The sequence below is a fragment of the Tenebrio molitor genome, chromosome 8, assembly GCF_963966145.1.
Source record: "Tenebrio molitor chromosome 8, icTenMoli1.1, whole genome shotgun sequence".
Classification (NCBI taxonomy): Eukaryota; Metazoa; Arthropoda; class Insecta; order Coleoptera; family Tenebrionidae; genus Tenebrio; species Tenebrio molitor.
In genome coordinates, this window is record NC_091053.1 from 12,669,832 (window position 1) to 12,729,075 (window position 59,244).

Below are 59,244 nucleotides of genomic sequence, written 5' to 3' on the forward strand. Positions count from 1 at the left end.
CCCGATTTCAATGCATAAATTATCTTGGGGATGTAGATCGTAGAATGACGAATAATTCTAAAATATATATTTTTTAATCTGAGCTTCGGGCAAATCACTTGCGAGATGATGATGACTGCATCTGGGGTGTTCCGTGGGGCCCGCTGCCCCCATGATTGCAATTAAAAATCATCCCCGTCGCCTCTCCGATCATCCCCGTACGTGCACACAACATGTCCGGGGGTGCCTCTGTCGGCTGAATCGTCCGACGGGAAGAACAGAGAGGCGGGTCCCGCCTCCAGCCTCGTCATCGGACAGGGAGCCGCGACATCCACCTCGTCGGTCGGATCCAGTGCATGCCTAACGGCCGCGCGCGCGGATTACAGCACGCACCGCAGCAGCAGCAGGAGCCGCCGCCACCGCGTGTGTCGCCGTCGCTAATTGCCGCCACTTATTCAGAGCGGGAACCCTACATAGTCACGTTCCGCACTCGCAAGGTAAGTAGAACGTAGAGCTGCCCTTTTAGCAAATATGTGATTTGGCACGATCACGTTCTGTGTTCGGGCTCGGACGCGGCTTTTCTCACACGTCAGTCGGGGGGCCGAGGCCGCGGGGTGAGCACGACGCCGCCGACCGGGGACGGTGCCGGACACGAAATGTGCGCTTCGGGGTTTCGCGTGCAGTGATCAGTGGCTGAGGGTTCACGGTTTCTTCTTTCGAAACTTATCGCGTTCTCGACTTCACCCCCAAATCGCGTAAGAACAATAATTCATTTTGCCGAGGCACTGATGCAAACAACACGCTAAAATTTTTCCTCCACAAATTCTCAAAATGTGACATCTTCTCAACTTTTTTTTACAATTTTTAATTTTATCACAGCCAATTTATTTTTCCGTTGCTTTTTTTCAAAATACACAAAATTTTGGATAGGTGGAAGTGAAAATGAAAATTTAAATTATGTTCCTATTAGCACCTTCACAGAAAAAGACACTTGGAGAAACTTAAAATAGATATATTTATTTGACAAAAACAATTTTTGGAACTGTTTTTCATCATTTTATATTTGTTGTCTTTTGTCATCAACTGAATTTTTGAGTTAACAACAATAAATCGTTTAAATATCGGATTTAAACGGTAGCAATTTAAGTGATCTAATTTAATTTTGCAATAAATTTGTTTGGGAAATATTTTTGGTAATCCGTCTGTCCAGTAATTTTTTTTGTTTGCACAATCTAAATAAATCTCAAGTGTCACGGTTGCAATTTTTGCTCTTATTAGAAAATTATTTTTGAAAAGAACATTTAGAACGCAACGACTCATCAAATTGGCATTTTGTGATTTTAAATTTAAAATAAAATGTAAAGATCGCTAAATCTAAGATGTTTTGAGGAAGTTAAAAATGTACATACAGGTAAATGTAGTCCATTTTTTGAAAAAATATACGTTAGGGAATGTTAGGAAATGCGGTCGCAATACGAAATCCCTGTGTAGATCTTTTTTTGTTGGAACGTTTTGATGTTGGCAACAAAAGTTTTCAAAAGACAAAAATGTCAATTTCTCGTGTCAAAGTAATTTTTATAAACGAAGATGGTTTTTCCTTTTGGGTTTTTCTTTGGCTTCTGATAGTTTTTTGAACGAAGCTAACGAGGAAATTAACAGTCAGGTTTAACCTAAAACTTATTATTGTTGACCTCATTACTTAAAGCCGAGGAACAATTATTGACAGTTTAGTTGTTTACACTGAAAAAGTACTATACAGTGTCTCGTTACAGTTTTTTTTGTCTCTTAACCGACATTTTATTTCTTCGTTTTTATTTGTTTTTTTGTTTTGTTTATAGACTCGTTCGATTTTTAATATTATTGTACACAAAAAAAATTGACACCAGTATTGTTGACACAAATAAATCTTTTGATGTAATTTTTGTTGTTAATAACATTTGAGTGTATTTTTGAGTAACCTATAAAATTTTACTGTTAAATCAACATTAAATTACTGTTGCTAAATCTGAACTTATACACACCGCTTAGTTGTTATAACAAGTACTCCATTATTTGGGTTATTTGAGGAAATTAGATTTATTTAACAAATAACCTGCGTTCAAAAACTAATCCATTTTCTTTCTAGTTTTTGAACGGACGTCTAAGATGCGGTTGACGTTTTGTTTATAGTCATAAGTTTAATCGTAGATTATGTGGATTAAGCAGCGACAAGCGTGCTGCAAACTGGAACCGCCTCCAAACGTGCCAGTTTTTGAACACCCGTTATAATTTCAACTACGTTTATTTTATGTTGTGTACTAACTAAATCCAATTTTATTGTTATTGTCCTAATTCCTGATTCAATTATGTTGTACTCGTACCTACGATAATATCCAATAATACATTCAAAATCTTACATCTACATACATATTTTCTTAGTAAATAACACATTGGAAAAACTCAGCTAGCCTCTCATATTTTTATAAAATTTAGAAAAAGGAACTAAATATAAAAATTTCAAGATGTGAAGATTACGTAATTATCGGAGATTGACGTTACCCTTTACTTTGGCCGTATTCTAAACCTGTCAGCTAAATTTGGCAACATCGCATTCACAGATTAAACGCGAAACATCTTTTTATCCATTTATGTAAGTATGTTGCTTTACACCTCACTCTTTTTGTCTTTTCGATATTTTCCACTAAAACGACCAAAATTGTCCACTTTTTGGCTTTTTGGTTCCATTTTCTCAAAACATTGACGTCGTCATCACCTGTCACCCGCTCTCATGTAACGTTGCCAGATTTATTTCACATCAAATCATTTGTAATTCTAAATTTTCAATCAATTAAATATGTATGTACATATTTAAAAATTCAATCACGAGTCGTGAAGTTACATTGTAACTAAATAAAGATCAGTAGGTATTTTATTTTGGCGTTTGTTTTACACATTTCGAAAGTCATCACTAGACCTAACTCAAGATAAAAACCTGAATTTGTATCGGGTGTTCATTTAAATTTATCCTCAATGTTGGCGTTGAAGAGTCGATTGTGAACGCATCACTCGTGTAAAAACGTAAGATTAAAACAGCTGATCCGTGATCCCTAATTCGTAGTGCGTTCACAACCGACTCTTCAATGCCAACTTTGAGGATAAATTTAAATGAATGCTCGATATAATACCGGGTTTACTATTTTGGCTCCTATAAAATATTTTTGATTTTCATTCTATTCTACAAACTGGAATTAATTCCTTCATTATTTTTTATTTGACCAATTTTGACAGAATTCATACATTTTTCAAAACATTTCAAAATATTCAAACGGAAATAATACGTTCGTCCCACCTTCCAAAATTAACGATTTTTGCAAATAAATATTTTAATCGCAATTCTGAAACACTTAATTCAACCGTACGACCAACTGTGTCCATCTAAATTTCCTACACGAACAATCGTTCAATTTTGATTTTTACATAAAAGAATATTTGATTCGATATCTTGAATCGTCGCATCTCTACAAATTTGACAATTTCCTGTACCAAAACATTCAACATGATTACTTTTGACACGTTTGAATATTTGCGAGCTTGATGCTTCCGTCGGAATCTTCTCCGATTTCACTCGTTTTGAAATTAGTTGTCCTCCAGTTAAAAGTCTTCTTCCCTTGTCTTTTCTCTAGGGGAATCATTAAAATTACCAATTTTAAAATTTCGACGTCCTGAAGGATCAATCGACTTGCTTTTTAAGTGCGTCCATCCGACGGGAAATTTTCAGTGTTCCACTGAAACTGTTTAAGCTAGAGTGTGAAAGTGCTGTAAATTCATTTTTGAAAGTGGTATGCGATGACCATTGGACCTAATCGCTTTGGATTTTGTGGTGAGTAATTTTTTCACTTATTGCATCAATACACTCATCTATAATAGTAGATTATGTATATTAAAGAACAAGGATTGATTTGGCGCACGAGTCCCAGGTGTAGAAAACGAGCCGTAGATGAGTTTTCTATGGGACGAGTGCGCCAATGCCCTTATAAAACGAGTTTTTTATGTTATTTTTTCGAATTTGCACTCTTTTTTTAATTTTTAAATAAAAAAATTAAATTGTCAAATTCTAGAGAATTTTGTATTATGTAATTGATAATTCAAGGTAACGGATGCAACTACATCTGCAACAGATGTTAAAAAGTAGAATTTGAACGTTAATATTGGAAGTTTTTTAGTGTAAATGACAATAATACACTGAAATATTGATAAAAATTTTCTTAGAGATCCATTAAACCAAGAGTGCTTTAATAGATAGCCATAAACGACTCCAACTACAATAATAGACCTATGAGAGACAGACGCAAATTCGAAAATAGAATATTATTCAGTGAGCAGATAATGATGGCTATTACTCGTGACGCTAATTTTGTATCACGGCCTGCAGGCGAGTGGCGTAATTCGTCCGAGCGAGTAATAGCCATTATCCGCGAGTTGAATACTACGACTATGAAGATAAATTGATGAGAATAAGTTTTATTATTAGACAAACTGAAACTGACATTATCCAACTGAAGTAGAAAAAATTATGTAGTCAAAGTGTTTCACAGCCGTGTCCTTTCAACATTTTCTGCAAAATCATTTATATCTTTATAGATTAGTCAAATACCAACTATTCTGGTACCATCCACATTAATTCGAATAACACTGGTACCAAAACTGAATCTCGAGGAACCTCACACGTAATTATTATTTCACCAGAAGTAGCCACCTGACTCATTTTTATTATCTTTTTTATTGCTTGAAGTACTTTTTTTCGGTTCGTTGTCTCGTCCTTGTTTAATCCATTACATCATTACTTCCTGCAAATTGTCCAATTCAAAATCTACCAAGTGCAATAACTGTCAAATCAGACTGAGCAGGTACTCGTCTCCTTCATCATTTCTCCGTCACCTCTTTTCCAACAGAAAGCACGGAGTACTCGACCAGAACCGCCCCCGCCATCACTCCCCTCGGCAGGTACGCTCGCACCCCGCCGGGGTGCTAACTGCTAATGACGCAAGAGATCGTGCAAGAATGCGGCTGCCGAGCAGCACCCTCGCGATATTTTATCGTGGACGTACCCCGGTACTGTTTCTATTTTGGAAAAAAGTTCGCATGGGCTTGTTCGTTGAACTTGTTTGTTATGAATTCGTCATCAAGGTGTAGAGAACGCGCGGTTCATAATAACAGGAAAGCTAATGGTGTGGAAACGGAAACTAACATAAAGTGGGTATTGTGCCGTGTAGCTATTACCATTCGGCGAGCAAACCGTTTAAGAACTGGTTGTTGTCGTGGCCCAGTTTATTGAATAGTTTCCGATTTACGATGGCGGGTGTTGGATGACGGAGCGGATCAGCCTCTAAAATTAGGTGCACAGGCGGAGGATGAAAATGATCCATGCCACTACACCACGCACTTCCATTTTCCTCAGATAATACAACGAAATTTTTCATTCTTCACCCTTTTTGCCCTCGTCGCGTCGTTTAAACTTACACTTCAGTCCCTTGTCATGTAACACAATGAGTTGTAACTTGTAACTTGTAACTTGTGTAACATTTCGTTATTAAGCATTCTGAAAAGCAGAGGTTCCAACACAAAGCCTGGAGAAACGCCAGACGAAACATTTATTTCTTTGAACGTATTACCATGGCAATTAATCTTTTGTTTCATATCGGTAGAATGTGATTGAGTAATGTGAAAATTCACGTGTTTCACTTCCTCCAGTAAAGTAAAAACTCAAGTGAAACTTGGAATCGAACAAATCAGGTCTAAATTGTTAAGAAAATAATAAATTAGCACTAGTGCTGAAAATATTTAGGATGAAGAAATTTTAACTGGCGCCAAAAATTCTGAAAGCATTGAAAAGGATAGAATGCCATTTTACTTTCTAATTGTATGGGGTGTTCATTTAACTTTATCCTCAAAGTGGGCGTTGAAGAGTCGATTGTGAACGCACCATTCGTCACTCTGCAGAGTAAAAACACAAACAACGCAAAAAGTAAGGTTAGATTGAAACAGCTAATCCGTGGTGCGTTCACAATCGACTCTTCAACGCCTACTTTGAGGATAAATTTCAATGTCACTCTATATTTGTTTAAATGAAATTATTTTGAATTGAAATCAATTTTTTTTACGTTGATTTGAAACCATTTAAATCATTGTTTAGATAAAATTGACTTATATGCCAAAATTGGCAGGTGACAGTTTATTAAGCTACGCCAGATGTTTACAGAAATTGTTTTTTCGACAGCCGCCCCTTATCTCTTTTTTTGTTCCTATTGTATTATTAACCTTTACAGCTTCGAAGATTTTTTTTTTAATTTTATGGTCTTGGTAATTTACGAGTGTAGTGTATTAGGGATGGTTTGTTTTTGTGAGAAACATAAAAATGTGATTTGTGAAGAAGTGAAGACTTTTCTTATGAGTTGGGTGTAAATAGTGAAGGAAATTGTTTGTTTGCTGGTCGTGAGCAATACCTACTTCAGGACAAACCACTTTCATCCACCAGTCCACCTTCAAGGTGCGGGGTTATTGTACGTTCCAGTGCTAAAACCGTCCCGAAATCGCCGTCCCCGGCCCGCCACTAAAGTGCAAACGTACAAAAGTCGCGTCAAATCGATTCCGCTAATATTTGACAGTGTGAAGACATAATGACCGTGCGTACGGTCGATTCTCCGCTTCTCGACTATTGTCTTCTGATTACGGCCTCTGCTGTTACACGGTCGACGGAGCGTGTCAACCCACAAAGCCGGACCGTCTAACGAAATGGGAAAGGATCATTAATGGGCCCCATACCCTCCCTCAACACGAGACCGAAATAAACCAATAACCCGAATTCCCACTTTCATCTTTAACGATCTCGGAAAAAGTCAACATCGGCTGCTGGACGGCTAAAAATATTTTCTTCGATGTGTTCGGATTAATAATTTCGATTCGAAACGAGCCGGCTTGGCGGTTTCGTAACGCCCGACAGGACTAGTTTCGTTCATTACGGACAAATGGGGCAAGGAGTGCGCGAAATTGACAGCAAATTATGCGAACAAACAGTAACCCATCCAAACGAGAGCTTTTCTGGACCCGACGGCAAACACCCGCACCTAAAATAGATAAAATTATATATCCTTGAAATCCGCCATGTTCTAACCTCAATCAGCTGTCAACAACATCGAAGCTGACAAGGTCGCGTTTAGAGACCAGACGCACAAAAATCATTTACTTTCTTCACGCTACTGTCCCAGTACACTATTTTTCGTTTTGTAATAAGTAGTTCACTTTTGGAATTAATTTCGTCAAATTTAAACCGCGTATTAACTAAAGGCGGATCATATCGGGAAATTTCGGAAGCAACAGTACTGACAATCGTTCTTACTCGGCTGGTACACTCCCAACGTGCTTTTTCAAGCTTGTAAACAGACGCAAGGGATGAACCACGCCTACAACTTTGAAAACAGACAAAAAAAAATGTATTAAGAAATAATACCGTGCGATCGAAAATAAAAAAAAATCGAGATGGCCATGATTAATACACTTCAGTTGATCTAAATAGAAATGATTGACAGATGATGCACGAGAAGATTTACACTACCAACTGCATCAGTGTTGCCAATTCACTAATTCACTATTTTCCTTCAATCATTTATAGTCACTCGGTACTAGCTGAGGAAATTCTTTTACAACCGACAGGTCACACAAAATGCTTTATGAAAATCAAGATTTCAACATTCTCAAAATCACTAACCTAACTTTTAAGACTGACATCTGTTAATTGAAATCACACGAATTGCCAACTGAAATGTTTGGTCAGCGCCTACTCTAATTTTTTTTTTTCGATTTCGCGGTTTTATACTGATCGTTACGACGTACCCCAATATAACAATCCGAATCGGAATCATTTCCGGACACATTTTCACCGCTGCATTCACATTTCACAGACACGAAATGTTTTTTTTTGTTCCTTTTGTTCCTGTTGGATTTACTCATGCTTCTTAGTCTTCCACTATACAAAAATTATTAATTAAATTGTTCATTTTTTATATTCACTTCTTCAAACACTAATTTTTTTACAATTTGACGCCGTCAACACCTGTCACTCGCGGTTGCGCAGTGTTGCCATAACTATTTCACCTTTCACCTAAAATCATACGTATTGTTCAAATAACTTTTCAGTTAAAAGTTAACAGTTTTTCGTAACATCAAAATATAAATGTATTTTTTGTTCGACATTGTCACAATTTGAGAATTTTCTCCTTTGTGAACGGATTTTGATAAATGTCACAACTTGTCAAAACGAAACGTCAAGCTAATTTTAAAGATTTTAAGCGATTTGGAGCCTTTAAGGGACTCGTCGAACAAAAAAAAACGTTGTATTCAACTCGTTCGTGTGTAAATTGGGCTCTTTTTGGCACTCGTGTGCCTCATGCCAAAAAAAAAAAAACAATTTACACACGAACTCGTTAAATAAACTACTATTTGGTTACTCCAATGAACCAGTTTATTGTCTTATCCAGTTAAACAATAATTACATACTTTTGTGTCACGTGACATAATAATAATAGTAATTTGAATAGTTGTAGTGTTTTGATCTGTGTCTGGAGTAAATAATCATGAACCACCCTGGTACAAACATATAAAATGACCGGATTAGACATGCCAGCTGGTGTGTTAATTGTTTAAATATAGATGGCAGAACTAAGCTGGAGCGTAGCTGCACGAAGGTAATGTACCTGTAAGTAATGGAATAAATGAATGAATAATAAAATGAATCTGAAGGAAATGCCGTTTCAATCCATAAAACTGCTTTATATAGAACCATTCAGTCGCGGATGGTCATACAGCCATAGTTCATTAATCATTTATCAACATGCAAGTACGAATGAAATGTCTAATTTCAGAAAATGGTCATGGTAATTGGTAATCTGGTTAAAGCTCTCTTGTTTTTCATTTGAAAGACTGGCTTACCATGAGATCTTTTGTGTCAAAATACTGTCAAATAGCGCAAATTCAAAAATGTCTTGGATTTTTTGGATTTGCTGTCAAAATGACGTTGACGTGTCTCGTGTCTTGTCCCAGTAGTTTTTTTGAAGTTTTCGTGTTTGTGGCCTAATTTATAGTTCCTGGTGGCAAAATTTGACAGATCGAGTGTGCGGCAGTTGGTAAGAGAAGACCACCGACGAAGATTTGAAATCGTTTGAAGAGTCGCAAAGTCTGCGAAAGTCATCAGTAGGGAACACCCGGCCGAGGCGGAACCGGGGATTATACGGGATCATGGGACAAATAACTCATTAAAAATATGCACAAATGTTAAGAGAGTGAGATACAGAAACTTTCAATCAAACTGTAACGAAATCGATTTCTTATTGTTTATAAAACAATTTCGACATTTCTGTAATATCTTTTTTGTTTTGACATTTATGACGTTTGTGTCAGTCGTTCACATTGTAAATATTTGGGCCACCCGCATGTTCATTTTTTGTTCGTCGATCCCCAATCGTGTAATTGCATCTTGACGTCGTTGTTCTTGGGGTTTTTCTCCCCCCGTGAATTCGCTACAACTTTGCTCCTTATCAGCCCTCACAAACAAGGGAGATGAGATCTCGTCTCGAGCTGACGCATAAATTATACACTACGGTCTTTGTCAAATGCAAACCTTCTTGAACTTCGAATATTGATTATTGATCGATTAAACTCCGGTTCGTGAGAATACAAAAGAGATGTTTATCGGTGTCACCATCCCCTACGGGTCAATAACTGGAGTAGGTAATAATGAAGGTGAATTCTATTCTTGTCTCAGCATCCAGAGGGGCACAGCGAAAACGGTTTCGAATAATCTAGTTTTATTCAAAATAGAATTTTGCATTATTTAATTTTATTCAGTGGAAAATCTTGCCAACCAACACTTGATACTTGGCGTAATAATTTGTTAGGTTACAGTCATTAATGACACGACGTCGACACCGCCACCTACTGATAAATCTAGTCCACTGGACAGTTGTACGACTGGCTCTACTTGTTATCGTTTTTGTGTTTTTTTTGCTGCCAAAAAAGGAATAGTAGAGTTTATGGAGAGTTTACGATTTTTCAATTTTCTACCTTCAACACGTGATAAATAAAATCGATTGTTTGTGGTGAATAATAATATAAAGTCGAGTCGCAGTCTCGGACTCATTCACCATGTTAATGTTTTTTGGTCAGGTGCGACTACTTGAAAAATAAGTTGTCCAGTCAAAACAATGGCCGCCGACTTTATGGCATCGTGTTCGACGGAATTTGAGCGCGACACCGGTCGAGGTACAGTTTCGACATGATTTCTGCTTTTAACGTTCACATTGTATTTGATTTTTTCGCTGATTGTGTTCTAGTTTTCCATTTTTTTACACGAATTTGACACTGTTACAAATATTACAAAAATTGACAGTTGTGTTGTTAAAATGTTGTAAATTATGCAAGAATCCACAGAAAATTATGGTACCGTTCACCTTGACAGGAATGTCGATTTAAAATTGTTATAAATCGTCGAAAACGGTCGTGTTCTAACCTGAATGTGCTGTCGACAAGGTGGAAGTTTGACAACGTCGCGTTCGGAGACTGAATGCACGAAATTATTTTCTTTTATCTTGTTGGATTCATTTATCTTGTTTTTCTTCTTCAGCTCATCACGTTCTGTTTTGCAAATCTTCCATAATCTCAAAATTATTCATTTTTAAATTAATTTTTTCTTTTTATAATAAGATAATGAATATGTATTACCATTAATAAAGTTTCCATTTCGAAATTAAGAAACAACAACGAACCTGTTCTGTTCAATCGAATAAACCATTGTCAAGAAAATAAAGCTAAAATAAAACTTAAAAATTTTGCCAGTCTGTTTGCCTTTAAAAGCAGACATATTTGCAATTTGTATTGGAAAATACAGGTTTTTGGTATTTATTAACTGATTACTGATTAGCTGCGATAAAACGAATACAAAGAACGAAATGAACTAAAAACGTCAATGTCAGAAGTGACAGTTAATAACGAATTAAAATTAAGCATCAGTTTCAAAAAGGCGGCACAATAATATTTTTTCCAAAGCTGGCTTGACCCGACGATCAATTATAGATATGTATTCAGTATATGATGCGGCAAATTATTTCAGCACCTGACACAATAGAAGCCGATTTTATACTGCTTGATGCTTCTTAAAGCTTGTGAACAGACGTAAGGGATGAATCGCATTTACAATTTTCAAACCTGATAATAATTAGTGATAAGACATAAAATGATAGAAAAAACACTTGAGATGATTTATCACTAAGTAGTCGTACTCCAAAATAAAAATCTGAATTTTTATTTAGGTACTTACCGAGCGATCATTTAAATTTATATACTTAATAATTATAAATTACTCTACTCTACTTTAATGAGTAGGCTATGATTTTTAAATTAGATTGGCAACATTGACAACATTGTGCAGATCCTGTCAATTGACTCGCTGTGTTAATTAAAGATTATGTAAACATGTTGACGTTTAGAGTTCTCTCGTATGTTCAATCATTTTAAAATGTAATTAAATGAAATGAAGCACTAGAGAATAATGCAGTTTTATTAACAATTGTAACACATGTTCAAAATGTTCTCCCCCGGCTTCGATGCAACTGTTAACTCGCCGTTTCATATTTTCAAAGGCATTTTCCAACATTTGAACAGTTACAGCGTTTTTGGGCATTCAACCGGAAAATTTGAGAATACATTTCGAAAAATCTTCAACGCAAGCTTGTATGGAATACTTTCACCATTTTCCTGCGATTCAGCGTTCTTAAAATAACGTCACTTTGACATTCCAAATCAAGCCGTCAACAGTCAATGTTGCCAATCTAATTTAAAAATCATAGCCTACTATAATTATAAATTTAAATGATCACACGGTATTGTGCAGCAATACCCAAGGCGTTAAAAAAACAACTGGGAACTATTTTCCAAGTGATTCGTCAATAAAGTTAGAACTTTTAACGAGCGGTTAATGGAGAAACCCACTGAGAGTAAGTAAAACTTCAAATTTAGCCACAACAAACCCCAAACCCAAAATCCTTTGAAACAATGAAAATTCTATTGTTTAAATGTTGTAACTTGCATAAAAATCAACGGAAAATGATGTTTTCGTTCACCTTGGCATGAATATCGATTTAAAATTACAATAAACCATCAGAATCGTTCCTCGTATATTCCACGGTCGACAACTTGAAAGTTTGGCAACGTCGCGTTCACAGACCGGACACCCCAAATATCTTTTCTCTTATTAGATTTACTTGTTTTTCCTCCTCACTATTTTTTACTTGGCAAATCTCCGATTATAGCGAAACTGTTCAATTTTTTAGATTCGTTTTTTGAATTAATTTCTTCAAACGCGTTTTCACGATTTGGCGCTGTCGACAGCTGCATGCTCGCGGTCGTGCAGTGTTGCCATATCTATTTTACTAAGTGTCATTGTTATAATAATTTTTTAGAAATATTTATGTATACAGGGTGTCTCGACGAAAATGAGCCAGTTAAATAATTTCTGAAAGATTATTTTTTTGTAAAATGCAAAAACGCGTTAAAAGAATACCAAAAGAGACGCAGTTTGGCGTATTTGCGTTTGATCTAAATGTCACCGTTTAAAGTGCCAATTGTGAAGATAGTTCCGACAATGTGGTTATCAAGAATTCTTGCCCTCATGTTAAGTGTCAAAGGCCGTTGTGTCCGTCTCCCTGAGAATAAATGATGATCATGGTCGCTTCAACACCTTCAACAATGTCTATTCAGCATCCCATTTAAGAAACAAGTAGCTTCGACTGAAAAACAGATATTGTACAAGAAAGAAAGAAAGAACTCGCAGTGTCTGAAATTTTTCTGACTACTGCGCAGGGTCTATTATGACCCATAACGTTCATTTCGACATTTTCATTCCTCACTGGCCTCCAAGATCGTTCAAAATGAATTTAGTTCAAAATGTGTTTCTAATATAAAAAACAATTTATATTCTTTTGGTTAAAATGTAAATCATTACGTTTTACTTGTTGCATAACGAACACGTTTTCAAATTGAATGTTTATTGAATGTTAATCCAAGATTCTGACCATTTAATGTTTAGCATATTTTTAGTTTTCTTCACTACTTGACGCAATTCTGCAAAAACATAAAAAGAGTAATCGTTACATTTCCACATAACTCGCCTATTTCTTGGCGAAATTTCAAAAATGACCAATCGCTGCATTCCTCATTAAATTACCTTTGAAATGACGGGCGGCACGTGGTATGTTCCTGTTTGAAAAAGTCGCGGGGGCTCTGGGGGTGAAAGTTAGATCAAACGCAAATACACCAGAATGCGCCCCCTTCTATTGTCCTTTTGAAGTTTTTTTTTTGCATTTTCTAAAACGATAAATCCTTCAAAGCATGCACACTAACATTGAAAGGAATAAATAACACTTTACTGTTATTCCTTCGCGTTTCCTCCCCGTCGCACCCTTTCCTCCGATCATTAAGACTACACCAGCAATCTCACATTTGCCCCGAGTGTCGCAATCCCCATGTAAACACGGATATTGTTGAGGCGAGGGCGTTTAATGCAAGCCGAATGGGAATGCTCAATTGGAACATGCCGAATAATAATAAAAGCAATAAGAGTAAGTGCCCTCGTGTACGCACCCTCGATCAGCCCCAAATCTGGATAATCCCCTCGAAATGGCCGCTGTCGGAAGGAAAATAGTGCCAACCACCCTTATTTATTCAGCACATTCGTATCGGATATTCTCCGTATTATCGGCGTCGTTATTTATTTTGATCATTGTTTTTGCCGCTGAGGTGTCATCCCTTACGACGCCGCCCCTCCAAACAAAGCGGAACCGCTCTAATCCAACAGCTCCGGTTTGTTTGGCCGGATACTTCTCCAATGTTTTCAGGAAGCTGCATCTCTAATCCCGGGTCTTTTTGGACCCGACTGTTTTTAAACTAAATAAGAAGTTTAATCCGGAGAATGCGACGTGAATAATGACGGAGTCCCGCGTGCGGCATTAATTTACAAGCTGAGACAGATTTTGACTCATCTGGTTAAGAAAGTAGTGCAGCAGTCGTGGTCATTAATAAACATGCGCTAAAAGGCTAAACCAAAATTGAAAATGTTGCTATAGTTGTATAGTGGGAGTATCTCGGCCGGACTTACGTCCCATTGACTCTACAGACTAATAGTGTAGGTTTGCTATGGTCTTGTCCTCACTTGACTGGAGTGAGTCTTTGTCACGTGAGCAAATCGCAAGTGCTCCTGGTATTGCGCCAGACATTCTCTGGGTAGGCCTCAGTCGAAGAAAAAGTGCAAGTTATTTGCCTTCTCTAATTGGATGTTAAAATGTTTAACAGCGACAAACAGTACCATCCCCACCCATGGAACAAATTCCCTCATCTGCATGGATTAGTATGGAAACGAGCCATGAGCCAGACCCATAAATCTGTGTCCATATCAGTGTGTCAACAGCAATTAGCGGGACCGTCTGCTAATTGGGCTAATTCGAGCGGGGGAGGGCGCTGCCGTCGCCGACCCCAGAGCCATCTGTAAAAACGACACTCTTGACATTCGACTGGTAGTTAAACGTTAAACCAACAATCGGGATTTGCTTTGAAAGGAATATTAATGCGTCCAGCACACACCTTTTGTAATTTATTCGTCGACAACAGTTCGTCCATTTGCAGATTCGAGATTTGGACCGTTATGCAAATAGAACGGCGTGATTTATTGCAGAATTATGCGGTAACAAGCACAAACAGCATTAGACTTATCCCTCGGTTAACAAGATTTGTGGGGAGTTGCCGCAAGAGAATGAATTAGAAATGTACTGGAAATGCGGCTGCACCACTTTACGATCCGGTGTTAATATTCTTTTGTATTTGTAGTTTTGTGTTATGTTTCTTCTGTTTTTTGCCTCATTAGGGAACAAATGAGAAATGTTAGTGGTGCTGTTACAAGACATAAATCTCGTCTGGAAGTAATGACCAATTCGAGATAACGAAACTACAGGGTGACTTGGAAAAAACAAAACACAACGGACGCCAGATTTTGACAAATTGACTTTCAAGCCAATCCTAGTCTCACATGTCACAATCAATAGGTATTAATACTTCATAGCTTCATTACTTGACGCATTGATAAATACTTCCGGCCTTGATGCTGTGCGCTCTTATCGAATTAAAAAAAAAATCGAAGTTTTTTTTAGACTGAACTAGAATGTGACAAATTCCATTTCAGAAGAAAGTTCTGAACAATTAGCAGCTCGAATGTTTGAATAAAAGTGCGAATTAATGTCAGCGTATGAATCAGGCGCTGATAAAGGGAAATAATGAGCGAATGCGACAAAAATTCATAATAATATTTAAATTATTATGCAGTTTGATGTTTATGTTGTGGAAAGTAGTCAGAGTACAAAGAAAAATTACTCACAGTTTAGGGAAAGCTATTCGCAGCACTATTCCCATAATACATATTTTTTCTGGAGGATTTTTACTGCAAGCTGAATAAAGTGTGCAGCTATTAAAATGTGTTTGATGAGTAATAAAGTTTGTGTGGAGTTTTATGTGTTGCGATTAATGACTGCACTTCTTTTATTATGCCGGGATTTATTAAAGTTAACTGTAGAAATATTGCGGTGGTCGTGATGGACAAAGGTGCGAAACGTGAAAAATCACGATAATAATTACATTTTTTCCTCTGTTGTTTTATGCTTATATTGCCAGTCGAAGCTAATCCAAAGAAAATATGTAATTAAATCCGAATTTAATTTTTGTAGTGCCAAACTGTCTATAAAAATAAATAATTTCGCAGAGTTTACTCCAATCTGAATTTATCATTATTTATTGCAATTGTTATGGTAAAATTGTCTTTTTTACATTGCCTTGTAATCATCTTTTTTATTGCTTTTTTTAAATCGTTTCCACCAGCTTCTGCGGCATCGAATAAGATGAGACAGAAATGAAACTATAGGAGACAGAGAACGCATTGCAACAAGACTCCGCTGTGGTCATTGCAGTGAAACGATTCGGTAGCCGATCACGTGGTGTACACGTGATTACTGTATTGCCTAAGTGAACGGAATATAGTGAAAAAACAGTTTCTGTATTTTTAGGATATTTATGGGGGGTATATCCAGTTGCGAGGGTGGTTCGTTATTTAGTTTCCCTCACAAAAGCAAAAGACAATCCAAATTCAAACAGCTTTATGTCTCAAGGATTCTGCTTCAGGAACAATAAATCGCGAACCACCCTCGTATAGTCGCTACTACAGCTTTTCTTGTTTCCGTTTCTTTTCTTTAGGTATGTTGTATATTCTTCCTAATGAAATTTGAACAATTCATTTTCACAGTGTTTTTCCTCTTGTATTCTCCAGTCTCGTTTTATTTTAAATTTTTTTATTTTTCAGTTTATTTTCGATTTTCGCCAAGTTTTCACCTTTGTTCACCCTTGCTTTAAATGTTTAATAGCAAGATAACATCTGTCTTCTCTTTCTCAGCAGCGACGCTATTTTTCTGCTGCTCCTTTCCATTTTATTCGTCGAAAATGCGACGTTGGTGGTTTTTTGATTTTTGAATGGACTTTACTTAAACTTAAAAATGACAGCATTTTCTAGAACATCACTGTATATTTTACCTTCCCGAACCACTCTGTAGACAATAAACGTCCTTGAGTATAACTTCAAGGGAGTGTTAAAGGAATTCGAGTAAGTCCATCAACAATAATTTATGACCAAGTCATTTGATACTCTTAACTACTCCACATTCTACATGTACGGGGTGCATCTATAAATTAGAAGTTACGAAGTACAAGAAACACGACGATACCCACTCGCCAGTCTCTTGTTTGTTTTGCAAAAAATATGAAACCGTTGCAACAATTATTTTGTATAAATGCTGAAATAACAATAACCACCAAAACAAACATTTCTGCTCTAACCTTGACCATTATTTTTCATTTCTCTGCATTATTCAATAAAAACAATAATATTTATTTTCTTGTTTGTTAATACGTACTACACTACTGTCAAAGAAATGATTTGCTCGAAGCCACCATCTGGAGCTTCAACGGCGGCCCCGAGTGTCAAAATTGCGCGCACCTACTCGGTACATCGCACGCGAAGATGTGTTTTATAAATATTGGTCACACGAGTGGATAACATAACACAAGAGCAAGGTTTCAATCACGTTTCTTCGTCAGCGTTTTTCATCGGGGCCATGAGCACAGTCCCCAGATCTTTCTTTATTCCTTTATTCTGTCGTGGTGCGATTGGTGCGAGTGTGTGGTGGTTCCGGTGGTTTTATTGGAAGATGATACCGTCCAAACGGCAGCCAGGTAGCTCTGATACTGGTAAGGTGATTAACTTCGGGAGTGATGGCCGGCGTGTGAGTTTGTTGACTATGCTGTTATAATGCTGGATAAACAAGTTACCGAAGAAAAGCGGAGGTGGCTGTTATCTCGCCTGGAAAAGAAATTTTTCGCAAAAAAAAATTTTTCGTGTCAAATTTTCAAAAATTATTTTTTTTTAAATCTTGTTCTGTATCTTGAAATGTTTCGAATGGTAATGCGAATTCGCAGCCATTTTGTTTTCGATTTCAATCAAAAAACCACCCATGTTGTATTGCCAATTTATTTGACTTTCCTATCTAAAATATCTTTTTATTTTCAATCTAAAAACATTGTCAAAAATTTTACCAAGACAAAACACGCTGAAAATAAACGTCAGAAGTGGGACGAAAAGTCAATCTCATTTGTCAAATATCTTTTGGCAAACATTTTCTTTGCTTTGTTCGGTGTGATCTTTTGTGTCACACTTGCCCCTCCAACCGTCCGATTTTTCTGTATCTAGGTTCCGGGGGACGTAAATAAATAAAAGAGTGATGAGGAACACCTGTTCATTGTGTACCTGGACGTGTGAACCAACCCCAAAGGTCTCAGGTAGCAAATTATGTTGGTGCCACCTGGGGTTGTGCCATTTTCTAGAAATGTTACCGCCCAGACGACTTTCAGGGGTTGTGTTGTCATATGTGGCGGCCATGTTGTCTTCAGGAACAACATTCAAAAAGAACGCTTGCTTTGACATTTTATACATATACAGAGTGGCGAAAAAGTATGGATACAGCTAAATATGTATCTTGAAAACGGAAATCCGGCACACTGTTAGAAGTACATATTTGAATTTTAACACCGTCAATTGTAATATTTTTGAAAAAAGATTTTTTTTTCTCCATTCTCTGTTGTCAGTGCTACATTGAATATTAACAACAACGATGCCATTTAGTCCTACATATACGATTATCAGAATGGCAGTAAGACAGTAGGTTGCTGTCCTCACGTAAGTATCATGCGTTCATTTAAATTTGTCCCCAAAGTAGGAGTTGAAGAGTCGATTGTGAACGCACGTTATGAATTACAGATTAAGGATCAGCTGTTTAAATCTTAGTTTTTGCAGGAGTGATGCGTTCACAATCGACTCTTCAACGTCAATTTTGAGGATAAATTTAAATGAACGCACGATACAATTACGTATTAGTTGTTACGTGGGCGTCACGAATTATTTGATGTAACTGGTGTTACTACAGACAATATTACTAAATGTACAATTAATATAAATGCCTCCTTCAAGAAATGACTTACAACAACATCCATCATGGGAAAGCGTATCTCTATTATATTATAATAACTAAATCATTGTGTACTTATAATATTACTCAAGGAGCATAAATGCAAAACATGTCATTGCTACATTGAACGTCAACTCGTCAACCAAACATTATCAGTGACGATAAGGCAGTAGACAGTGGGTTGCTACTCTTAGTTTGCTACAATTACGTATTATGTAGTTGCCACGTGGGCATTACAAATCAAAAATAATTAAGTCACCTCGAAACATTAATGCACTTGCTTGGTGTAACTGGTATAACTACTACAGTTATTGATGAAAACAAGAATGAAGTAATAATTTCTATTAACTTTTTCCCATCGACGCTCTTGAAATGTTTACAGGCAAAAGTTAACAAACGGAGAGTTGGTCTTGATTTTTTTTTTGTAAGTGTCAATAAAATGGTTTCCAATAATTATTCTGACAAATTGAATTAATTTTTTCTATCCTCACTGCTTGAGCTACAATTTTAGAAAAAGTAACAAAATAAATCGATCCAAGATGTCGGGTGTTCATTTAAAATGCTCCTCAAAGTTGGCGGATTACTGTTTGTGTTTTTACTCTGCAGACTGACGAGTGCGTTGACGATCGACTCTTCAAAGCCGAAATTTAAATGAACACCCGATACATTTATTGTTGCCAGCTTTCTTGCTGATAAAATATGAAGCAAAATTCTGTTCTCACCTTAAACTAATTTAAAATTGCTTCTCAATTCCATTACTTCAAGGAATTTGCCACTTGTCACAAATTAAAATCTTTGCGTGTTTTTAATAATTCACTTAGTTGTAATGATAGAAAATTTGATAATTGTGGGTTGCTATTAGTTGCATTAATTCCATTGTTGAGATAGAAGTACATATCTCGTAGAATAGATCTCTTCCCACATCTTTTTCTGCAACCTTTGAAGAATGCCCTGAGCCTGCATTTGTTTTATATCTTTTTCTGGTTCCTGTGATCGCAATTTATTTACGTTGAATTTTTTTAATAGCTTTATTAAAATTACTTGAAGCAGTGTTTCATTTTATTAGTAATTTTAAAACTGTTTTTCTGATATTTGCGTAACAATTATCGGTAGATCTAGGGGGCCAACAGCTAAGTGTGGGAAACAGTACAGTGTTGGAGGGTGATCTACTCCTCGGTTTGCAGTTCGAAGGGCTTGGAAATTTTCTGGATGCTGGATGTTTGAGGTTTGCGTTTCCCACAAGACAATGCTTTTTTGAAAATAGTCTCCTTTTTTACAGCTACACAACTACAGAGAATATTTCTTGAAATACATATTTGAATGTCGGTCGAAATAATTTTTAAGCGACTTTTGCCCTCGTGAGCTCTCTACTATTATCACTAAGCTTGCGATAGAGTCTACTAACAACTGTCCGTAGTAATAATGAAGCGGATCATTAACTGACACGTTAAAAGCGGAACAATGCTCGCTGCGACTGCTCGAAATAATGAACTCCCTAGCCTAGCACATAGATTTTGTTGCTGTAAAAACCAGCAGTCGTCCAGTAAACCAAAAAAGTTTAACAACTGATAAGATATGGTGACAATTCAAGCAAAGGACGAATATTAATTTGGCTGACACGACGAAATCTTTTTTTAATTTAAATTTATAGTGACGTTTTTATCAGTGGCGTGCGTATGGGAAAGTGTGATATCAAATCTTGTAAGATACTTATTGATGATTTATGTTATTGATTGAAACAAATGACATGTTTGTTTATACATATTTTCTGGTCTGAGGTTAAGATTTCAACTGTGAAAATGATATTTGAACATCACAGTTATAGTGACAAGAGCACGTTTAAAGATGTGCGCATATTAACCAAATTAAATGTCCATAAAGTTGCATCTTTAAATCGAATTTTTGACAAATGCAGGACTTCTTGTAATTACTAAAATCATCATACACGGCTCAGTTTAGTAATTCTATCATCATTCAATAATTTAAATCGCCTAAATTCCTAAGATCTAATTTGGTAATAAGTGTCGGTGTGTCAAAAATTTAATTTGCCTCCAATTTCGGAACTCTACTTATTAATTATGGTGTCTTATGGGTCTGGTACATCTGGTCTTAGAGCACCAACTACTTACTACATTTGCACTCCCTCTCTGCATACTCTCTGTCGTCTCTGTCAATTCCTATCTTAATTGTTCCCCCTACATAATGTATTGTCTCAGAATAAATACGATTTAAATAAAAAAAATTCAAAGGTTGGTATGCAGGGTGGTAGAATGGATTTTGGTACGTAGGAACTTTACGTGCAATAGTGAAAATCCTCTGGTATTGGCTCCCCTAATTATTTTCCAACAAAACCTTAAACACAAGTGTTGTAGAGTAAAAAAATTGTACCCAAATCCTTTTCTAATTATTTTCTAACGCCTTCTGGTTCTGTTAGACAAGAAAAATGAAATATGTATTAAAAATCTACCGATAAAATAGTAATAGCCATGACTCCCGACAACAATAAAGTTCATTTTTTGACAAACGTAACGAGTTTGCTGATTCCTCAAAGAATGAACTCTTTTAACAAAGAAGAAAAAGTTAACTTCGTAAAATGGTATTACTCCGGATTGTCTTTTAGAGACATGCAAGCAACATTTCCTGTATTCTATCCGCAGCGAACAACTTCAAGTTTGACATGTCAAATATCATACATTGTCATCTTTGGATGTCACCTCGGTTACGCTTCCCAGCTATTGCTATTTTGACAAATTCTTTCATTCTTTTTTCCATTCTTGTGTACTTCCGGAAGTTATTAAAAAACAAAACAAATAAGAATTGGGAACCATTTTTAAAACTCTACAACTTTTGTAATTAGGGGAGCCAATATCCGAAGATTTTTACGGTATATGGAATATTGTGTTCCCAGAAGTTTTCTAATAAAACTGTTTCAAAGTGTGATTGTCCACCTTGCTGAAAGGAATATTTGCGGAGACAAAAGCGTCCTTAAGATCTGTAAAGAAGTCCTGGTAAATTTTTGAAATCGTCACACACACGCGAGTGCAGAGTTTGATGATAATTGATTAAGTAGCCGCCCGTCAACTATTGGACGCCCATGATGTAACTTTTTTCGTTGCAAGTGGAGTGTCATTTGCAACACAGAGCATCTCGGGCAGATTTAAAAAAGCTACATCTAAATGAATCAAATTTGACATATATCTAATGAATGAACGAATGAATGAATGAATGAAAGAATGAATGAATGAATAAATAAATGAATAAATGAATACATCTGGTGCGTGGTTTCTGCTACGGAATTCCAAAGTAATTTAATGACATTCTTTATAATTCAAACACTTCTACATCCTTCTACAATCGTCTTTCCTGCCCATTTTGGAACTGTACTTCACAATTTTTTTTTTGTAATAAACTTAAATACATCATAATGCACAGTTTTTTTATTTACAGGTTACTAAAGTTCATTCACGTTAAATTTTTCCTGTCAAATTGTTGTCATGTTGCAAACCTGCATCTCCTTTCCTAATAATTTTCACATTATCGTGTTGGAGCGATTTGACATCTTTAATTTTGAATGTTAGTTTGACTTAAATTTTATTCCTATCTTATTCCTGTGTAATTTTACCATGGCGGAAAGAAAAAAGTACCTAGGTTTTATTAACAGTTAATTTGAAAATTGCATTAATTAAATGTAGCCCAGAACTGAAAAATGCCTATCAAGTTGACTTGTTGACAGCGAATAACATAACCTCTGCAGTCTACGCATGACATGGTTAGGTTATCAGCCTGTATTGGCGACACACACAGCTAAAATAATATTATTGAAGAAAAAATCACACTGCCAAAAAATTAAATAATTTGACCTTGACGAGGAAAATCCAACGTGAATGAATTTTACATTTAAATTGTCAAGCTAAAAATAAATACGTTGAAAAGAGGTTTCTTTTGTTCGACACTGTCAGAATTTGATAATTTTCTCCTGAGGTGTGAACGGATTTTGATAAATGCCGCCACAACTTGTCAAAACGAAACGTCAAGCTAATTTTAAAGATTTTAAGCGATTTGGAGCTCGTCGAACAAAAAAACGTCGTATTCAACTCGTGGGCTTACTCATGCCATAAAGAGCCGAATTTACACACGAACTCGTTAAATGTTTTTAATATACTATTTTCAAATTTATTTCAATGATTTATTCAACAGTCGCGCCAAATAAATTTCGTATGAATATTTTTCCTGTCAATTTTGACAGAAACATGTATTTTTGCTTAGGTATTGTTCCTGAACATTCGTTATAATATCCCTCTCAGAATTACCAGTAAAAATTAATTACTACTACGGCGGCCAAAAAATGTTGGCCGTCATTATCTTGACATTCACGTAAAATGTAAATAAACCTTTAAGAATCGTAACCTCACTTTTGATTCTTGTCATTTTGACATGGATATTGTTATTCTGACAATCAATTTAAACTGTTTAAAGTTCAGATATTCCAAAAATCCGAGATGAAGGAACAAAATTAGAGCAGTCGTACATGGATAACCTGAGGTAAACGTTCTGTGTAGTAGTTTTGAAATTAACACCCAAAAAAATGCCAATCATAATCAAGACGATAATCATAATGACAATAAAGTATGGATTACACTTTTTTTTTTGAAATGATGGCTAAAATTTTTCGACCAATCGTAAGACTTTTTGGATTATAGTGACTATTCCATTCACCTGTCATTTGTTAAAAATGGACCAATAAAAACACAATTTTACACATATTCCCACTCGTGGAAATTGTATCAATAATACCACTAGTGATCCCAGCGATAATTTTTAACAAATGAATGCAGCCTTGAGAATTGCTTCCAAATGGACTCACGTGTCTTTTTTGTGTTGTTGGAAACATTTTCTTCGATTTCTGCGTTAATTTCTTCTTCCGATTTGCTGCCAAATTCCCAAAGTTGGTTCATGGAATAGTCCTCCGAATACAACTCGTAGTCCAAATTATGTAGACTATTTTTCAAACTGGTTTCACTCATTCAATTGTGCTTGGGAATCTCACTCGTGCTGACGCACTCGACACTCGTGGATTCATTCCCAAGCACAATTGATAATTCGTGACCAGTTTGAATAATAATCGACATAATTTGGACTACTCGTGGTATTATAAATGATAATTCGATAATCCTTTATGTTTCTTTTCAAATGTTTTTATTTTTATTTTTCAAGGCAACGCTGAATACTAGTATCACATTTTTTACTTTTATGTCAAATGTCAATATGTATCGTCAACTTCCTACGAGCAACTTGCAACCATTTTAAGGATTCTATGAAATAATCTTACTGAATTACTTTCGTTCTTCTGAAATAATCTGTTGTAATACTCAAGTTGATTTTAAAACGCAACACTCGTGATATTTTTTTGACAAATTTTCCTGTGCGCGCCTCGGGAAATTAAAACGTCAAAAAATGACACTCGTAGTTGCTAATCAACTTTCGTATTACTTTGTTCTTGCATTATTAACATCACAATCTTTTCCCAATCAGAGTGACTTTTTCGTTTCTTCATTCAGAGTTACATAATTAATCCCGCTTGTGTATATCATACTCATAGTATTGTCTGCAAACCGTTAATTGTACCTACAATATTTCACATGCCCAACAATTTGATTAACGACAAACAACATACGCCCTAGTACGGTTCCTTGAGGAACACCGTTTTCAGCGAGAATACACTCTCACAGATTTTATCTCCAAATTTAGCCCTTGTTTTCTATTAGTTAAAGAGACCCCAACACATTTCCTTTCACATTCGTAGTTTCAAAGCACGTTTTGGTTGAACCACCACATATTTTATTTTCGATTGCCTAGACCTAATCGGCATAGCTTCACAAGAATTTTCTTCCCGGAATTCAAATTGTTCGCCACCTAACAGAACATTTTTGTCTGTTTTGATTCTTTTTCTTTCTTCTTTGATAAGATTCTCATTTATTTGTTTTTGTCAAATTTTGTACTGTTTTTTTTTATTTACCTACCAACACAACTTCGGCTTTGGCTTCTAATCACTTTTTTGAATATATTTTTTCCATTTTAATTTTTTTCTTATTTGTTTACTATTTATTCTTCTAAAGACTGTATGACACGATGCTAAATTTTGTAGAAAATTTGTTATAAAATGAGAGACCCTCGATCAGGACCAATGAACGATCAGGATCATAATCTGTCTTTGTCATTTTTACAGAATTTTCTGTGAAATTTAGTATCGTGTCACACTAGCTTAATACCTACTGCATTTGTCATATCTTGCATCAAACATTTTTTCGTCTTGTTCTCTCCGGATTCCCATCATTTTTTCTTTTTCCATTCATTTTCTTTTTATTATTTTGTAATTTTATTTATCGCTACAACTTCCACTTCTCATTGCATTTTCATATTTCATCTCTTATTTTTTATATTTTAACTTTCTGTTTTTCCCCCAATAACAGTTTTTTCATTCCACATTTTTTTATACAGGCTGTTTGATGAAAAACGCCTCAACCCATAACTTTGTTATTTATTACCCGATTTCAATGAACAAAAAAATCAAAGATATGGTTTTTCAAGCGCTACAAAACAGCCATAAAATGTTTTTTTTTTTGGCGTTATCTTCAATAGCTAACGATAGTCAACTTTTTTTTTTTTAATGGACACATGTAGTTTTTTAGGCTTGGTCTGGTAAGGTTTTTTTTTCTGGATCTAATGATGTATTGAAAGTTATCATTTGGTTCATAGCTAACTGAAAAAAAAAAAAATATTTTTTTGTAGTTCAGCTTATTATAAAATTTTTAAGAGTGCCGTGAACAACAATCGGAATACAAAGTACGATAAATGTCATCTAAACGTCAGCTTAGAAGTTTTCATCTGCTTTTTTAAACTTTTTTTATTTAAGTATAAAATAATTGTCAGTCATGCAGGATAGCAGTCATTTGACTATTATTTTATGTTCGAGTGTAATAAAAATCGTAATTAGTCAAAAACAAAAAGTTAATAGAAAAAATAATAATAATTAAAAAAAAAATATTTTTTAAAATTATTTATGTTTTCCAAGAAAATAATAATAAAACCCTTCAAGATTGCACCTGAAAATTTTCAAACTCACACTTGACATTTGTTGCTATTTATATTCCAATTGTGTTTCACGGCACACTTGAAAATTTCACAATAAACTGAACCACAATTAAAAATTGTTTTATTTTTTTTTTCAGTCAGCTATGAACCAAACGATAATTTTTAATACATCGTTAGATTCAGAAAAAAAAACTTTATCAGACTGAGCCTAAAAAACTACTGAGTCCATTAAAAAAAAAAAAAGTTGACTATCGTAAGCTACTGAAAATAACGCCAAAAAAATTTTTTTTACGGCTGCTTCGTAGCGCATGAAAAACCATATCTTCGGTTTTTTTGTTCATTGAAATCGTATAATAAATAAAAAAGTTATGGGTTGAGGCGTTTTTTATCAAACAGCCTGTATGCACATTTTTCACCCGTTCTTTCATTACGGAATAGTTTCCTTTTAGACACCGTCCGACAATAATTCTCAAGCTGCACAAGAATTCTTTCTCCACCTGTCATTCCACTCCGATATTCAAATTCTAATCAGTAGAAATCAGAAATTTGCATTAACCTGTGACGTGCCTCTTTCATAACACGCATCTAGGTTAACTATCCATCTTCGGGACATTGTTCCTTGCGGCGAACCATTGTCCGTCGGGTTCCGGGAAATCCGCGGCTCAACCGCAATAAAGCGCCCTCTGTCTGCCGACAACGTAAATAAACAGGCGCGCAACAAAACGTTTTATGTACCTCGTCGAATCGTCTTCGAAAAGAAGTCCTTCGATATGTGCGCAATTTTAATTACTTACGGCCGGTAATTTCCTTCATATTTTATTTTAATAAATCTCGGCCGATAATTGTTTCGAGTTTCTAAACGTACGGACTTAATGCGAAATTGCACGCTTACGACACGAATTATCACGACCGTAAATCATCTCATACAAAATTACCCAGGTATTAAGTTGTGGAACATGTCGGCGGAAACAATTGATTTAATTGCGGGGAATTACCCAATTGTGCGACGAGTTTTTCACAGAAAACGACAAATTGCCTTGCGTAACAGCTCCGTCTTGTGGGCAACATGGAGTGCCTCAGGGCACAATCCTGAGCCCTCTTCTCTTCCCTCGTCCTCTTATCCTCAGCTTTTAAACTACAATTGCCACAAGTTTGCGATCGTAAAAACACACAGACACCGTTTCGATATTGATTTGGTCGTCAACTCCAAACTTTTATCTCGTTTTCGATGTTCTTTTTATCAGTTTGCAAGTCGTTCCGGTCTCATTTGAAAAGAAACATTTGTACCGATAATCCCTGTGTTCTGCGAAACCTCCCGTTTCGATTTCTTCTTCTCTTGCAGCAAACTGGTAAAAATAAACGTCGACGTTGTGTGACGTCTGCTGCGAACGCTCCATCGTGAGTTAATATCCTGGTAATCTGGCGAACGTGTCTGAAGCAATAATTAACAATGGTATATTTATCCAGTGGGGCAATAAGTGCAAATTTAGATTACATGGAACATTATATCCTGGATACTTTGTATTTATCTCGACAATAACACGAGAACGTGATACTCGCATTGTTGACACATGTCAAAACGTGACATGTGGGGTTGTCGGGGTATTAATTAATTGTAACAGTTCAAACAGGACTCCGTGATGCCGTTTATGCCTTACCTGCCATTGATGCCTGATATTTTAATTGCGACCACATTTTTCAAACAAGAATTTATTCATGTTCTTTCTGACAGAAAACACAATGACAGCACGCCACAACCATCAGAAACTTGACTAAACTGTTAGGTCTACTCTTGATAACTTGAAATGTGTGTATTATGTGTTCATTGTCGTTGATAAACGCCATCTTCATAAAAAATTGTTTCAACAATGCAAAAATACAAGAAGGTTGTTTTTTACAGTTACGATAAAATATGACCAAGGACGGATCACGTCGGGAAATTTCGGAAGGAATAGTTATTGACGGTCGTTCTTGCTCGGCCACAGGCTCACAACATGCGATTGTAATTATGTAGTACAGAATGTACCAGGTGTTCAATTGAAAAATATTGGTGTGTTTTTTTGTCTCCGATTGGCACCGATCGGATGTTTTAACTTAACATGACATTAAAAAAAAAATTTAGGTTATGTCGGTTGTGTTTATGCTATTACAAAAATGAACCTATGATGGTAAATTTCTGATTTGTCCGTCAAAGCTGACAACCGGAAATGCGTTTAGATTACAGTAGTACCAAAATCATTCAAATTTTCATTGTTAGGTACCAACAGATTTAGTCATTCTTGATCACCCACTATATGATGCGACAAATTATTTCCGCACGTAACTCAAAGATAACAGAAGATCTTGAGCTGCTTGACGCTTCTTCAGGTTTGTGAACAGATGTAAGAAGATGTAAGAGATGAATCACGTCTAAAACATGGAAACTAGACTAGGAATAATAGAAATAAAAATGTATTGAACAGGTTAAGTACCTAGGGCTTTCATAAACTATTTGTGTCACAAGAAGGCTGTGTCTCCATTTAAATACATGGAGATGAAAGCCCTGTATTTTATTTAAGGTGGATTGATCATTGGACATACCCCAAGTAAGATTCAAATTATAATCAGCTGTCAACAACGTTTGCATCCGGTCAAGCGATGTTGCCATATCTGCTTTACGTAATGCCAACTCTTGTTAAATCAATCATAATTTTTACTTTCCCATTACATAAATAGTAAAATTACCATCACGGGTCTAACTATAACTAAACTGCAACTAAATAACGCAAATGTTTTATACAGGCTGATTCACGTAGCCCGTTCATTAGAAACTCTCTGATTTCCTGAAATCATATTAATATGAAAATTGGTGGTTGACTATAATCGACTACTCCAAGTTCAAATGAAATATTTTCAAAATGGTGGCACTTCCGGAAATACCGGAAATCAACGCAATCTTTATTTTTTTTAATGGAAAGGCCTCATTTTGACTTCACATTTCGATTCTACGTTAAATTTTGAGTTTAGAACGTCTTTTTGCCAACACTTATCTGTCATCGTTTTTGACCTATGTCATCTTTTTTGCAAAAAAGCGAGGTTGCAGGGCTTCATTAACAAATTTATAACTCTTGAACCATCGCAAATAAATAATCGTTTTTTTTTAGTTGAATTCCTAAAGACCTGGCCGATCTTTTCCGCCATTAGTGATATTTTTTTTATGTTTCATACGCCTACTGAAATTTTTCAAAATTGCTAATTAAAAAATGTCAAAAACTTCATTTTTTTAAATGGCAACCACCATTTGTGACACTAGATATAAATGTAAAATTTAATTCTAAGCCTACTTTTATTAACATTGTGTATGCCTATTCCCAGCCGTTTTGGAGTAATTTCGATTTTTTGAGTAAAATATTCTTTTTTTTTATCAAATCAATTGTTTTATTTGAATTTTTATTCAAAAATCACATGCAATAAACAGTAGATAACAACGAAATAATAAAAAATAAGCAAATTAACAAAAAAATATTTTCAATGAAATCATTTACATTAAAATATTTTTTTGTTAATTTGCTTATTTTTTTATTGTTTTGTTGTTATCTAATATTTATTGCAATGCTATTTTTGAATAAAAATTCAAATAAAACAATTGCTCATAAAAAAGAATATTTTATTAAAAAAATTGAAATGACGCCTAAACGGCTGCAAATAGGCATACATAATGTTAATAAAAGTGGCCTTAAAATGTAATTTTACATTTATATCTAGTATCACAAACGGTAGTTACCATTTAAAAAAATGAAGTTTTCGACATTTTTAGATTATCAATTTTAAGAAATTGCAGTAGGCGTATGAAACATAAAAAACATGTCGTTGATAGCGCAAAAAAGCGGCCAAATCTTTGGCAAGTCAGTAAAGTAAAAATAAATTATTTATTTCTGATGGTTCAGGAATTATAAATTTTTTAATGAAGCCCTGCAACCTCACTTTTTTGCAAAAAAGATGACATAGGTCAAAAACGATGACAGATAAGTATTGACAAAAAGACGTACTAAACTCAAAAGTTAACGTAGAATCGAAATGTGAATTTAAAATGGGGCCTTTCTATTTAAAAAAACAAAGATGGTATCGATTTCCGGTATTTCCGGAAGTGCCACCATTTTGAAAATATTTCATTTGAACTTGGAGTAGTTGATTATAGTCAACTACCAATTTTCATATTAATATGATTTTGGGAAATCAAAAAGTTTCTAATGAACGGGCTACATGAATCAGCCTGTATATTTTTTTACATTTTTATTTGGGTACGTTCATTTTACTCTATCAAGTATAAGTAATTTTTTTAAGCTTCTGTAAATAGAGAAGACGAGGATCACGTGGCTTGCAGAACTTTCAGAACTCGCTAATCTGCAATTTTGACTCCTTGGGTAATGATCACAGAATAAAGCCGGTCAAATTAATTGTGAACGCAATATGAATCGGTCTGACAGTTTGTGTAAGATGGCGCGCGGTCAGTATAACCTAAAACTTGATAATTTTCAGTTTGATATTGAAATGCATAGTCATCATTACAAATTACACTTGTATAAAATCAGTAAATCTGAATTTTTCATTGGACAATAAAATATCATTGAAACCTACAGTTATAGCTCTAACTGTCAAGCTCCCCAATCAAAACCTCCCCAGAATGCTCTTTTTATCAAATATAGAAAGTTTTCTGTGTTTCCACTTGATTAAAATGTCACATAAAATTTGTCAGGGCAGACACACTACTCCGTTACTGAAAAATGCTGGAATCTAATAAAGTCACAGATCTGGGTTAGGTGTGATGTCAAACTACTTATTGCACAACCGGGTCACATAATTTGTAATCGAGCAGATAAATAAATGTCAATGTCGCTCGAACATCCGCATGACTCAATCTAAGACTTGACTTTTGCATGTTGCGTCATGAGCACAGTGCACTCCAAAAAGTCAAAAAACAACTAAAAACTTCCTCTTCTACCCTTCTAGTGTCCGCGCAATTCGTCCTTGCCACCCCATCGAACACCGGAACAAGCCGGGGGCGTCCTTCTACCTAGTTTTTATTGTTTCGCCATTTATTGTTGACAGTTTCCTGTCGTTGCCACAACAGTAACACTTGCAAGGAAAAGTGTGAGAACCTGTGCGCGTCATAATTCTCAAAATACTAAAATTTAAATGGAGGTTGTATAAATACAACACCGAGGAATTTTTACCGAATTGCTTCCAGATGTTTCGGGTTACCTTACGGAATTCCCCAAAATACCTGTACAAAGTTGTAAAACTAGGAAGATTCACACGATCTCGCTGTCCCCTCAGGGGGGGCATAAATTTGCAAAAATAAACGTAGACAGGTGGGACACGCTCTATTAAATATTTACAGGATCTAGTCTTAAATTGGGGTGATTTACAAGGGTTGGCACGGGTTCAGACAGGATGTGGGGTGGTTTTAGGATTTTGAACGAACGCAACTAATTAAAAAAAGAGTAGTATGGGGGTGATGACAGTTATTTATGCAACTTGTGTATAAAGCAATACTTTTTTCATAAGTGGGAAGATTACGAGCACGCGCGTAGCCAGTCAAATAAATTTGTGGGATTAAAAACTGAATTGAACAATACAAGCTTTATCTATTCTTCTTTGGGAAAACCCCACAATTTGGGGGCGTTCCGTCCTTTGTCCCTTAACTCGTGGACATCTTTACACCTTACCACCCACCACCTGTGACAGACCTGCACCAACGGCTGGACCATCACACTAGTTTACCTGATGTGCGCCACAAAGTCAAGACAAAATGCTTGCGTAACTCTAGTCGATCCAAAAGTGTTCTTGCAGTGTTTCCAGTCACCACCAAAGACCCACCCAGTGCAGGACTAAGGAGCGATGACGTTCACTACCGCGAGAAAAAGTTGGTTCACCACGAAAAAAAGTTAGTCCTTTGTCTTGATCGAATCCTGAAGGGTCCTTGTGGTTTCGGCCGCAATATGCAAATCTGGAGTATCTTCCATCCGCAAACGAGGCCCTCGACATCCGGTCGCCATTTTCAAGTCCTCTCGATTTAAATTACAAATTGTATTTGCCATTTTTTGTCGTAATTAACGGTCGAGTGGGAGTTTCGATCGATTCTGTGGCACTTTGTGGAGTTTTCTTTGAACGTGTGGTTGTTGTTGCAGACTCTTTGGCTCGAGGCGCCATGAAGGAAAAAAGCAAGAACGCGGCGAGGTCTCGCAGGGAGAAGGAAAACGCGGAGTTCTTGGAGTTGGCGAAGTTGCTGCCGCTTCCTGCGGCTATTACGTCGCAGTTGGACAAAGCCTCCGTGATACGGTTGACCACGTCTTATCTGAAGATGCGCCAGGTCTTTCCAGATGGTGAGTCGGAGCTTCATAAAAATAAAATTCAACAAAGTCGAACAGATTGCTTTTGTCATTTAAACAAGAAGTGATTTAGTGTTCGACATTTCTCGATTTCTCTTATGCTAACGACAGTCATAATGTCCAAACTGAACGATCATCGGGGTCACAGCTATTGGTAGGTGTTTGACAAATAGAAAGATTCCTGTTAAACATAAAATGATGGGGTTGCACGCAATTTAGATTTAAATCGACGAAATAGGCGAACTCACTACACCGCGATATAGTGGACACAGATTCATCGGTACTGCGCTGTTCCTCCACATCACATCAAAATGAAATGAAGTGCAACACATAATCAATGAGTTTTACTTTATATCAAACTGTATTTGAAGAAAATCCATCGGTTAATTTTTGAGTTAAGTAAATCCAAACCAGACAGACAGACAGACAGAAATTCTAAAAACTCTTAAAATGTTTTCTGTATCGCGTTTACGTAAACACTTGCAGACTACGGTGTTAAGTTGTCGAATCCTCTCTTCGTAGAACGGTTCTTTCTTTTTCTCTTCGAATTTTGTTAAATTATGATTAAGACTAACTCAGTCTGCTACGGAATTTGTATCCTGTCAACAACACTTTTGTGGTGACAAGAAATCCCAAACTCGATATTAACTTTCATTTTACAATTCTTCGTCGTTTCGTTGTGGATCCAAACAGGATAATGTCAAATGTAGCTTTTTCCTCTTACCAGTACACATTACAGTTATCAGTTGTAAGTGATAAATAAATATTAAGTGCCTTGTTTTTCTCATTTTCAATTAAAAATAATTATTTGTACATGTTTTAAGTGGGAAGTTTACATGCACGAGCGCAGCGAGTGCCGTAATTTGGTGTTGGAGCTTCTTTTCTTTTGTATTTTTTGTGTTATTATCTGAAACGCATCCACTTTCCATAATTTTGAGCAGATTGTCCTTCGTTGAAAAAATTTACTTTGGCACACCTGAGACGCATATCTGGTCCCCAAATCCGAATCTGAACCGCAGAGAAAGTGATAACATCGTCAGGACACAATAAAATTTTGTTTAGCCGCTGACCGTGTGCCCCGATCAGTTCTCATGACATATTGACAAAACTAATTTAAATGTCTCTTCAGAGAAATTACGGGGGCGTTGAAAATCTTACACCCATAGAAGTTCGCGTTTTTATGATGTAAAGCAGGAACTGTCTTTGAATAAACGTAGCGGCGAAATTAGATATTCGAGGTGTTGAGGACAAAACGCATTTAAATGAGAATGGTCGGAATGGTGACAATGAGAAGTTTGAAATGTCGGTGATTTTTTGTTGTTGCAGGTTTGGGGGACGCGTGGGGGGCCACCCCAGTCGTGGTGAATCCCAGAGACGCGCCCATCAAGGAGTTGGGGTCGTATCTTCTGCAGACGCTCGATGGGTTTATCTTCGTGGTGGCTCCGGATGGGAAAATCATGTACATATCAGAAACCGCCTCGGTGCATTTGGGGTTGTCGCAGGTAATTGGAACCCAATGTTTCAAAACACAATTAAAGTAGATTTAATCTTTGTTGTTCAAATAATTTCGAAATTAATTTGAAAAAATTATGAAGTGATGGATACTGCTTGTCCATTTTGGCTTGTTTTCAGTTGAACTAAATTTGAAGAGGAAAAAACTTGTATTTTTCAGATAATTAAAATTCACTCTCTTTAAATTGTATCAAGCGATCAAAAAAAAAAACGGGCAAGTTACGATTATCATGGTTCAGTAGGCAGCACAAGTTTCAAATTTGGGATTGTCAAAGAACCATATTTAAGTTCTCTAACTTCCAAGAGAGAAAATTGTCAGTTGTCAAAGTCAAATTACACAAAATTTAAACTAGGGTTGCCAACCGAGCCATGATATAGTCCAATTTTTACCCTTTTGAGGTGACGTCACGATTTCCTTCCTCGTTTTCTCTATATTGAGACGACAGAAACAGAAAAAAACAAAAAAAAAAAAGAACCGGTACGCCTACTTATTGTTGGTTACTTTGTGGTTATTTTATGCTCCTGTCAATTTGACAATTTTTAATTTATTTCACTTATTACATACATTGATTACAAACATAACCTTTCCAAGCAATTATTAACAAATTTGAAACATAATTATTTAGGATCACTTCAAATTTGTTTCGTCACCGCAAATGAGTAAAAATTGGATTTTGGTCATGAGAGATTAGATTTTTTTTTTAATTGCACGGTATTTTAAAGTGGAAGTACGGCGTAATAAATGATAATATTTTCAAAAATTCGGTTTGATTTTTCTTATAATTCAAATTCAACGCCTTCTTTACCCTTTGCAAAAATTAGCAGTTTAGGAAATTTCTCTTTAATTTTTTCTTGTACAGAGCGCCCAGAAATGTGGTAGCAACTTTTACACAAAGTGTCACAAGATGGCACTTTCGAAAAGCCAAATTTGTTCGATCTTGCAACATTCAATTTTTGAATTTTTTCAAAAGAATATGTTAAGGACGTTTTCCGAACAATTTTTACCCCCTATTTGTGCACTAAAATTTGTCGAGATGTTGCTCGAAGGGTTCAGTTATGCATTGAGCATAATGGTGGTCAATTTGAACAAAATTTAAATTTGAATGTTTTACGTTTGACAATTCTTGACATTTAATTATCTCAATTTAGATAGCGGCGTTGCCATGCATAAAAAAGGTCTCTGTAAAAAAGTGTCATCTTGTGGGACCAATCGAAAAACTTGCTACCACATTTGTGGGCGCTCTGTATGTATGCAAGAAAAAATTAAAGACCCTACAAGGTGGGTGTCCCACCTAAGACTTTTAGGTCTTATATCTCTATTATGTATGAATCAATTTTTGTGGAATTTAACAGATACATAATTTAAAGCGTGAAGATTAATCTCACGTTACACAAGTACCTCCAGTCTTAAAAACGCCATTTTAACTCCCTTTATTTGTGAGTTAAATCATTTAAGATTTATACTAAAGTGTAGAACAACAATAAACATTGGCTTCCGAAAAAATTCATCTCTAGAGGTAGTCGTACTACAAAAAAAAAGAGTAAAAACCGTGTCAATTTATTTAATTTTTCGCAGAATTGTTCAATTATTTTCTTGAAGTAGAAATTGTTCAATTGATTAAATTTTTGGTGTAGACACATGTTTTCTAACAAATATGTACAGTTTTGTGTAGATTCTAATAAAGGAAATGTTTCATAAAATTACATTTTTTATTAATCGGGCATTTTATTGTCGCTCATTTATTCTTCATTCGTTAGAATACCTGTCTTCCAAGATATATGAGATATATGAACTGAAAATCTTATATGGGACACCCGGTAGAAGGCAGTTTTCCTGTTTTATGCCATAAAATTCAAAATGTCATTTGAATGAACCTTCACATTTAATTGTTAAAGAAAAATATCAAGTCGATTTTTTTCTGATTGAATTTAAGTGAAAAGGCAAAATGTATGTAATCACCCAATATTGCAAAATACAAAGTGTCTCTGAAAGAACGTATATCAAGAGTCCTATGGAATTGTGCGGCTTTATAATGTTATTGTGTCGAACTATGTCGAGCAGTTAAAGCCGTCAAATCAGATCACAACTGTCAAACGTAAAATGATTAAATCTTAGCGACAATTGTTATTAGTTCGACGTCTTAGTTGTTTGTTTGTGGTTTTCTTCAGTTTTTCTATATTCTAATATATTACTTTTATTAATCTTACAACAGTCTATTAAAAACCTGTAATTAATGGAGTTACATAAACTTTTTTTTCTATTTGGTACCACCATATGCTATAGAGCGCCAAAAATCAAATATATTCGAATATCACAGGACTCTTGATATACGTTCTTTTAGAGACACTTTGTACAATTTAAATAGATTGAATTTTTATTAACCAAATGTTGAAATCATATTTCTTCAACGTGATTTTTGACCTAAAGTCATAAGAGCACGCTTGCCGTTAGGGCATGCTACTTAAGACTACAGAATAGGTTATTCACCAACGTACTATGTGATTAGGATTACCCCAATTCTTTACAATACGTGCGTTAATAATGTCTCTACACTTCTACAGTCAGGTATATACCACTAATATCGTAAATAACTATTATTTATCATGAATTTGAGTGAAAGTTCGTTTTTTACGACAATGCTAACCATTTTTTTTTAACGTTGACTTAAAGGTGTCTAAATGTATAGGGTGTATAAATATAAATGTGAACTCGCCTCTAGCTAACGTTAAATTTAGCGAAATGGCGAACTATTCTAACGTTGGTCCCGCCCGGGTTGCAGAATAACTTTCTTTCATAAATGTTTTCTGTTCAGTTGAATGAACCATTTTTCAATATTAGATGTCAGTTAGTTTTTAGTTTTGATAAAGATGGGGCAGAAAATTAAAAACAAAGACCCTCAATCACAAATTGGAGATTAAACTTGACAAGAGTGACAGCAGGTTCGTAAGTCATGACACATGCAAAATAATAAGTTATTTAATAAACTAGTTTGTTAATGAAGGCGATTAATAATCGAAACTGTTTAAAGCACGAACGAGTGTAGCGAGTGAGTGGCTTTAATAGTTGAGATTATTAATCGCCCATTAACAAAAGAGTTGATTACAAATTTTTTTCGTTGACCGTAAACTTTTTTTTTTGGTGACAAATTTTGAAATTAAAGACAAATCAAAACCAATTTCATCTTTTTCCATAAAGATGAGACCTTATAAATACCTTCATTCTTTTTTTTTTCCTCAGGGTAGGCCATTTTAAATTTTTTCAACACTTTCTATTCACTTTTCCACAAAGAGTGTCAGAAGACGTCAACTCCATTCACATTCAATTTCACGTAAAAATCACGATTGCTAAGGAAACCTAGTTACCTTTGAAAAATATGACATGCGAATTATAACCAAAAATGTCGGTTTTTGAAGAAGTTAATTTGTAATTGTGCAGTTATGGAGCTATAAAATATAGAAAACCCTGCTGCACTACCTGCTGCAGTGTTGGTAAGTGCAAACAATGCATGTTCGAGGTTGTTTATACATCAAAATTTAATCAAAACGTCAAAATCGCAAAAATCGTTGATTAATGAAAAATAGTGTATTAATGAGGTCCATTAATACACTATAATTTACACAAAAGAATTCATTAATATTGAAATTAACAAGCGGTTAACGGAAAAACGCATTACGTTATACGTCGGGTAAACTTTTAAGGTAAGGCAGTTTTCACACACACCGGGAAAACCGAAGTCGGAGCCGGCACCGGATACAATGTAACCAAATGGAAACTGTCACACATAAGTATCACAATGATACTCATTCGTTTCATGGATATGCGCGTTTTAATCCTTTTTGGAAAATTGACACAGGTTTTTCATCTTTTTCTTGTCTGTCTTAAATGGACAAATTTTTGCGGAAGTTATCGTTTATTGTTGTTCTACAGTTTAAACGATTTAATTCACAAATAAAGGGAGTTAAAATGGCGTTTATAAGACTGGAGGTACTTGAGTACCGTGAGATTAATTTCCACCCTTTAAATTATTATCTATCTGTTAAATTTCACAAAAATTGGTCCATAAATAATGGAGATATAAGACCTAAAACTCTCAAGTGGGACACCTGTATGTATCTCTCTTATTTAAGGACCAATTTTTGTGAAATTTGGAAGATGTACAGTTGTCCCAGAGTTGCGAAAAAGCTCCATAACGTGTTTGTTATTAAAATTATCAACTTTTTTTTTTTTAGATGATAGCTGCGTTTCCACTGCACATTCGGAAAATATTGCGGCATACAGGATGTCCTAATACTATAAAAACACAACAATTATGCTTTTTTAAATGGAATCTACCCATTTTAATTTCATTTTTGGATTCTATGCTAAATTATGAACCAAATCTATAGAGGTCGTTTTTACTTATCTGGCATCGTTTTTGATCTGTGGCACTTTTTTTGCCAGAATTTCGAATTGCAGGCGTCCGTTCGAAAATTCGTACCTTCCAAATCGTTGCATATAAATTAAAAATGATTGAGCCTGTTTGATTCCTGAATGTTCGCCGCATCTGCTGAGTGTTTACTTAACAACCTAGTGAGTCGCATATGCCTACTGCGATTTTTTAAACATAAACTAAAAATGTCAAAAATTCTTTTTTTCAAATGGCACCCCTTATTTATTATTGCACTGGTTGAAAGCTTCCATGTTCAGTTTTTACACTTACTTGGACTACAATCCTTGACCTTGACCCTGTATTTGGCAACATTTTCGGGGGTAAATACACAAGGACTTGATTTTTAATCGGATAGTTTTATTTTTACACGAAAGTTTTGTTGCAACGGAAAAAACTCGAGATCAATAGCATGATAAAATCGCGACAGCTTTAGCTGGAGCGATTTTGTCTAATAAATAATAATAAAATCATCCAGATTTAAAATCAAGATCGAGTGTATTTTAGGGAGATTAATACAAGACAATTTCACAAACACTGTCCAAAACGACTTGAATTCATTTCGAATACAAATGATGCGACATTGATGCAAATTAATTTGACAGCTATGGCGAAACAATCGAGCTACTTGCATTTTAATCAGTTATAAAAAAGCTACGTTGCGTTTAATCACCATAAAAAGCTACCTTGCATTTAATCACTTAACAAATCATCTAATTGGTCAGAATTTGAAAAAATCACCACGGTGCTTGGCCTAATATTATGGAGTGTATTAATCATCGTGAATTTTAAATAAAAAAAAAACAACTTGAATGAAAATTCAAAACGAATTTTTTCACGTTCAATTTTAATTCAAAATGAAGATATTACGCACCAATGGAACATTTTAAAACACAATTTAAGTAAGTACCTACACTCATTTTTATTGTCCAAAAAATTACAAATCACATTTATTCGTCTTGAATTTAAGTGCAAGATTATTTTTCAACACTACAAACGAAAATTTTTCATCATTTTCCATCAATAATTATATGAACGCATAAAAATTATCAATTTGCAAATAAATTGTTGGCGAAGCCGCAACATCATCTGTCATAATTCGGACTAATGGGATGTGTGTATTTTCATTGTGCGTTGTTGTTCTTACCAAAGCGATAAATGTAAAGAAGTACATAATACATAATTATAACTATATTCTTAATACACAGAGTGAGTCCACTTTTACCGTCCACACGATAAACGCCATTAAAATATGTATTAGTAAAAATTACGAAACGTTATGGTTACATTCCCTTCCTAAATACAGGGTGTCCCAGAATGAACCAGCATAATTTTAACCACGAGCTACTGGCTTCATGTAGAACTCGGAAAGAATATTTAAAAAATCGTATGTCCAAAAATAAAATGACATTTAATTTTTGAGGTACAATTTTTTTTAAATTGCTTTTAGTCTTCTACGTTGCCCCACAACCTCGTAGGTAAAATTTCGGCACATTTTAATAATACACCCCTGTATATCATATTTTATAAAATGTACGCCAATGGGAAGTAGCCTCTAGGAAATATGCTTTAAAACAAGCAAACCGCATTGGTGTACGTTTTATAAAATATGATATACAGGTGTATTTTTAAAATGTGCCGAAATTTTATCTACGAGGTTGTGGGACAACGTAGAAGACTAAAAGCAATTAAAAAAAATTAAATGTCATTTTATTTTTTGACAGAATTTTTTAAATATTTTTTCCGAGTTCTACATAAAGCCAGTAGCTCGTGGTTAAAATTATGCTGGTTCATTCCGGGACACCCCGTATAAGGCCCCAAATGTGTGCAATCAATTTTCCCCTATCACTTCATTCAGAGCCATAAAATTTAAAAAAATCGGTTTTGAGCAAAAAATTTTTTTGGTTAGTTTGGAAAACAAATGTGAGTTAGGAAAAATGGAATATTTACGAGTATAACAAGTGGGAAATAATATTTCAACACTGAAAGTCAAACAAAAAATTGGTTCTCTCTATAGTAACGAAAGCAGAACAATAATGATTCCGCTTATTACTATAGAATTAAAATAGAATATTAAAAATATCCAAATTTAATTTATTTTCTAGTATAAAAAATCATGTGTGCAATACGTAGGAAATCCATTTTTTCCGTACACGGCATGTTTTTGATCTCGGCTATTGCCTTGATAAAAAATCCTATGCCTAAAAATTACATTTCTAACTTACTGCACAAATAGCTATTTCGTACACGCTCATAATTCACAATTAATTCAAAGAACACATTTATGAAATTCGCATCAAAAGAAAATTATTAGTTTTTGAATTATTCGAATTTTAACATTAACAGCAAAAAATGACCCAAGATTTACAACTATAGTGTCATAAATTCCGACTGGGTGTTTTCGATCGGCCGGTAAAACTTGACTCACCCTGTACAGGTGCCCCTTAGCTCTTTGAAATTACCTTCGCCGCCACAGAAATAATGTTACAATTATTTTTCGACGTTATGAAAATTTTCAGTGAAATTAACCGTAATTTGTTTGACGTTTACCTCGAACACTAATAACACAGAAGTTGTGTGTGATTTATATACAAAGTATCTCTAAAAGAACAATGTATAAGAGTCCTGTGCGGCTCTATTATTTTATTGTGTCGAACTATGTCGAGTCGTTAAAGCCGTCAAATGTGAAATTATTAAATCTTAGCGTCAGTTGTGAGTTCGACGTCTTCGTTGTTTAGCTTCTGATTCTTCAGTTTTTCTATATTCTAATTGCTTCTCAGCTTACAGTGTTTATTAAAAGCCTGTCATTAATGGACTTACATAATCTCTGTTTTTCTATTTGATACAACATGCTGCAAAGCGGCAAAAATCAAATATATTCGAATTACAAAGAGATTTTGATATACGTTCTTTTATAGACATTTTGTACCGTGCGATCAACAATTATTTGGATCAAAGCTTTTGAGATTTTGGACGAACGTCCAAATCTTGTTGAAGTTCATAGGTACGTTGAGATGCTCTTGTTTCTTGAATGCACGGAAGTATTTTTGGTTGCATGTAATGCATTTAATCTCAAATTTGCGCCACGCACCACAGACTTTCTAGTTTGTGCAGTATTTCACGCCATTATCCAGAAAATTGTCGACATTTTATTTGCAAGAGATAATCTGTCTATTATTAATTATTTGGACAATCAAAATTCAAGCAATTTCAATTGTTTCAATATGTTAGACTAGTACTGAATAGGTATTTGAATTCAGTGTGAAAAAAAAGATTTGAATTTTATCTGACCTTGAAATATGCAAGTTTATTTAAGTGATATAGTGAATCGTGTCGTATAAAAAATCAAAATGGCGTACAAAATTTAATTTCACTGTTATTAAAAATGGGATGATTTCCAGAAATGTGAAAAACAGTAATCGAGATTTTAATTTAATTATAAATTAAAAATTACGAAACCGCACATTTTTTTTTCTCTTTGAAACACTTTCTGTTATTTTAATTTCTTCTCCGCTTCCTACAAAATGTACTACTCTTGAGACAGAAAGCAAAAAAAATAATTTTTTGCTTAATGAATTCCTCTTCCTCAGGTAGAACTTACGGGTAATAGCATCTACGAGTACATCCACCCTGCAGATCACGACGAGATGACAGCAGTACTGAGTCCCACAGTACCTCCACTCTCCTCCCAACAGGACTACGAAAGCGAACGTGTCTTTTTTCTTCGCATGAAATGCGTACTGGCCAAGAGGAACGCTGGTCTAACCAATGGTGGCTACAAGGTACGTCCATCTAGTATTGCTTTCATTCTAATCTGCAAAAGTATCGTAGAGTACTACGACCAAAACGTAAAATTTGTACGTGGTTTAGAATATATCTTGGTACCATTGTCAATGAAAAAATCTTTCATTCTGTCGATTTGACAATAGAACTAGTACCATTAGCTCAAACAAATTTGTAAGGAATCGTAAAAATTCCTTTCTCGACTTTTGGGACCTGTCCGCTCCAGTTGTCCATCAAAATCGTCCATTAAAGGATTACTTTCTCACGGCGGACAATACAATGTATTTTTTCTTGTTGTTCAATTTTCACGCCCTTTCTGCATTCCGGCAAACTACGTGATCCTCGGTGCATTTTTCGATGCAATAAACCAATGCAAAGGTGCGATAAATTTCTCCCGGTCCTGGCCATCTGCACCGGGAGCTAGTTAATGTATGCGGGGTAACGCGCGAGGGCGCGTGACTAGACAAAGGGCTAAAAACGGCCCTGAATCGACCTAGACCAATACTTCACGGCCGTCAAAACTCGCGTCGGGTTTTCGTTTCGTTTCGCTTTTATTCACTGTTTGTTTTCTTAACGTTCCTCGTAAATATCGATCCGGCGGGGTTTGTTTATCGTAGAAATGGATATTTGGAAAGAAAACATCTTCCGGATTAGAGTGGCGGGAAAATTTATCCGGGGAATCACGCCGCGATTTGCTCCTAATTGGAGGTGAAACTTTTTCTACTTTACGTAAAAAGACGACGATCAACACTCGCACAATTTGTGACTTCCGGAAATAATCTGTCTCTCTCAAAACTATCTTATTAGTGACAAAAATTCCATCTTAACAGGAATTTATTTTATTACTTGAAAAATAATCCTGCCGAATACCTCACGTGCCCGTTGAATGTCAAATTGTGACAATTGTTTTGCACATTTCGAAAGTGCTTACTGGACTTACCTCAAGGTAAAAAAACAGAATTTTTTTTTGTGTAAATGCATTTTTTTAAATCAAATCTGACGTCTAGTTTTCGAGTAAATAAATCAGTCAAGTATTTCATGGAGAAGCACACTGATGACTTATTGAAGCCTATATTTTTGCACAATAAACTCTGGATCAAAATTTCAAATATGTACGTACTTATTGCAAATTATATTCTTCAAATATTGTAAATTACGTAAAAATTACCTAAGAATTATTTTACCATTTACTTTGCTACGAATATTGATTTAAAACTATCATAAATCATAGAAATCACTCGTATTATTTATAATCTCCCTTTGCTGTCGACAACGTGCAAGTCTGGCAACGTTGCGTTGATACATTAGAGAAGAAATTAAGCTCTTTTCTTGTTGGATTCTTTGTTGCCCTTTCCACTTCTTGGATTCCCATTTCAACCAGCGATACATGTCAAGCACTTATCGAAAACCCGGGTGAATCACATCGGGAAATTTCGGAAGCAGCACCACGCTGAACAATCGTTCTTACACGGCTACGTACGCCCCCAACGTGCACTCCTAATTAGTACGGAAGTATACATATGATGCGGCAAATTATTTCCGCACCCAACTCAATATGAGAAAGTCTTGAGATGCGTGACGCTTCTTAAAGTTTGCGAACAGATTTAAAGAATGTTTCGCGCCTACAATTATGAACCCAGATAACAAATTAATACAATTATACTGTAGTCTTGCACTCCTTTGAAAACAACGTAAGAAAAGAAAACATCTTCGGGATTAGACTGGCGGGAAAATTTATCCGGGAGATCACAGCATGATGGGCTGGTAATCTGAGGTGAAATTTTTTCTCCTAAACGTAAAGAGAAGACGATCAACTATAAGACCTTTTAAAACTTACTCAACATCTATACTTCACCGCTCAGCTCCCTTGCGTGATGGCGTGACGATATTATCAATTATCTTATGTTAGTCAGGAAGAATCAAACTATCTAACAGCAAAAGAATTTTGGAAATCGGTTCAGTTGTTCCCGACTTTATCCGGAACATGTAAACATACCTACAAACATTAGTGCGAGTCCTGCGTCATTTCAGAGCAACACGTAAGAAGAGTCGTTTGTTCTTTGTACTATTTCTGTCACCAACAATGTTTCATTTCGCAAACACGGTTAAGCTCCAGTGATTTTAATTTCTTTACGCCGAAGAAAACAGAATGAATATAGTGTTTCATGTGTGTCGCAGACACACGATTTAATTACTCGATGAAATGAAGATTGCATTGTGCACATCATGCATATGCACCTCTGATTTACTTCCTTTGTGCGGAAGCGCCCTCTTCAGTGTAAACATGTGTAATCCAATTAACGTGTGGTAATTTATACTAATTATGTGCCAATTTGTAAATTAGTAGTTTGGGATGAGGTCTACTTGGAATAATTTAAAAATCCATTGAATTTTATCAAGAACTGTTGTCATTATTGAATTAAAGATTCACTTCAAAGCAAATGATAATTTGGTTTCGTTCATTATTTTATGCAAATATGCCGGTCTAGTAAAAAGTGTTTTTGCAGAATCTTCTTATGGTCACTTTTAAGAGTATTACACTAACAAAATGTTGCATGAGTGTACTCATTTTGACATAACCTAAAAATGTCAAAATTAAAGATTTGAATAATCCGGCGGCAGATAGCAATGCTTTTGATTAATTTTAGCACATTTACATACTAGATTTACATAATAGCTATTTATGTAATGAGTACATAATATACCTAAGTCTTTGTGGACGAACCCTATACTTTATATAGGGCGAGTTCACAAAGCCTAATTATGTATAAGTACCAATCACATACAAAGCTTTATGTTCGATTGCGAAGTTAAGTTTCTTTTAGATACAAAATTAATATGTACATACATTCTAAAAATTACAATAATTCCGAAGTGTTCTGTTTTTGTTGCTGTGGTTACGAAATTGTTTATTACTATTTACATATTTGAAAACCAACAGTGTTGTGTTTAAAATACGAGCTGAAATCGTCTTTATTTCTGGTTGTAATAATGAGCAAAGTAAGTGAAATTGCAGCAGAAGTCAAAGAATCTTTACTGTAAAGTTTTCTATTAATTCTATTCTTTCCTGATTTAAATAAAATTATGAAATTGATAAGCATCCGTTTTACTTTAAGATTATGGACGGCGTCCATAAAGAGCTAGTTTATGGACGATAAATGAGTAACATTAAAAAAGAATTAATCAAGTCTGACATCTAGTTTTCGGGTAATGAGACAATGAAATTTTAATAAAAGGTTTATGGAATAACTTAAGGAGGCTCACAGAAACTTAAGTTTTTAGAAAATTTATTATTATTATTATTAAATTAAGTTAAGTTGCGGAGGCAAACCTTTTACAAAATTTTGTTTAAGCGATTAGATTAGTTACAGTAAAAAAGATACAAAGATATTTTAACTATTTAACTAGGTATGTATGTATTTCAAAATTCAATTATGAATAATGTAATGTTATAACATAACATCATCAATAATAAAAATAATTCTTTTATTCGTTCATGTAACATTTTTGGCAACTTAAAAATACAGATACAGATGTCGATTGTGAACCTACCACTTGTCAATCTGTCATCAACTTGCAGATTAAAAAGACAAATAACGTAAAAAGTGAGGTTAGATTTAAGCAGCTTTATCAGAGTTGTAATCCGTGTGTGTTCACAATCGACGCTTCAACGCCACCTTTGACGGGAAATTTTAATGAACACTCGATACATCTTTGTACATACAACAAAATTTGTTGTCAATTATTTTTTAAATGTAAGTACAGTACATTTTACTTCTTAATATTTGGAACTATACAAGGTGTATTAAAAATTGCGCAAAATATTTATGTCACGCGAATCTACGTTCATACTAAACAAAAAATTCTAATTCTAATTTGGTCATGGACGAATATTTTTTAAATTATTATTATTATCAAAAATTACATTAATGATAATTCTTGTTACTTTCTGACTTTACTCAAGTTTAAAAGAAAAATCACTCCAGCTTAGCTGCGATGTTGCAATAAATTTATGAGCAGCATTTTTAAAAATCAAATTACAAATAAACCAACAATCAAAGTTGTAAAATTAGTACTATACTGGAATACCTATTTATTTTACTTGTTGAATTATGTATTAATTTTGCTATTTAAATGTATTTTTCCATTATAATCGAAGCAAATTTTCAAGTTTGACTTGGAAACTCCATGAGCAGAGGGTTAACAGCAAATTGGTACTAGAGTTTTTGCCTTCTACTTCATTATACGGTGAGATCGAAAAAAAAATTAGAGTATGTTCTGACCAAAAATTTCAGTTGTAAATTCGTTAAGATTTCAATTATTAGTTGCAGTCTTAACAGTTAAGTTAGTGATTATAGGGGTATAGCGATTTTCAGCCTATTTTCAGTTTCTTATGTCATCTGTTTTTCATGTTATGACGTCATCGACTTTTTTAAAAATAACAACCTACATATAACATGAAAAACAAATGACATAAGAAACTGAAAATAGGCTGAAAATATTTGTTGAAGTTAAACTCGCTATACCTCTTTTTTTTCCAAAAAATTAAAATCAACGGAATTACTGAATTTATGCGTTACATACTTAATTTCCACACTGTATATAAATTAATAATGACAATTACTGTTGTAATGACATTTGAATTACATTTTAACGTCCTGCCAACTGAAGCGTTCTATTAATCACGTCCTTCTCATTTTTTTTCGATCGCATGTTAGAATCATGTGATATAAAATATTATGCGTCATTTTTAATAATATACCCTGTATATATCTACATAATAATTCATCATGAAATTGGAATGTATGATTCATAAATCAAAACAACATTCCCACTGAAAAACTTTTGATAAAACTAATCCTCGCACGACTATGTAATTCTAAACTATTTTGTTTTGCTTTATAAAAATGTATAATATAGATTTTTTGTGATGTTTCCTTTGTTTACATTAAAATAAAACTGAACTGTCTTTAAAAACATTACTAATTAATTACTTTCAAAATCTATTTTTAATCCTTGTTCTACCTGAAAATTGTTATATTTCTTCTCCCGAGTTTTCGAGTAAGTCAACGAAATTAGAAATTTTAATGGCAAATTAATGGAAAATCTCACTGAGACTAACTGAAACCTCAAATGTTTACAATATTTAGCCACAATAAACTAAAGATACAAATTTCAAAAACTGAGAGTTTATTGTTTACATCTGGTAAATTACATAAAAATTAACAATTAATGCCCTTAGAATGATGTTAACATTTATTTTGGCATTAATATCAAATTAAAATGATTGTAAATCGTCGAAATCGATCATATTCTAACCTCAATCAGCTGTCGATAACGTGACAACGCCACGTTCAGAGATTAGATAGGAGAAAATATTTTTTTTGTTCGACACTGTCAGAATTTGAGAATTTTCTCCTATGTGAACGGATTTTGATAAATGTCACAACTTGTCAAAACGAAACGTCAACGTAATTTTAAACGTTTTAAGGGATTTGGAGCCTTTAAGGGGCTCGTCGAACAAAAAAACGTTGTAAGTACAGTAAGTACAGTAAGTAAGTACAGCAAAATTAGCACCAATCCGAAACTGCTCGTTTCACTCGCGTTTTAAAATAGCCCACGCGTGCCAAAAAAGGCCCAATTTACACACAAACTCGTCAAATAAACTACTATTTTCACTACTAGTCTTAGAAGGCGTCATTATTTACTCCCGAATCGAACCCAGAAGTAGAATTTCTCTCCTAATAATTTAATAATTTTTTCATTGTTGACCAAGGACAATAACAGAAAAACAGTTGATATCTAATCACTGTGTTGCCATTTAAATCGAATAGGTATTCAAGGCAATTATGGGTATTCACATTACCATATTAACAATCAAACATTTTCATCTGAAACTTTCCATTTATATTAATAATAAATTTGTCACTTATAATTACACGAGAGCTTTTTTTTGTCGAAGTAAACTTGACATTTCAATGAGAATTTTGTTGCCAGACAACAAAACTCGAATTATAAATGGCAAGTTTACTTCGATACACAAAAAAAACTTGAGTGTAATTCGGTAAGACAATTTAATGAATACGTAAATCACTATGATGCAGACCTACTAGAATCAGACTCTTTCAAAAGTTAGGTTCCGTTTTGTCGCTGGAAAAGTTAGGGCAAACTTTTTCGCTGTCATAATGACAAAAACACCGCTGCTTATGGGATTTTTAGTGTATGAATTAAATTGTCTAACTAAAAACACATTAAAAAGATCGATAATAATCTAAAATTTCAAAGAACCATCATCCTCACCTAGCAACGAAAGATTGTGGTTTATTTCATAAGTAACCTAGACGATTTTCATAGCAACCGTTTAGAAATGACAACTTGGATCCGTCGCATCCGACAAAATAATTTTATTAATAATTATTATCAGAAAGGGTTTTAACGTGTCTAGTAGTGAAAAAAATTGTATACAGTATGAGTCAATTGTGGCTTATTTCTGAAATGGTCTTTGATGCAACCAAAAATACTAATTCCAAGGGGCCTGTTTCATAAAACTTACAAGTTGATAAGTGACTAGTGACAAGTGAATATAAAAATAACGACAAGTACTAATAATTTGTGTTTCATAAAATATTATTTACCACTTGTCAAACAAATGACAATTTCCTAAAATGTTATGGTGATTAATTGTTTTTTGACAAGAACTTGTAAAATTTTTGAAATGGCAAAAAACGCAGTGAAAGTTACTTTCCTAGAGGAAATCAATAAAAAAAAAACAGATTTTATTTGGAGCGTTAACACCCCAAGTAACTAAACAGACCAAGCAAAAGGCTTGGCAAGAAATTTACACCACGGCTGCAAGTTTAGGGGTAGTGAGTAGTGAAAAAAGCTGGACCTATGTAAGAGACACGGTGTGGCCCAATTTGCGCAAAAGAGCATTGGTGAGTTTTTAATTTTATTTTTCTGTTTATTTATTTTTGTATTGCCGCATGTTATTTTTAGGAAAAAAAGGATCATGCAAGAAGAACAGGAAGGGGAGGTGGAAAGGAAGTGAAGATGACGGAAGTTGATCAGAAAGTAATAGAGATTTTAGGCAAAGATTCGATGAGCGTGAATGGGATAGGCGTCGACGACACTCTAGAAAGTACAGAAGAAGAAGTTTTCCAGCTGGATGCAGAAATATCAGCAGTTGAGTACCTGATGCAAAATTCGGAGGAAATTGTCGCCCTCAGATCTCCGACCCCTGCTGAAGTTCCACAAAACACAGAAAATCAAAGGGCAAACAAAAAAAGTAAGTTTAATTTAGTAAGATTCATCACTGAAACTGATGCGTTTTTTTTCAGAAAAATCCGAACCACAACAGATATGGAAGTACCAAATCTAAAAAAAAGAAAGTTACAATTAGAAATAGATTATTTAGAAAAATTAAACAGAAAAACTGAATTAGAAATTTTAAAACTAGAAAAAGAATTAGGCATTAGTACTCGTAGTTAATTTATTTGTTTTTATTAATTAAAGTGTTTTGTTAGTTGAAATAAAAATTTATCGAAAATGTTGTATAATTTCTTGTAAACGTTGTCTACCAGCAACATCAACATTATCGTTCGGAAGTGGTTCGTCGTTTCTGCGAAAATTTGGAAAATTTTCGTGTTGTATTTCTAAATTATCCCCATCTCGAGCATAATTACAAAGTGCAGCACAACACTTGATTATATTTGCTGCAAATTCAGGTTGTACTCGCAGATGATTTAAACACGGAAACTTTTCTTTCAAAATTCCAAATGCTTGCTCTATTACACTTCGAGTCTGCCTGTGTCTTCGGATGAACTGAATTTGTGCAGGATCATTGGGATTTATGACTATTGGTGTTATAAGCCAGTTTTTCAAAGGATAAGCGCTATCACCAATAATATATCCGTTTTCAATAGGTCTCCATCCTGTTTCCATTCTTCTATACAAGCTAGAATTTCGTAAAACCCTTTCATCATGTACACTTCCCGGCCAATTTGAATTTATAAAATAAAACTTCGAATCTGGTCCACATACAGCCATGACGTTAATAGAGTGGTCTCCGTACCGATCAACAAAAGCTTCCTCACCTACATTAGGCCCATCTATGGGTATTAGGACCCCATCTACCGCACCAGTTACCAATGGCAAACCTCCAATTCGGTTAAATCCTCTTACTACTTCCATCATATTGTTTGGCCAACGTATGAGTTGTGGTCCAAGTACGCGATTAATCGACATCGTAACGCGTTTAATGCACCTATGCACAGTGGCTTTTGATACCCCATGCATGTCGCCAACACTATGGTATTTGCAACCAGTACCAAACCAATGCAGAGCTATTTGAATTTGTAGCTGTACACTCAAAGCATAATTTCTTTGTGTTTCGTGTTGTAACTTATGTCCAATCGCATTAGATAGTACTTCCATTTTCACAGAACTTAGTCGGAACCGTTCATTAAATTCAAAAAAAGATTGAAAACGAAAATTTATTCTTTTTCGAAATACTCTGGGACGTCTTACAATTTCGACTTGTTCATCGTCATCACTCTCACTGTCCAATAGCATAAAATACATTTTTTAAGTACGTATTTATTTAAATGTACGGTGCTCCCTTGACTTGTCAGTTTTTACTAATAAAACTAACTAGTTTTATGAGACTTGTCATTTTATGAAACAAAACGCTAGTAATTTAAGGGAAATTTGCTTGTCAGTTCTGTACTTGTCGCTTGTCACTAATCACTAGTCACTTATAGTTTTATGAAACTATAACTTGTCACATTTGTAATTTTTGAGTAGTAAAGTACTTGTCGGACAAGTTCTATTATTTTTATGAAACAGGCCCCAGCATTCACTAAATCTGTAATTAAAAATCCACGATTCCATTGCTTTGAGAATTGTCAACCTTGTCTTGACAGTTTTGCCAAAACATGGTTATGAACTATTACACTGAACACCAAAAAAAATGGGAAATCTAAAATTTGATCATGTAAATCAGATTATTAATTGTCAGCTTATGTCAGTTTTATTACTGTCAAACCTAGTCAAATTAAACTATTTTGATTAATCATTTCGGTGTCAGATAATTCTAACCTCTTTAAAAAAAACCCAAATTAAACAGATTAAAAATCATACAAAAATAAATTTTTGTGTACGTCAATTTCCCATTTTTTTCGTGGCAAGTGTATGACTCAAACGATGAGAAAGTGGACATGTTTCTCATGTATGGAGTACCTGTGTCGTAAAAATGCCATGATCGCTGCGGATCTGTATCTACAGAGGTACCCAATCGCAGGCATATTTTTATTTATTTAAATTTTTTACAAAATGAGTTAATCCTTATTGTTGGAAAAGTTGAATCTGAATACATGAACAAGACAACAACGTATGTGGTTCTAGTAACGCCTTTAGAATTTTGTACAGAGCGCCCAGAAATGTGGTAGCAACTTTTACACAAAGTGTCACGAGATGGCACTTTTGAAAAGCCAAATTTGGTCAATCCTGCAACATTCAATTTTTGAATTTTTTCAAAAGAATATGTTAAGGAGGTTTTCCGAACAATTTTTACCCCCGATTTGTGCACTAAAATTTGTCGAGATGTTACTCGAAGGGTTCAGTTATGCATTGAGCATAATGGTGGTTAATTTGAACATTTTCAATAAAATTTAAATTTTAATGTTTTACGTTTGACAATTGTTGACATTTATTTAACTCAATTTAGATAGCGGCGTTGCCATGCATAAAAAAGGTCTCTGTAAAAAAGTGTCATCTTCCGGGACCAATCGAAAAACTTGCTACCACATTTCTGGGCGCTCTGTACTTGCGATTGAAAAACTCAAAGAATTCGTGAGTATATGCCATAACGCCAAAGACATTACGCGACGTTCAAAGGTCCTTTTTAAACAGGGTTGAGGCGTGTTTACTCCAAAATGGAATGCAGGTTGAACAATTTTTACGATAGTTTTCGTTTTACGTTGTCATTTTGCTGATTAAATTTCCTACATTGTCATTTTGACGTTTGTAGCCAAAAACGCAATTTTGATTCAATTTATTATTTAAATTAAACGCAGATATCAAGTGGTAAGTGGAATTAGTATTTTTGGTTGCATCTAAGAAAATTTCAGAAATAAGTCACAATTGACTCAACCTGCAAAACCACGGTAGAGATCATTTTCTAAGCCTCGCTTACATTATTGCCCTCGATGCTTCCCATCTCGGGTAATAATCCAGCTCGGCTTAGAAAAATATGTTCTCTACCTTGGTGTATAACATACTATTTATCTACTTTGCGTCATTATCGTTACTCATTATTATATCTAAAACAGTTTAATAGATAAAATAGTATATTACACTCGTAAGACCAAGCAGTCATTGTTTCCGAGTGATGACGCCATCGATATTTTGAAACCCCCTATTTTTTTCTTGATTCTGATAGCCCTTTTAATTGTCTAAATGACGGTATAAAAATTTTGTTATCTTACATACGGAAATTTTTATAAAGTTGGAAAAATAAACGAACAAAAACAAGTCAAAAAATTTTTTTGACTTGAATTTCTTCATAGACTTGCTTATTGTCAACAATCTGGGGGATGGCAATTCGAACATTTAATGTCATAATTTTAAGTACTTAGTAACACAGCTTTTGACTTGTTTTTGTTCTTTATAAAATTTATTTTTATTATTACATATTATAGTTTATTTTTTAATCAAAGAACCACAACACCGCAATTTACACCCAAAATAGAGCTGACAACATTGTACACTTTTGACATAGGGTGAAAAATCTCATCATATAAAAATTGAGGTTATTAGAGATGTTAGTAGCGCAGCATGTTAATAAAGTTAATAACAACTAAGAACAACTAATTTGAGAGGCATTTTTAATAACACGTTCAAATTTTAGCTGCGAGTTTGCGTACCTTCAAGGACATATAAAATGACAGACGTTGGCTGATATAGCCAATAGATATCATTAAATTCCCTATATTTAGTAAAATTTTATATTTACAAACCTAAATCAACAGGTCGTGGTTCTTTGATTAAAAAATAGACTGTATGTAAAGTCCATTCAAAAATCAAAAAACCACCAACGTCGCATTTTCCTCGATAATTACTATCGGCAACGCTGTCTAGTGTAAAATTTGGTGAGACTTTTAATTTTGAGGTTAAATGTTTATTCTAAGTGTCTTGTTTTTCTGGGCATGTTTAAGTAAAAATAATAAGAATCAATAAATAAACGAAACGTGCTGCTAATAAAACAATATGAACGAAATTCAAAGCAATCGAATTTTATTTTCAATCAAATAAATGTCATAATTTATAGTTACCAACATAGTATGAAAAAATATCTACCATCTACCTAGGGTTTTTTAAATTTTACCAATCTAAAGCAACAGGTGGTGTTTTTTTGATTTTTGAATGGACTTTATGTATTTTTATTTTAAAATTTATTTTTTCCAACTTAATTTTTTTTTTCTCAAAAATTTCCTTATGCAAGATAACAAAATTTTTATGCTGTCGTTTAGACAAATAAAAGGGCTATCAGAATCAAGAAAAAAATAGGGGATTTCCATAAAAAAAAAATATCGATGGTCATTACTCAAAAACAAATGACTACTTGGAATTTTATTTTGTATTAAAATACATATGTATTTTCATAAACTAAAAGTGACCCTCCGCAAAGATTTTTATATTACATATTTTTTTTAATTTTTAATGAATTAATCCATACTTTTGCCGCTCACTGTGTTAATAATAATTTAATTGATAAATAATACATTTGTCTAACTAAAAACACATTAAAAAGATCGAAAATCAAAAACCTCAAAGAACCGTCATAGTCACCTAGCAACGAAAGATTGTCGTTTACTTCGCAGGTAACAGACGATTTTCTAACCACTCATATTACCGTATCTGAGAAAATAATTTTATTACTTAATAATAATTATCAGAAAGGGTTTTAATGTAGTTTTAGTATCTAGTACTGAAAAAAAATTGTATACAGTGAGTTTTTTTTAAGACTGGCCATAGGGTTTTACATGCTAATTTTTCAACCCCCTGTTAACTTTTGTTCCGATGAAAATATTCAAACCATTTTTGGAATAAAGTTGGAAGATTTTTTAAACTATCGGATAGATTACAATTCAATATCCCAAACTGTCGAAAAAGTTGTGAAAAAAATATTTTTAGGACGCCGAAATAATAGTACGTCGAGCGGCCGCCAGAGTAGCGCCATTGTCGGCTCAACCAGCACCTGACGATCTCCACTTTTGGACGCTTTCGGCGCGCTAAAAAATATTTTTTTCACAACATTTTCGACAGTTTGGGATATTGAATTGTAATCTATCCGATAGTTTGAAAAATCTTCCAACCTTGTTCCAAAAATGGTTTGAATATTTTCATCAGAACAAAAGTTAACAGGGGGTTGAAAAATTAGCATGTAAAACCCTATGGCCAGTCTTAAAAAAAACTCACTGTATACACCACGGTGGAGGTTATAGCCTTCCCGCCTTACACATCTAATCTTGGCGCTCTGGCTATATTATGTACCTTGGTGTATAATATACTATTCCTTCTCTGTTGGGTTCTTATGTTATTTTATTTTCCATTTCTTTTTTTTTTTGGTTTACAAATCGTCCATTATGCCGAAATTGATACGTGCGAACCACTATCGTCCGTACGCTGATAGATTGCACGTTTTTAAATTCAAGTTCCAAAACATAACGCAGTGAAAAATACTAAACTCTCCATCTCAATTGTTTCACGTTATGTAGAAAACCGTTGTAGCCTTGCATATTAATTACCGCCACACTTGTCTCTGTATCTGTTTTTTGTCAAAAAACGTGCAATCTATCAGCGTACGGAGTATAACATTAATCTGTGAATTAAAACCCAGACCCAGAGCGGATTAAATCGGGAAAGTTCGGAAACAATAGTAAATTAACAATCGTTGTGACTCGGCTATTAGTGCTATTACAGTCCCAACGTGCGGGTGTGCGCTCATTAGTACGGAAGTTTGTATTATGATGCGGCTAATTATTTCCGCACGTAATTTAATAGATTCCGATGTCGAGCTCCTCGGCGCTACTTAAAGATTGGGAACAGATATAAGGGATGAATCACGTTTACAATTTTAAACACAGATTATCAGTAGCAAATTAAAATGTATGAAATAAATAAAATCACGATTAAGATGGATAGATCGCTAGACATACTCCAAGATAAAAATCTGAATCGAAATCGTCCGCAGCAGTATTCTAACTGCATTTCGCTGTCGACAACGAAGTCTTTTTGTTTCTTTTCCTCTCTTATATTGGATTCACTTATATCGTATTCCACTTCATTTTTTTTTGCATTGCAAATCTTTTATTATGCTGAAATTGTTCGTTCTTTATGCATTTCTTCTTGATGTCAGCAACAGCTGTCACTTACGGTCGTGCAATGTTGCCATATTTATTTCTCGTACATGTCAACTCCATACTCTATTACTGTCGTGCTAAACGAATTATGTACCTTAACTTTAATTACTCTCCAACTCCATTTATTTACAAAACTCCACGGGCCCGTTTACAGAAGTGAAATTAAATTAATCGTAATCAAATGCGAGATTAACTGAACACGTGATCAGCTTGAACCAATCGAAGTTAATCGCGCATTAAAATTTAATTTGAATTAAATGTTTAATTTTGTTTCTATAAACTAGGCCCTTAGTGTACTTCATTACATTATCTTAACACTCTCAATTTTCAAATAATATATTTTCTTTAGCTTTCATTCTTTTTGTTGTCTTTTACAATCATTATCTTGTATCTCCTTTATTGCTTCTGTAAACATCTTAATATTTCATTTTGTTTACCAAACTTCTGTTAACGATTTGTCCTCCCACTACTGTTTCATACATTTTTTGTTGTCTTTTTTTACTTTATGAAATTTCTCTTTCAGATTTGTGCACCATTAAAATAAACAAGAATCTCTTGTTGCAGGTGATTCACTGTTCGGGTTACCTCAAAGTAAAACAATTCAGCGCTTCGTCTTCACCCTACGAGGGATGCTACCAGAACATGGGTCTGGTGGCCGTAGGCCATTCATTACCACCTAGTGCCATTACGGAAATAAAACTTCACGCAAACATGTTCATGTTTCGGGCCAGTTTAGACCTAAAACTAATCTTTCTGGACGCCAGGTATAGTATCAATTTTTTTCCTTATCTAACAATTTAGACCACCAAGAAGTTATGAGAAAACGTTGTTTTGTCCAACTCTTTTTTTTAGTTGAATTCAATTTTATGTTGCCACAACTTTTTTTGTTTTTGTTTATTACAACTTTATGTTTATCCTACAACAGTTCAATTGGACGTAAATCCGGGCTTGGTAAAAGCCGGTCAAGAGATACAATAACAAAGCCTGGTCCTTTCTAATTATATTTTTATGATCATTATCAAGTTCTAAAATAAACTGATGGTGTTCAGAATTTTTACAACATTTTCCGACAGATACTTTTCTTCAACCGGTCTTCTAAATAACATTATTATCTTCTTTAAGGGCCGAAAACTGCAATCTTGAATTCCCCACTCGCATTTTTTTAGTCTCCTATAGTAAAGCGTCTAAATTTTTCTAAAAAAAAAAACACTAATCATCACTGTCAACTTTCTAAAATATGCAAATTTCTTCAAAATATCCCCAGAATGTTTGGTTTTCTTAAGTTTTTTTTCAATCACTATCAACCATTACGTCACAGCTCCTGTTTGTCATTTTTCAACGAGAAAACAAACAAAAGCAACAAATTTCATCGACGCCGCTGTCTAAAACAGAAACTGAAACGATCCAGGTGTCGTATTCCGAACACTGTCAGGTGCTTCAGTTCCCATTCATCACCAATAAAGATGATGTAACACGAGCCGCCATTGTAAATCTCTCATTGTTTTTGATCGTAAAAAGTGGCATTATACAAACACGGCTGGCGAGATATATGCAGGCTGTTTCAATATAATGAGCGGTGTAATATTTCTGGGTTTTTTTGTTTTTCTCCAGGGTGGCCCAGTTGACGGGGTACGAGCCGCAGGATCTCATCGAAAAGACGCTCTACCACTACATCCACGGCAGCGACATCTTGGCCATGAGGTTCGCTCATCACCAGTGTAAGTCACAATAATAATGTCTCAATAAGTGCACATCACGTGATGACAACTCCATTAGACAGTAATGACGAGTGTGGCTCCGCCCATGTACTTCTCATTTTAAATACCTCTGAGTTTGTTTTGATATTTTGGAATTCGCCGAGCCGTCTCAGACATTTCAATACTTGTAAAATCACCGTAGCAGTTGACGCTGCTTGTTTGTAATTAATCTCCAAACAATAAACAACCCCTGTGGGACTGAACAAACATGGATAAGGGTGTGACATCAGCGCCCCTACTGTGTGTGTAGTGGTTGGGGGGGACATTAAGTACCTTTGGGGTTGTGATTAGTCGAAGACGTTTTGTTATTATTACTATATTTTCAGTGTTGTGTAAAGGTCAGGTGACCACCAAGTATTACCGTTTCCTGAGCAAAGGGGGCGGCTGGGTCTGGATGCAAAGCTACGCCACAATAGTCCACAACTCGCGTTCTTCAAGACCACACTGTATAGTATCCGTCAACTATGTCCTCAGGTAACAACCCCCACCCCCACAACTGTCAACTCACCCTTTCGCTTACAGCGATCTGGAAGGCAAGGAACTTCTCTTAAACTTGGCCCAAGGGTCCCCCCGTGAAGATCTACCGACCTCCCCAAAAAACTCCCCCTCTAAATCGATCACCTCCAAGTACCAACCGAACCGCGCAACCCCCCACCAACCCCCAATCATATCGCCTTCGATCCCCGACGACGATTACAGCGATTCCGCCGTCGCGTACCCCACCCCCGAGTACTCCATGTTTCTCGCGCTGCCGAACAGTGAAGAGTCGTACTACTCCCACCAGGAGCTGTTCTACCCCTATTCGGACCCGGAGGTGACGCAACACCCCCTACTCAATAACCAGGTGGTGCAACAGAGACCCTTCAGTGCGTCGTCGTCGAGTTGTAGTTCTTCGGAGAGCGAGTTGCACTTGCAGAACTTGAGCAGCAATCCCTACTGCGGGGACAGTGGAGGGTTGCAAGGACAGCATTTTGCCAGTTGTTTCAATAACAATCAGGCGCACGTGCAACCCCCGCAGAACATATACGGACACGAGTTCAAGCAGTTGAATCATGTTGGCAGCCCTGCGGGATATACTAGTGTGATTGTGGACACGCAGCAATACCAACTTGCCAACGAATATGTGCACTAGTGAAAAATGTGCAGGAGTGAAACGTACATGAAGTGGTGCGTTTGCGATTTTTACGTAATTTTTCTTGAGATTTTTTTCTACTGTAATATAATTATATTTTTTCGAGTTGCTGTAAGTAAATTTGTACATATGATAGAATCCCGAGTGTTGTGCCATAAGAGAAGAGTAATATAATTTTGTGTACATTGAGTTAGTGATCTGACGGACGCTTGAGTTGATTTAAGTCCTTGTTTGAGGTTTGAAGGTTTCGTTGTTTCAATAGATACGACAATAATTTAAGACTGTGAATACCATATGTATGTATATAATAATTACTAAATGTACAATAACTTTATTATTACGTATACCCAACCAAATATTAATAAAGATTTGCTGTTATTTTTCATTTTCGTTTCATTATTTAGACTTACCCAACTACCATAGTAATTAAAACACATCTAAATATTTTTGTTACAAAGAAAACGTTACGTTGACACTGATTTTTATTTAATTACAGTAGGTATAACATCACTCGCAATTGCATTTTTGAATATTTAAGTTATTGAAAATTAAAAATTGTAACGGATTTGATTGCTTCCCATTTACGCGAAATAAATATGGCAACGTTGTTTGACCGCGAGTGACAGTTGTTGTTGAGTCAAATCGTAAAAATTTAAGTGTTTGAAGAAATGGATCTAAAAAATGAACAATTTCGGTGTAATGAAGTTGTGCTAAATAAAAATGGTGAATTCAAGAGAAGAAAAGATGTGCGTCCATGAATGTGACGTCCACGTCATCCGCTATGAAATAAAGAAGAATTACCGGGAACGATTCTGATTCGGTTTTTATCTTGGGGTATGTCAAACGTACGATTCACCCAGGCGCGGATCCAGCCTTCAAATTAGGTTGTGGTCACAGCTGATCACAGGCACCTATAGGTAGGGTAACCTATCCACCTGTACATACGCCGCAGAACTTCAAGATATCTATACAGTGACGCGGCAAATGAATTAATAATAATAAATAAATATACAGGGTGTCTCAAAATTCGCGAATTCCGAATTCAGAGCGTTGGCGTTATAGGGGATCACTTCGGTAGTCCAAATATGGAAATAAAAAAAAATCGGGACTCCCCTCACAAAGATACATT

The 59,244-nt window shown here is 34.9% G+C and overlaps 1 protein-coding gene across 3 annotated transcripts; it reads left to right on the forward strand.

Moving 5' to 3' along the window:
- Nucleotides 1-334: 334 nt before the first annotated feature.
- On the forward strand, nucleotides 335-58,500 carry sim (single-minded). 3 transcript variants are annotated; one of them, XM_069056670.1, is made up of 9 exons: nucleotides 581-734; nucleotides 3,710-3,838; nucleotides 31,883-32,077; nucleotides 33,410-33,585; nucleotides 41,613-41,804; nucleotides 55,791-55,990; nucleotides 56,838-56,944; nucleotides 57,310-57,457; nucleotides 57,506-58,500. In XM_069056670.1, exons 2-9 carry the CDS (start codon nucleotides 3,805-3,807, stop codon nucleotides 58,113-58,115), a joined length of 1,662 nt encoding a protein of 553 aa, XP_068912771.1. In that variant the 5' UTR covers nucleotides 581-734; nucleotides 3,710-3,804; the 3' UTR covers nucleotides 58,116-58,500. The 3 variants fall into 3 exon arrangements, with proteins under 3 accessions (XP_068912772.1, XP_068912771.1, XP_068912770.1); XM_069056671.1 differs by lacking the exons at nucleotides 581-734; nucleotides 3,710-3,838 and adding an exon at nucleotides 335-476; XM_069056669.1 differs by lacking the exon at nucleotides 581-734 and having other exon boundaries at nucleotides 3,100-3,838.
- Nucleotides 58,501-59,244: the final 744 nt, after the last annotated feature.

What these genes read in the sequence shown, in the direction of transcription:
- sim (XM_069056670.1), top strand. Translation starts at nt 3,805, where the DNA reads ATGACCATTGGACCTAATCGCTTTGGATTTTGTG. An exon ending in TAACCAATGGTGGCTACAAG is followed by an intron (nt 41,805 to 55,790) that starts GTACGTCCATCT and finishes CTCTTGTTGCAG; the next exon opens with GTGATTCACTGTTCGGGTTA. An exon ending in GAGGTTCGCTCATCACCAGT is followed by an intron (nt 56,945 to 57,309) that starts GTAAGTCACAAT and finishes CTATATTTTCAG; the next exon opens with TGTTGTGTAAAGGTCAGGTG.